Source organism: Peromyscus leucopus, chromosome 2, assembly GCF_004664715.2.
Source record: "Peromyscus leucopus breed LL Stock chromosome 2, UCI_PerLeu_2.1, whole genome shotgun sequence".
NCBI lineage: Eukaryota > Metazoa > Chordata > Mammalia > Rodentia > Cricetidae > Peromyscus > Peromyscus leucopus.
Window position 1 is genome coordinate 58,169,294 of NC_051064.1, and position 71,378 is coordinate 58,240,671.

General features: G+C 47.9%; 1 protein-coding gene across 1 annotated transcript; it reads left to right on the forward strand.

Moving 5' to 3' along the window:
• The first annotated feature begins 10,590 nt into the window (after nucleotides 1–10,590).
• Galnt12 (polypeptide N-acetylgalactosaminyltransferase 12) lies at nucleotides 10,591–39,608 on the forward strand. Its single transcript, XM_028882776.2, has 10 exons — nucleotides 10,591–11,011; nucleotides 19,514–19,683; nucleotides 23,199–23,388; nucleotides 26,623–26,811; nucleotides 27,523–27,637; nucleotides 28,864–29,040; nucleotides 32,408–32,539; nucleotides 34,056–34,169; nucleotides 36,810–36,956; nucleotides 38,989–39,608. The coding sequence occupies exons 1-10, from the start codon at nucleotides 10,635–10,637 to the stop codon at nucleotides 39,127–39,129; spliced, it is 1,752 nt and encodes a 583-aa protein (XP_028738609.1). The 5' UTR covers nucleotides 10,591–10,634; the 3' UTR covers nucleotides 39,130–39,608.
• The last annotated feature ends 31,770 nt before the right edge of the window (nucleotides 39,609–71,378 follow it).

Below are 71,378 nucleotides of genomic sequence, written 5' to 3' on the forward strand. Positions count from 1 at the left end.
AGCTTCTACCATGTTCTATTGACTGAAGTAGTGAGGAGTCTGCTGGCTCAAAGGAAGTCATCAAGAATCTGAAGCTTTTGTGCTAAGCCACCACACTGTCGGCACCAGATTTTGGAGGGTGGGGTGTCCATTACAGCTGTTTCAGTGACAACTTGATGTATCTGCTTGGGACAGACAACAGAGATAGACAGTGACTCAGTGGAGCTGGACGTTCATTCACTGCTCCGCCACTTACCTGAGGCCTGGAGATGACAGTCAGGACTGGCTCACCATGCTCACAGATGACTTACCTCATGATTCAAAGTTGGAGCTCCAGTCCTCGCAGTATCTTCCAACAGGAAGAAAGAAGCCTAAGAACACTGCAGGCCATCTCAATGAACAGCCTTGAGGAAGTATAAGTATGGCTAGCTTGCCTTACCAAGAAGTTCCTCAAGTGTGTGGGTGGCTATGTGGATCCCCCCACCAACCCTTTCTAATGCTGCCAATGGTGTGTTCAGAAAGCAATAAAGAGATTCCTGTTGAAGGGCAGGATCTTCATCATGGGCCTTCACACAGAGAAGCCTGAGGGTCACCTCTGCTGTGGATTATGCTCACTGTTAATAATAAAGCTGACTGGCCAATAGCTGGGCTGGAAGAGATTTGAGCATGAGAACTAGACTAGGAGAATTCTGGGAAGAGGAAGGGTGGAGTCAGAGAGTTGTCGGCAAATGCAGAGAAGTAAGATGAGAATGTCATACTGAGAAAAGGTACCAAGCCATGTGGCTAAACATGGAAAAGAACTATGGTTAATTCAAGTGTAAGAGTTAGCTAGTAACAAGTCTGAGCTATAGGCCGAGCATTTATAATTCATATTCAGCCTCTGAGTTGGTTATTTGGGACAGGGCGGTCAGGACAGGAAATATCCATTTACATACCTCGAAGATGGACTCCTCACATCAGGAAAGTTCATCAGCTAAGGTGTGAAGATAGATAGCCCCAGGGTTTGATGAGCTTAGGTGGGAGAATGTTTCCATTGTTGGCATTCTCATCTCCATGTGATAGAGAGGAGCCACCAGTGCTCCTTTAAGAGGCTTTCTCCCTTGCTCCACACCCCAAAGAAACCCAGTATGCAAAACCTAAACAATTTATTGGGGTTAAGGTTATGACACTTGATCTAGAATCAGCCTTGGCTATATCTTGCCTATAAATGATGATAATTATATCATTATTTATAATCATATATGTAATTAATATATTACAGTCAGGATGGCATGAGTTGCCTGGCCTCTTGGAATTTGCTATGTAGACCAGGCTGTCCTTAAACTCACAGGAATCTACCTGCCATCTTGCCTCCCAAATTCTGGATGAAGCCATGCAACACCATGCAGGGCAAAGTTGGGATTTTATTAAAAATGCAAAGAAAGACACTCAAGGAAAGAATAAAAGTATTCTTGAGAGCATGAGGATGGATTTATCAAAGCAAATTTGGGGTTTATTAATAATGAGAACACATCTTCACAGTGTCAGAAGGATTATTCCACAGCAGTACTCCTTTAATATCAGCACTTGGGAGGTGAGACAGAGGCAGGCAAATCTCTGAATTCAAGGCCAGCAGCGTCTTCAAAGTGAGTTCCAGAATAGCCAGAGATACACAGAGAAATCCTGTCTCAAAAAATAAACAAACAAAAAACAAAAAACAAACAAACAAAAAAAAGCAAGGAAGGGAGGAAGGAAGCAAGCATTTAATTGGGGGCAGGCTTGCTTACAGTTGCGGAGAGTGAGTCTATGACCGTCATGGTAAGAGCATGGCAGCAGGCAGGCAGGCATGGCACTGGAGCAGTAGCTGAGAGCTTATATCTTATCTTCAAGTTGGAGGCAGAAACAAAGAAAGTCTTGGATGGACTTTTGAAACCTCAAAGCCCATCCCCGGTGACATACCTCCTACAACAAGCTATACCTCTTAATTCTTCCTAAAACAGTTCCATCACCTAGGGATCAATAATTCAAATATATGAGCCTATGGGGCATTCTCAGTCAAAACACCATATTCTACTCCCTGGCCCCCATAGGTTTATAGCCATATCAAAATACAAACTTCATTTAATCCAATTTCAAAAGTCCCTATATTCTTTTACAGACTCAAGACTGTTTAAAAGTCTGAACACTCTTCTGAGACTCAAGGCAATCTCTTAACTGTAACCCCCTGTGAAATGAAAAGCCAAAAGCGAACTACATACTTCCAGGATGTAATGGCACAAAATATACATTACCATTCCAAAAGGGGACTAGGGGCCCAAGTGAGGAAATACTGGACCAAAGTAAGACCAAAGCCCAGCAAGGCAAACTCCAAGTCCTCTAACTCTGTCTGGTGTCAAAGGGCTTAGGTGGCTCTTTGGATCTCCCACTCCTTCCAGTTTTGTTGACTGCAACACACTTCCTTTTCTTGTGCTGGCTCCACTCCCTGTATTTACCTCTCCCCAGCAAACATTCCATGGCTCTGACATCTCTAACATCTTGGGGTCTCCAACACAATCCAGACTTCACAAAACGGCCTCTCTGAGTCTCCAGGCGGGGACTCCCCTGCTGTGCGCCTCACACCAGAGGGAGGCTTTTCTTAACCACAGAGGAAGATCAGACAGCCCTTTTACTCCTGTATCCCCTTCGTCTCTTAAACCAGAACCACATAGCAGCCAAGCTCTGCTAGCTTGGGCTGGAGCCTGGACCTCTCCTTGAATCACATTTTCATAAGCTTTGGCTTGATGCTGTCCTCTGTTGAGTAAGCTTTCCTTTACTTGAGGAGAAAAGTCCTTAGGCATTTCCTTTTCACAAGTTGAAAGCTTAGCTGGGTGGGTGGGGTCTTGCTCTGAGGGTACCATTCCCTTTATTTCATTTCTTATCTCTTTGTCATAGTTTGAATGTAATTGGTCCCCATCATCTCATAGGGAGTGGCACTACTGGGAGGTGTGGCTTTGTTGAAGTGGGTATGGCCTTGTTGGAGGAAGTGTGTCACTGTGGGGGTGGGCTTTGAGGATTCCTATGCTCAGGATACTGCCCAGTGTCTCAGTCAACTTCCTGTTGCCTGTAAGATATAGGACTCTCAATTACTTCTCCAGGACCATGTCTACCTGCATGCCACCATGTCCCATCATGATAATGGACTGAACCTCTGAACTGTAAGCTGACACCTCAATTAAATGTTTTTATTTATAAGAGTTGCCATGGACATGGTGTCTTTTCATAGCAATAGAAACCCTAAGACAAAAATTGGTACCAGGGACTGGGATATTGCTGTAATAGGCCTGACCACTTTTTTACTTGGAGTAATATGGACTTTGGGAGTTTGGGTTAGGAAATCAGTGGAATGCTTTAAGCATGGAAGAGAGTGGTGCTGAGTGTGATTTGATGAACTGTGGGGATCAAGAGGTTTCAGAGAAGAAGGATGTTAGTATGTGACCTAGAGACTGGTCTTGTGATATTTTGGTGAAGAATGTGGCTGCCTTTTGCCCTTGTCTGAAGAGTCTGCCTGAGGCTAAAGTGAAGAGTTTTAGATTAATTCCGTTGGCAGAGGAAATCTCAAAACAGCTTGTTGTGTGGTTATTAGTGGTAATGCTAATGAAGATTTATAATGAAAAGGAGCAAGCTGAGTTGGATAAATTACAAAATGTAAATTTTGAGGAGAAAAAGAGCACCAGGAAATGGAATGGAGCTAAGTCTTGTGTTTAAGGAGATAAATGGACTAAGAAATTGAGTAAAGGGAATGGTGACCTCAGGGCAAGATCCCACCCAGCTTAGTTTCCAACTTGTGAAAAGGAATTAAAGAAAAGCTTAGAACCATGTGTGGTGGCACACGCCTTTAATCCCAGCACTTTGAAGGCAGAGGCTGGTGTATCTCTGAGTTTGAGGCCAGCCTGGTCTACAGAGCAAGTTCTAGGATAGTAGGTAGCTTAGGCAATAAAAGGAGGAATCAAAAACAGAAAGCTGGTGAAGATGTAATTGAATGAGGGGCCCATGTTCCAGCCCCAGCAAACAGCAGAACTTGGCAACTTCGGCCATATGGTTCTGGCTTTAGAGTTAAGGATAGAAAAACAGGTATGGAATTTGCCTCCTTGCTTAAAGAAAGTCGCTGAGGCCCAGAATGTGTCAGGGGAGTCCCTGAGAGGCCATTGCAAGAAGCTGTGAAGTTGAAGCCTGGATTGCCTTGGAGAACTCAAGATGTTGGAGATCCCAGAGCTGTGGAATACCTGCTGAGGAAAGCTGTTAACAGGGAGTGGAACCAGCCCAAGAGAAAGAAATGTGTTGCAGTCAACAAAGCTAAACAGAGTTTGGAGATCCTGAAAAGTGTTTTGACATCAAACATGGAAATGCAGAGTTTGGAGTTTGCCCAGCTGGTTTTTGGTCTTGCTTTGGTCCAGCATTTCTTCATTATGCTCTCTTCCCTACATTTTAGAATGGTCATGCATATCCTATGTCATTATATGTTGGAAGTATTTGATCTGCTTTTTAATTTTGATCTTTACAGGTGATTACCATTAAAGGATTGCATGAATCTTAGATGAGACTTTGATCTTTGGACTTTTAAACATTGTTGAGACTGTGATAGACTATGGGGACTTTTGAAGATGGACTAAATGCATTTTGCATTATGGTATTGTTATAAGCTTATGGGGGCCAGGAGTGAAATATGGTCATTTGAATGTAATTGGTCTCCATAATCTCATAAGGAGTGACACTCTTGGGATATATGGCTTTGTTGAAGTTGGTATGGCCTTGTTGGAGGAAGTGTGTCACTGTGGGGGTGGACTATGCTCAGGATACCACCCAATGTCACAGTCAACTTCCTGTTGCCTGCAAGATGTAGGACTCTCAGCTACTTCTCTAGTACCATGTCTGCCTGCATGCCACCATGCTCCCCACCATGATGATAATGGACTGAACCTCTGAACTGTAAGTCGATACCTCAATTTAAATGTTTTTATTTTTAAGAGTTGCTGTGGTCATGGTGTCTCTTCACAGCAATAGAAACCCTAACTAAGATATTCTTTGAGCTCAAGACTCGACTCCAACATTACTTTCCTTGGTGCTACTTTCCTCCTCAAATTGTATATTTTGTGTTTTATTTTTCCTTGCTTGTATGTTATCATTGTAGATCTGCATAAGAGTGATTACTAATGACCACATGATACAGTCAATACTAGGCTGCCTTGACATCTCCTCTGCCAGTGATATTAATCCCAAACTCTTCAATTTAGCCTGGGCAGATTTTTAGGGCAAGAGCAGAAAGCAGAGCCATAAAATATCACAAGAATGGTCTCTAGCCTAGCTGCTAATATTGTTTCCTCTGAGATCTGTTGAACTGGGCCTGCATCATCCACATGGCCCTCAGCACTGCTGCCTTCCAAGCCCCTATTTGGATGGCTGTTAAGCCTGCTTGCAATAGTCCACCAATTTTCTAGTCCAAAGTCTCGACATTGTCCACATTTCTCCAACAAACAGCATGGTCAGGTCTGCCACAGCAATGCTACAGTCCCTGGTACCAACTTCTGTCTTAGTGACTGTTAAATTGCTATGAAGAGAAATCATAACCAAGGCCACTTAGAAAGGAAAGCATTTAATTTGGGGCTTGCTTACAATTCCACAGGGTTGGTCTGTGATCATTATGGTGGAGAGCATGGCAGGCAGGCAGGCAGGCATGGCACTGGAGCAGTAGCTGAGAGCTTATATCTTATCTGCAAGCTGGAGGCAGAAAGAGTGTGTGAGAGACTGGGCCTGGTATGGACTTTCGAAACCTCAAAGCCCATCCCAGTGATACTCATCCTCCAAGGCCACACCACCCAATCCTTCCAAAACAGTTCCACCAACTGGGGACTCAGCATTCAAATATACGAGCCTGTGGGGGCCATTTTCATTCAAACCACCACAGGGTTCCTTTACCTTTTTCATGTCCTTCTAAGTTTCCCTGTCTTTCTCTGCTGCCTTTGTTCCTCTCAGGGAGACTATGCTCTGAGAAACGATTCAGGCAGAAGGGTTCTAATCAATGCTTTTATCTTTATATAGTAACGGGCAGTCTTGATTGCTGGTGGCTAGGTCCAAAAAAGGGAAGACAGCCTTAAAGGGGAGTTGCTGGATTCACAAGTAAAAGCTTCAAGGGATGGAGAGACGCCACTTTGGAGCTCCTGGCAGATAGTGAAGATACTCATGGAAGACTCACATTTAGAAGGTGAAAGATTCTCTGTGGTCAGCTTTCAACTCAAGTCAACTAATTAAGTCAATCTATATACAAAGTTCTGCGTCTGGTGCAACGAACGAAAGGTGCTTGATGATTATCTGCATTGCCCTACATTGTCTGTAATCATGAAAATGGATTCAATCATAGTTTAAAAATGTTTAAAGAGAGCATTGCTGTTCCACCATTATTAGCAGGACACACCTAGCCATTTCAGTAGATTCTGGAAGCCTTGGATAGTAAGTATTTTAGTTACTGGTCTCATAGTTGTGACCCTGCAAGAGAAGCTGGAAAACTGACTCTCTAGTCTTTGTAGAGAAACAAACAATCAAACAAATTAGCAATTAAAGGCTCTGCAGGACATGAGGTCACATACCAGCAATCCTAACTGTGGAGGCTGAGGCAGGAAGGCCTCAGGACTGAGGCTATCAGGTCAAAGAGTGGAACTACATCTTTTTTTTTTTTTTTTTTTTTTTTTTTTTTTTTTTTTTTTTTAAGGCTCTATTGCTAAGGAAGAAGAGAGAGGAGAACGGCTCTGGCCACCCATCTCACCTCACTTTATCCTCCCTCCTGCTGTACCACACATTGGGCCTGGTGCCCTCTTGTATCACCAGTTCTCAAGGAGGGCACTGATGTTTAACCAGGAAGCTCCAAGTATCACTCAGGAAATACCGATGTTCTGGTTTCAGAAAGCTGCCCAGGCGACCTTTTTGTCATCTTTGGTCATCATATATATATGTATATGTGTGTTATGTATATGTGTATGTGTGTATATGCACATATATAGGTATATGTGTATATATATATGTATATTTATATGTATGTATATTGTTTTTCCTGAGACAAGAGCTCATATGTAGCTTGTTTCTCAAACTCACCACACAGCTAAGAACGACCTGATTCTCTTGACTCAGCTTCCCGATTGCAGGGATTCTAGGCATGCTTCACCACCCCTGGCTGCTTGTCATGTTTTGGAAGCAGAGTCTCCCTGCACTTGTCCAGGCAACATCCTCCTTCAGACCCCTCCCCCTGAATTAAAATCATTACCTAAGCCAAGTATGCCCTTCGGAGTCAGCCAGTAGCTAAGCACGGGTTATCTCCATCCCAGGTTCTAGCTTTTGTTGTTGTTGTTTGCTTTGCTTTGACCCAGGGTCTCATGATGTGCCTATGCTCCCAGGCTGGCCTGGAACTTGGGATCCTCCTGCTTCAGCCTCCTGAGTGCTGGAATCACAAGCAAGCACTAAAGTCAACCTGGAGCTCAAGAGCACTCAGGGGCCCCACCCCAGTTCTTTCTGTTGTAAGAGCAGGTGTGAGTGAGACATAGCACCGTGGGTCAGGTGCCACAGCAAGGTGATGGTGGTGCTAAGTGCCATATTCTCCCTCCCTTCCTCCCTCTCTCCTCTCTCTCTCTCTCTCTCCCTCTCCCTCTCTCTCTCCTGGCTGAGCCTAAGCCAGTCTGGAGAAGGAATTCTGCTTCTCTACCACAGATGTCCAGCAGTCCAGTCCATTCTTCCTGATGGCCCACCTTGTGGATTTCAGATTCACCAACCAGCCTCTTCCACAGTCTGTCATTCCTTATAGTGAAGGACTTCGTCTCTCTCTTCCTGGTTCTGTTTCTCCAGAAGAACCTTGACACTAAGGGGTGATGCTGTCATGACATAACTAAATGTGGGGATCAAGAAAAAGCTTCTGAATATGCAAAGACCAAAAATCGATTCAGAATCAAATGCAAGGAATCTTAAGTGTCTCTGGCAGCCCCCCGTTATATCAAGTGGCTTCACTGCCGCCTCCTTTCTGAACACACATCATGTGTGCTCTGCACTGTGTGAGCCGTCAGAATGGGCAATGCCGAGGACTGCTGCCTGGACCACCTCAACTCAGATTTGAGACTATTGGATGACGGGAACTGCAGTGTTGTGTTTTGTTTTTGTTTCTTTTCTTTCTTTTTTTTTTTTAAACTGAACATACAGTTTTCACTCTCACAGAAACAAACAGGGTTTGATTATGGAAAACAGAGTATTTTACTGTCATTCCTCAGCATTGAAATGTTAAGTGGGTTGCGTTGTGCTAGGGTGTTCGATTTAAAAAATAGCTGTTTGAGTTGTTGATTTAAAAAATAGCTGTTTGAGTTGTTGTTTTAAAAAATAGCTGTTTGAGTTGCTGGCCTGTAGAAAAAAATCATTAAACAGCTTGGCTTGGGGCACTGGAGAGATGGCTCAGTGGTTCTCAGCACTTTCTGCTCTTATAGAGGACCAGAGTTGAGTTCCCAACACCTACACGGGGCTGTTCACAACAGCCTGCAACCCCAGCTCCAGGGGATCCCATGCTCTCTTCTGGCTTCTGCTGACATTCCACATATGTGGTATACATTCATACACACACACACACACACACACAAACACACACACACACACTCAAAATAAACATAGATTTAAAAAATGGGAGATTTTATTTTTCTATTTTATGTATATGAGTGTATGTGTATGTTTGTGTGTGTGTGTGTGTGTGTGTGTGTGTGTGTGTGTGCATACAGTGCATGAGGAGGCCAGAAGATGGTGTCAGATCCCTAGGAACTGGAGTCACAGATGATAGCAAGCTGCAGTGTGGGTGCTAGGAATTGAACTTAGGTCCTCTGGAAGAACAGCCAGTGCTCTTAATGGTTGAGCCATCTCTCCATCCCCAACATAAATTTTTAAAAACAATATTGGCTTGGGTTTGGGACAGAATTTAAAAAGTAGTCCAAAATATAATTATGCTATTTACACCACACATTTATGATGCAAAATGACATTCTCAGCATTGGTGATTATAAAATGAAAATATCAATCAACTCTGAAAAATTATGAAGATGATCTGTGGTCTGTAATATCAAATGTTTAGCCACAACTTAAGCCTTTCTGTAAAAATAAGCAAGCCCATATATCTAAGCATGGAACCTGCTTTCTCCTTTAATAAATAGTGAAATTATATGTATTCAAAAATAATTGCTTTAAAATGAGTTTCTTTATGACTCACCATGAGAAAATGTTTGATTTGTATACTGGCTTTATATACCTGTACCCCCAGGGTTACACAAAACCTTCTCCTGTGAAAAGCGGTCATTAGTGTCAAAAAGACTTAAGAAGTCCTCTGGAGCCGGGCAGTGGTGGCGCACGCCTTTAATTCCAGTACTCTGGAGGCAGAGTCAGGCGGATCTCTGTGAGTTCGAGGCCAGCCTGGGCTACCAAGTGAGTCCCAGGAAAGGCACAAAGCTACGCAGAGAAACCCTGCCTCGAAAAACCAAAAAAAAAAAAAAAAAAAGAAAAGAAAAGAAGTCCTCTGGAAAATGCCGCAGTTGCTGAAGGCTTCAGAAAGAGGGCTTACCGGGTGGAACAGGGTGTCTTGAGCACAGGGAACAGTATTTGCAAAGGCAGCAGGCAGTGGCTAAGCCTGGACTCCCTCGTCCCGCAGTTCGTATAAATGACTGAGGATATTTTATCCCTAAAAGTTAGAAGCCAGCCTGGGCTACATAGCAAGTTCAGAGTCAACCAGGACTATGGAGTGAAAGCGTGTTTCAGAAAAATTCCGGGGTGGTGGTGGTGACGGTTGTACTATTTAGCTAGGCTTGGTTCCAACACTCAGGAGGGAGGCAGGAGGAAGAGGAGTTGGAGGCCAACCTGGGTTACTTGAGAATCTGACTCCAATACATCTACAAAATATTTCTAACACCCTAGTGGTACTCTCTCTCTCTCTCTCTCTCTCTCTCTCTTTTTGTTCCATTAATTTATTTTATTTTTTTACATTTATGTATGTATGTATGGAAGGGCATGCACAAGTGCCATGTATCACCTGTGGAGGTCAGAACTAGAGGAAGTCCTCCTTCTACCATGTGTGTTGTGGGGATGGATGAACTCTATCCTTCAAGCTTGGAAGCAGGGTCCCTGAGGCTTTATCTCCTAAAAAGAAAACCGTACTCAAGATCCAGGATACATCACAGGAAAGGATGGAATGGGGTTTGAGCCTGTGCACTGTAGGTGTCTCTGAAGCGAAGACTAAAAAACAGTTTGACAAAACATGGGACGCAAACGAAAGTGCTATTCGAGGCTTCACTGAGTTCCAGACAGGTCAGCCGCAGCCTTCTCCCGCCTCGGCGAGCACATCCTGAACATGGACTGGCTAAGGTTAGAGATCCTCCATCTGTGACCGTGCTAGGGTCACATGAGTTCAAGGAACTGGCCCCGCTGCGGTGAGCTCTGGATACACTCACGCCGTGGGGTCGCCACGCTCAGTGCTTTCCCACGTGGGTACCGGCAGGTGGGCGCCGGAGGCGGCAGCCAGGAAGGGGGCGGAGCGCAGGTGGGGCGGGCCGGGGGGCGGGGCGACTGCGGTTCCGGGATCCGGGTCCAGCCTCGGCCCGAGGCCGCGGGGCTCAGCGGGCGCCGCTAGCGGGTGTATGTTGGGGCGTGCGTTCCGGAGGCGCTGCCCACGGGGGCTGCGGCGCGGCCGGGAGGCGCTGCTGGCGCTGCTGGCGCTGGCTGGGCTGGGGGCGGTGCTGCGGGCTCGAAGTGGGTCTGGGACGGTGGAGACCCGGGCCGGGCCGGTGGACTCGGTGCCCCCGCGCCCTCTTCGCCTTGGGCGTCGCGAGCCGGTGCTGCCCAGGCCGCCACTGGCCGCCGATGCGCTGGGCGCGCAGGGGGAGGCGGTGCGGCTGCAGCTGCAGGGCGAGGAGCTGCGGCTGCAAGAGGAGAGCGTGCAGCTGCACCAGATCAACATCTACCTGAGCGACCGCATCTCGCTGCACCGACGCCTGCCTGAACGCTGGAACCCTCTGTGAGTGGTGGTTACGGAACACGAACGCGTGGGATGATGCATCCTCCTCGGGAGGAGGCGGTACCGGAGGGATATATCCTGAGGGCGGGGAGGCGGGAAAGTTAAAAAAAAAAGTCAAAATGAACCCAAGAAAGTCTCAGAAATTGAAGAGCTGATAAGTGGGTAATCTCTTGAATCCGACGCCTCAAAGTTGTCATTCTGCCCCGAGAGGGTAAGATTCGAGTTAAGCAGACTGGCGAAGAGACCCCAGGTCCGTGCCTGTGGTGCAGTTAGGACTGTGCGGGTGTGGCTGTGACTCCCGCGAGCTGACTAGCACAGGGCTGGCTCCATTCAGTGGTGTGGGTGTGCCGCTGCCCAGGGACAGAGCAGAATCATGGAGATAACCCAATGGTTGTGTCCGAAGCCCGGAGCCGCCTTCCTCTCTCTGGCTGTTTAATTCCTGGCTTTGGGTGGAGGGCGGTGTGAAGGAGGTTGGTGGGAAGGGCGCCTTTGGCTGCAGTCCAGCCCAGCTCACTCTTGTAGGTGGTGCAGGGCCGATCCTGTTGAGTCTGAGCCTAGTTCCTGTTGGAGCTGCTGGCTTTTCAGCAGGTGAGGTACAAGGAAGCAAACAAACCTTTGACCCTGGGCCTCCCATACTCCTCCGTCCTTTAAGTTGGTTAGAGAATTTCTAGCCCCCTCTTGAGCTCTGCACACCGACTTCCTGGAAAACAGGACTCAGAAAGGGGTCTGGGTTAGAGCCAGAGGGCAGGCCTGCTGTTAGCATCAGGCATCTGCCACCTCCTCTTCCCCAGGCCATGCTGGCTTTTTTTTCCCCCCGGTTTGGGAATGGACTCAGAGGGCATAGGTAACACTAAGCTGTAAAATGATGAAATTGGCCCTCTGGGATTGTAACCCTCCGAGCAGCTGCTGTCGCCCCCCTCCCCCCATCTCAGGGAAAGTTTAACAATAGACTTGACTTCACATCATACCTGGATTTGTTCATGCGTGCGTCACACTATGCTTCGGCCCGAGGCCTTTTCTTTTTCACTATTAATCTTTCCGAGTAAAATTTCCTGGGATTGGCAGCAGTTCTCCGCTTCTGCCAAATGCCTCAAGGCATGTTTAGCCCCTTGAAACCCCAAAGTTTTCTACCAGGTCTAGGGAGCGATTTCAGGCCAGACTCAGGAGTCACACCCGAGTCCTGGGAGATACAACCCCAGGTCTTTTGCTCACCACCTCTGTGATCTCAGACTGTGGGTTCCGCCTTTTGTTGATTCAGCCTCAGTTTCCTCATTTGCAAACTAGGGAACTGACGAGTCTGTACACTCTGCATAAGCTGGTAGAAAGAGTGCATCCTTGGACTTTATAATCGGCTCACACCTGGGAGCATGCTGTGTGCTCCTTAGTTCCCTGTTCTCTGCTGCCCTGTGTATACACTTAGGGGCTTCTCTTCCGGTCCTCTGGGATTGGTCATAAAGATTTTCTTCTCCATATCCAATTTCCTTTATTGTTAGAAGTTGTGAATATCTCTTTGAAACACTTCAGATGACCTGTGGGGCTTATGGTATCCTGTCTCCATGGTGACGCAGCTGCCTTGTATCCTATCAGGATTTGAGAATAGATCCTGCTGTGCCGTTGACCCTGGGGATTAATCCAGCCCAGCAGGATGGGCCTTGCCTCTGACTCCTGCAACAGAGCCTGTCCCATTATTTTACTGTCCAGGAGAGAAAGGCTGGGCTTGAGTTGTGTATGTCTCCACCAGGACAGGCTTTGAGGCACAACATTCATGTGGTCAGGAGTGTCAGGGCCTTGCCTGGAGTCTCACATCTGTCGAATAATAGTCTGCCCCCGTCTTATTCTCAGGGAACAGGTTCCAGATCCCAGTAGATATCTGAATTCTCATATGGTACCAAACTTTGTGGATACTAAGCACTGATACCATGACAGTCTGTCTGGTAACAGCGTGACTGCTAAGTGAGTAATGGGTCGGTAGTGTGTACAGTGTGTATACACTGGACAAAGGGATGGATGATTCATATCATAGAAAGGGTAAACTTTTGCTATACTATTTGAGAAGGTAAACAATCTTAAATTTGTTAATTATTTGTTTCTGGAATTTTCTATTTAATATTTTTGGAATATGGTTGAGTAACCAAAGCTACAGAAAGTGAATCCACACATAAGAGGGGACTACTAGAGCTTCTACAACAGTGACGAGCTAATCAGGGTCTTGATATTTGGGTTGAGAATTCAGGTAGTATTAGGTGTTCACAGTGTAGGGTCCTTAGGAGTCCAGTTAATAAGAGGAGGGGTACTCAAGGTCCCTGAATGTTAAGGAGGGACAGCCTGTAAGAGGACTTCCAGACAAACCAAAAGAAAAGCCTAGGTCTTTTGGGAAGGGAAAGTTATTTACCTGATTGTTTTTATTATAAAACTTTTGCTTCAGAAATGTTACCATAAGAAAACCAAAAACCCCAAATAAGTGAAAAATGCCAACAATAGAACATTAAGCCAGGCATGGTGGTGCACGTCTGATACCAGCCCAGCCAGGGCTACATAGCAAGACTCTCTCAAAAAGTTAAAGAAAAAAAAAATCAGCTTACAAACCCAGGAAAACTGTTATTAACATTTTGCTGTGTATCTGTCTAGACTTTTTCCAAGTATAGAAACAGACTTCGGAAAATAGATGCATAGATGTGTGGATAAGGGCGTAGTGTGCATGTAAGCTCACGAGGTTTTGCTGTCTTTGCATTGCCTTGCTTATACATGCTACAAGAGACCAAGCGTGGGTCAACACAGGGACATCTGCTTGGCTTTTGCTGGCAAGAGCAAGGTCTGGCACCAGGTCTCTGCCTTTGGACAAGCCAGACCAGTGAAGAGACTTGGGAAGCTGGCTTTGCATCCTTGAGATGTGCTGGAGGAGCTGACAGCTGCATGTACAGCTTTGCTTTGTTAGTTCAGTGCCGACTTGAGGAAGAGGGGGAGAAAGCCAGGTACCCTTGGATAGCAGTGCAGTAAATGCAGGGTCCTCGGTCCGTCACCATTGCCTGTCATTGGACGCTAATGAGGAGGGAGGATTTTTCACTTCTCCATAGCAGGAGTGGGGAGCCAGACAGCTGGCTCTGCAGCCCTCGGGAGCTCTTAGAAACAGTCAGTGCCAGGGACCTTCCCCCGAACAATGAAATCAGAATTTCTGTGGCTAGGTCCCAGGCTGACTCTGATGGATGACCTGGCTGAAAGCTGCTGACCGAGTCACCGTGGATTGCTGGCTCAGGAGTCATGGTGAGGTGGAAGTTAGAGTAGGTAGTGGTTAATAGTAAGTACCGTTGAAACTAGCAAGGGTGTGTGTCACAAGCCAAGAATTGCTACCATTACCCTAGAAAAGTAGGGTTCACTGACCACAGTGATAAGATATCTGCTGTAATGCCATTGTCACTCACGTTCTGACCCGGTTAGCAGGAGAGGAAGTGGAGTGACGGTGTTGTGGTGTCCCCAGACCTGTCCGTGTGCATGTTGTGTGTGCAATGCCATCCACTCAGCTGTGCGCTGCTGCTACAAGAGCACCATTGCTTGACCTTGTTTGTTCTTGACCTTGACTGCTGTAGCTACATGTGTGTCTGAGTTCAGGGATCAGGTCTTGGCATGTCAGAGAGTGTCAGCGTAATCACATTAGCCACAGGACCAAGAGTGCCCTGGAATTTCTCTTTTTTTGTGGAGAGATACTCAACTTAATCTGCTCTGGCAAATTACCGTTGTAAAGCTTCCCATATCAAGTGGACATTACACACACAGACACACATAAGTGTCACCCAAGTGTGATGGTGTTCTGGAATCTGGACAAGGAGAATCTCTAGTTCGAGGATAGCAAGATCCTAACACACACACACACACACACACACACACACACACACACACCACTCTCCCCACAGTCATTGACTTTTAAGCAGATGTCTATATTCATTTATATTTATTGTGTTCATTAATACCTTTGGATTTGTTTATACCATCTTACTTTATGCTTCCTATTTGTTATGCTCTTGTTGTTTTGGTATTTTTTGAAACAGGACGTCTCTCTGTAGCCCTGGCTGTCCTGGAACTCGCTCTGTAGACCAGGCTGACCATGAACTCAGATCCACCTGCCTCTGCCTCCTGAGTGCTGGAATGAAAGGAGTGTGCCACGTCTCTGACTTCTGTTATTTGGTCATTTGTGTTTGTTTAATGACACAGGGTCTCTCTCTGTAGCTCAGGCTGCCCTGGAGCTCATCATCCTCCTCCTGTTTGGCCTTGCAAGTGCTGGGATTCCACGAGCAAGGACCACACCTTTCTTGGTACAGTATTTTTGTTTTGTTGTGTTTTGAATCAGGGCCTCACTATGTAGGTCTGGAACTTCTTATGTGGCTGAGGATGGCACTCAACTCCTGATCCCCATGCCTGTACCTCCCTAGTGTTTGGATCACAGGCCAACAGCCCCAGCTTTGTGCCTTGCTTCTTCAGTGACCTCAATCTGCAGCAGTTCTTCAGCCTTTGATTGTTCCAGACCACTGAGTACAATGATGAGTACATTGTACTTGCTGAGTACAGTGATGTTGGTTTATGAGAGTTTCTCAGCTTGGGCTTCCTTGTGGTTTATTTTGAAGCATGGAATGCCACAAAAATGTCCGTGATTTAAATAATGATAAGCATTTATCATTTCACAGTGTTTCTGTGGTCAGGGATTTAGGAATACCATAGATGGGTGGATCTGGTTCATTGTCTCAGAAAGTCTCAGCCAACATGATGCCTGAGTCATTTGTCATCTGAGCGTGAGATGGGGCTAGAGGTTCTGCCCCCAGGATGGCATACTTACCTGCCTGTTAATAGCCATGGGGCGGCTTGAGTATTCTCACAGCATGGCAGCTGGCTTTCCCCATGGAACATTCCACTGAGGAAATAACGAGGAAATGTCACCCACCATGTCTTCTGCTGTTCTTGTGTGGAAGTTTGAAATACGTCTACAAGGTCTTTGATTCTGTTCCTTCCAAAGCTGGATTGAATTCTGCCCCTGAATATGGGCCAGACTCCCTTGTGTGGCTTACTAGGTTTTCCTGATGTTGGTGCTACTATGTCCATGAATTACAGCCCACAGCATCTGAGGATGTAGCTCCTGCCTGCCTAGGTGCTGGCAGAGAGCCTGCCAGCTGACTTTTCCTGGAGTGCCTGAGCAGGACCTCTGGATGCCGTAGGGATGAGAACGTGGAGGTGGCCGAGAGGAGCAGTCCCCTCCCCTAAACAGAGTGTCTTGATAGGCCATTTGTGGTTCTGGAGAAGTCATTTCAGTGATAGCAGAGCCAGGCCCTGGCCGTGGAGCCTCATCCTCACTGCAGAAGCAGTCATGGCATTTATACTGGGGACTTGGTATCTACAGGAGAACCTGGGAAGGAGAAGAGACACGTGCTCTGAGTTTGGTAAGAGGAGGGCCGTGGAGCGAGAAGTGGTCCAGGGATCTTCATTTAGATTTTTTGTTTAGGTGGTCTCCCGAGCCTTCTAGTGGATGCAAGGAGTGAGCCAGGGCCTCCCAAGAAGATCCTTGGCCACAAACATCCCAGCCCAGTGGACTCAGAGCCCTGTGCTCTGGGAGCTGAGCTTGTTGTCATTTGTATCCTATGCTTCTCATGCTTCCTACTTGTAAAAACAGAAGGAGCAGTGACAGGCTGGACATGGAAGAGGGACAACCATGTTGATATATTTTTTATATTTGTGTGGGTATTGTGTAAGCCTTATGTGTCTGGTAGGACTCAGAGGAGTTGGATTCCCCCTGCAGCTGGAGTTATAGGGAGTTGTGAACCATCCGCTGTGGGTGCTGGAAATCAAATTTGAGTCATCTGCGAGAGCAGTGACCACCTTTCACCACAGAACTGTCTCTCCAGCCCAGAAGAGTGGTTTCAAAGGTAATGATCGAATACTGCATTTTATCTACATCGCCCGTGTCCTCTCTCGCCTCCAGTCCCATTGTGACATCTCTAAAATGAATATGTTCTGTAAAATTCACTCAGCGACATTTGCCTTTCTGGTTCCTGAAGCTCTGTCTCCAGTCTGCTTAGCTTTGATGGACAACAGCAGGCTGGAGCTAGAAACCCCAAGGAGCCGTTCCATCTTTAAGGCTTGACCAAAGTAAACGTATGTTTGTTATATAGTAAGAAACAATCTTTGTCTTTTAGAGATGCATTTAAAAATAGTATGGATGCCATGATGGGCAGGATTTTCTTTAAAAACAATATGAAAAATGATTGAGACTGTCTGTGTGTGGACAGCTGTTGATGCTGGCTGGAGTCACTGGAAGCATATGAGCATCTCTGCCTTTCATGTTTGAAAACTTTCAAAGTAAAATAAGATGGAAACAATGCCAGAAATGATAAGTGCCAAGTGCCCCCCACTTTGCTTCAAAGGGTCTGGGTTTCTAGTTTTTGTTTTTCATTTTTCCCCCCTTCTTCTTATTTGTTTGTTTGTTTTGAGTTAGGGTCTTTTTTTTTTTTTTTTTTTTTTTTTTTTTTGGTTTTTCAACACAGGGTTTCTCTGCGTAGCTTTGCGCCTTTCCTGGAGCTCACTTGGTAGCCCAGGCTGGCCTCGAACTCACAGAGATCCACCTGGCTCTGCCTCCCGAGTGCTGGGATTAAAGGCGTGCGCCACCACCGCCCGGCTTGAGTTAGTAGGGTCTTATGCAACCTCCATGGCCTTAAACTCACCATGTAGATGAAGATGACCTTGAACTTCTGATTCTTGAACCTCTCCTGTCTTTACATCCCAAGACGATGGTCATGCATCGCCAGTCCTGGGTCAAACCCAGGGACTTGTGCGTATTAGACAAGTGCTCTGAGCCACATCCGCAGCCCTGAGTGTCATTGTAAATGTCACCTCTGCAGAGGGTCCACCACCTCACTAGTCTATGGTCGCTCCCTCCCCACCCTCCCTAGTGGTTCTTTTACTACCTTCCTTGACTTTATCTATAGCATGGGTAAGTTTTGCAACTGTTGACTTGCTTGTCTGATGACTGCCCCCTGAATGTAAGCTCCATGGATCACAGCCCTTGCCTATTTTGGCACATGACAGGCAATCAGGAGATACTTGGTGACTGACTAAGGACAGTGGATATCGCTCTATATAAATAAAACACTGATGGCCAGTGACCAGACAGGAAGTATAGGCGGGACAAGGAGAGAGGAGAATTGGGGAAACAGGAAGAAGGAGGGAGAGACACTGCAGCCACCGCCGGAACAAGCAACATGTAAAGATGCTGGTAAGCCACCAGCCACGTGGCAAGGTATAGATTTATAAAAATGGGTTAATTTAAGATAAAAGAACAGATAGCAAGAAGCCTGCCACGGCCATACAGTTTATAAGTATTATAAGCGTCTGAGTGATTATTTTATAAGTGGATTGTGGGACTGTGGGGCTTGGTGGAACCTGGAGAGAAGCCCTCCAGCAACACTAAGGGGACCACAGGACAATGCTAGCAGTTGTGAGTTGTGCTCCTCTTTCTTGTGTGGCTCTGTGGCTCGCCAGTCTGTCACCCACCTCTCTTTTGAGGCCTTCCCCTGGCTGCCAGGAAACGGGTAGCCAGGCTGCTTTTCAGTGTTTAGCTTCTCCTTGTGTAGCTCGTGGTCTGGCCCCAGTGTTTAAACTGTGGTCTTCTGGCATCCTTCCACCTTGCCATCAGACGCTTCCTGCTAATAATTTCCAGGCACTGCCCCATGGTCAGTCCCATGGACTGAGATTGCTTTGTCACACTGAGGATAGCATGCTGCATTGACCAGGAAGCTGTCAGTACAAAGTGACAGCAAACTCCTGAACAAACAAGTCGATCGCTGACTCCCATGAGCCTTAATCATGGCCCCACCCCTGGGATTGGACGGTTTCAGTGCCACCCCCAGAGGCTGCCACGCGACATTCTAGCCACACATCTAGTTTATGTGTTCAACTTCCCACTTTTCTGAGGCATAGTGACTTCCAGGTGCTGGGGAAGGCTGGCTCAGTCCTTGCGGGACAGGAATAGAGTGATCAGCACCTGCTGAAATTGAGGAGATTGGGGGGCTGGAGGAGCACTCTGTGGCCACCAACTCTCCAGGACAGACATTTTCCTTCCTGGAGGAGATGGGGGGGCGGCTGAGCTGCTCTTGGGGAGCACAGGAAGCTTGCCAAGTAGAGAAGGGAGGGAGAAGCAGGAACAGCCAAGAGGAGGGAGCCGTCTGAGCAAAGCCTGGGTTAGAATGGGGTGGACAGACAGGACAGCCACGTCGGATTCTGTCTAGTTTGTGTGTTGCTCAAATCTGCACGTTGCTTTACAGTTTAAAACCAATATCGCACAAGCCGACGTTGTTATGGTTACAACTTTTCTAAGTGTCTTCTGGGGCTCTTTGTGGGAGGTCCTCTAGTGGATTATTTCCCAGGAGAAGCCTGAAGACGGTAACCAGTGCCTCCACCATCACTCCGTCCCCAGGACTAACAGCTTCTGCCTTCTCTGTTGTTGAAGTTACATTCCATTTACAGGTGCAGAGAGGAGAAATACGATTATGAGAATTTGCCCGGGACGTCTGTTGTCATAGCCTTTTATAATGAAGCCTGGTCAACACTCCTTCGGACAGTTTACAGTGTCCTTGAGACCTCTCCTGACATCCTGCTGGAGGAGGTCATTCTGGTTGATGACTACAGTGACAGAGGTAAGCCCTATGGAGGGCTGGGGTGGGAGAGTGAGGAACGGGGGGGGTTAGAGTGTGCTCAGACATAATTGGGACATACTCTAGGGTCAACTGTTGGCCAGTGGAGAGGAGAGGCTGTATGGGGAGCTTGGCCAAGTCAAGGAGGGCCGTGGGAGTCACCATAAGATGTTGGGACTTTTAGGAGCCACCCAGAGAGCTTTAGAAGGACAAGGTCTGGTCAGTCTAAAAGTTAGCGTGTTATATGAGAAATGGCCAAGGACGGGGGGGGGGGGGGGTCCAGGATGGAAGTGAGGGAGGGGAGGAGTGTCTCTTGCTCAAACACAGGACAGCACTGGCTTAGCTGTGACTAGCATATCCATGGAGTGTCTTTAGCTAGTAGATCTTGGGCCACTGGTTAGGGTAGGGACTGCTGAGCTTAACTGAGGGGAAATGTCAAGAATTCAGCAACAGATAGATAACTGGGCGCTTCATTACCGGGGGCAGTTTCAGGCCAGATTATCATCCTGGGTCATCATGGACTCAGCAGCCTCTGCCTCTGGGCTGCGCTCTGGGCTGTCTGGCTGCAGGGAGAGTGCTCTGACCTGCATGTGTGTTGGGCTGTTCTCACAAACCTTTGAATTACAGGGATCTACCTGGAGTAGAATTACTTCGAGCTCTCTCTCACGCCAGAAATTTGTGTGATAAGTCAAGATGGTGTCTGGACTTGTCTTCTTCTAACCCATGCCTTCACCTTGGGAGGGTTCCACAGCCGCGGCCTTCCTGGCCCAGGCTGGCTCCTCGTCTCTTGCTCATTCTAGTCTGCCAGAAAAGTTAAAAGGGGGCAAGGACTATACCCTTTTTCTGGAAGCTCCCCACCCTCTTCAGTCAGGCAGAGCATGGTGGCGCAGCCACACCTCGCTGCAAGGGAGTTAGGGACTGGTCTTCACCCTGGTGACTGTGAGTTTAGCTAGACTCTCCAGGCGCGGAGGAGACTAGGATACAAGCAACAGTGTCCTTGCAAGGCGGGCTGGAGTTTGGTGCTGCGTGGAGCCCGGGGCCACCGAACTCCAGGATCAGGATCCCTGGATCTGAGGCAAGCTCTGCCATGATCTGGTCACACCATCGTGGTACCCTGGGCCAGTCACTCATTTTCTCTGAGTCTCAGTTTCTTACCTTTGAATGGATTTATCCACACCTCTGCCAGGGAGTTACAGTGAAAAATAAATGCAGTCATGTACACCCTGCTCTATGTCACTCTGGGTGGGCCAGGATCCCCACCCCCAGGGACTCTACAGCTTTGAGCTCTGGCCTTAACCAGTTCAGCCTCTATAAATGAAGTAGTAATAATTCCTACTTTGTAGGACCACTGTGAGGACTAAATGAGACGAGGCTGGGGATGTGTGTTGTGTTATTGCCTGGCAAGTACTTAAGCCTTGTTAAATGCTAACTTGTGTTTGAACGAAATGCTTTCAGAGTTGTAAACTTAGCTCTTGTCTGCCACACCAGTTAACTTCAGTTAACGAACATATGAACCAAAAAGCAAATATCAGTTTGCTTTTGTCATCTGTGTGGAATTAGGCATCTCCTGAGCAGGAAGAAGTCCGGCACAGTGTGCCCTCCTTCACAGTGGGGAGGGCGGGTCAGGTGTCCCCCCTCGTCCTGTTGTGACTCCTTCAAGAGTAGCAGACAAGCCATAGGACCTGGGATGCCTTGGGCAGCTCTGCTGGCCTCCTCTTTGCTTATCTGAAGTGATTGGCGAGGGCGAGGGTTGGCTCCTTGACTCAGGAGGTCAGCACCGGCCCACCCAAAGTCATTCCTGGCAAACCCACCTGAGTGAAGGCCGGCCACACCTGTGTCTCAGTGTGCACGCACCACACGGTGGTGAACTGGCATGGCTGGCAAAATTACCTTCCTCACTTCTGCCAGCAGCTCACAGGCAGTCATTTAGAGCTTAAAACCAACCACAGAATGTTTCTAAGTGTTAAGGCTGTTTAGAGAAATGTTTCCATTCATTATGAAGCTACTCTGAACATTCTCTGATAGGTGAGAACTTTGGACCCAAACCTACACTGGTGAAGGAAATTCCTTCTTCCTTTTCTTTGGCCCAAATAAGTTCCCACCTCCCTCCACCTGACCCTCTGAGGTGTGACTCCTTGTCCTGGAATTAGGAGACCTGGAGGCTGGTTGTGGGTCTGTCATCTCCATGTATGACCTCTTCTGCAGCCTAGGTGGGGCATGTCCCCCTGACAAGCAGTTGCTACTGCTGCTACAGAGTGCTGCTTCTATATAAAGAAAATGTCTTCTAATATAATTACCGTCTTAATAAAAATTATGACTTAGTCAGCTTTCTGTCTCTATAACAAAACACCCGAGGCAGGCCACTTAGGAGGAAGAAGAGGTTTCTCGGGCTTATAACGTTTGGAGTTCAAGGGCTTGGTGCATTATCAGCTCGCTTCTCAGCTTCAGCATGTTATAGTGGAAGGCATTGTGGACCTTGTGTGAGAGCTGGCGATCATACCTGGAGCCAGGAGCAGAGGGAGAGACAGGAGTCCTGTGTCCCCCTAGGAGGGCATTGTTACAGCAACCTCAGTGCCTCCCCACAGACCCCACCTCCAGAAGGTTCCACCACCTCCCAACAGCCCCATCCTGGTGATGAAACTTTAATCACAGTGTGCCCACAGAGGCAAGGGACCATGTTCAATGGGTATATTGAATATATTCAGTATTCAGTTCACATTTAAATGTGCACAGGTCAGCCTATGAGGGGCTTTTAATAAAGGTTTATTTAGGGGCTGGAGAGAGGGCTCAGTGGTTAAGAGCAATCACTTGATCTTCTCCTAGAGGACCTGGGTTGGCTCCCAGCACCTACATGATAGCTCACAATGGTCTACAATCACAGTTCCAGGGCATCTGATGCCCTCTTCTGGCCTCTTCAGGCACGACACATGCAAATGGTACATGAATATACATGTAGGCAAAACACCCATACACATAACGTTAAGAATCAGTCAATAGGGGTGTGTGCATGTGTGTGCGTGCGTGTGTTTGTGTGTGTGTGTGTGTGCATGCACGCACACATTCATGCCTGTGCCTGAGTATATGTATGTGCATCATGTATGTACAGTGCCCCTGGAGGGCAGAAGAAGGTGCTGAGTCCTTTAGAATTGGAGTTAGGAACAGTTAAGAGCAGCCTGATGTGGGTGGTGGGAACCCAACTCTGGTCCTCTGGAATGGCAGCAAGAATTTTTAACCACTGAGCCTTCTTTCTAGTTCCCTATGAAATTCTCTTAGCATCAGTTTTACTGAGTCATATTCAGGTACCATAACACTCCCCCATATAAAGCATATGACTGAGTGTGTCTGCAGACAGATCTCCTCCAACTTGCCCTTGGTTCTGGGCATCCTGAGTGACAAAGAAAAAGAGGCTACTGTGGATGTCATTTAAGGGGATCGGGCAAACACTAAATGGTGGGGCTTGGGATGAGTGCCTTGACAAGGATGTAGACCAGTGACTGCCGGTCTGTTTATGTCCACAGAGCACCTGAAGGAGCGCTTGGCCAATGAGCTGTCCCATCTGCCCAAGGTGCGCCTGATCCGTGCCAGCAAGAGAGAAGGCCTAGTGCGAGCCCGGCTACTGGGAGCCTCTGTGGCCAAGGGTGAAGTGCTGACCTTCCTAGACTGTCATTGTGAATGCCATGAGGGGTGGCTGGAGCCTTTGCTTCGGAGGTGTGTGGGCCACTCATGGGGGGAGGGTGCTTGGGTGGCAGTGGGGACAGATTCGTTTTGGCTGCTGGGGGGATGTCTGTGCCTGCATCAGATACCCTTCAGCATGACCTCTGTGGTGGCACAGTGGTAAATGACATGTGGAAGGTGCTCGGATATGTTCGTTTGGGGGGGGGGGCTGCAGCTTCTTACAGTTTACCTAGAGACCGTCATCAGCCCAGGTTTACAGAGTTGTGGATAGAGCCTCATGGGGATATGCATTTGGATATATTTATTTCAAGCATGGCTTCACTTAGCCATGGATAGTGGACTTACTCAGTACCGATTAAGTACAAGGCTTGGGGTCCTTGAAACTCAGAGACCCTAAAAGAAGTTATGTGTGTGTGTACATGTGCATATTTCTATATAATGCTGTAGATTGAACCAAAGGCCTTATGTATGCAAGGCATATCCCTAGAACCCACAATTTTTAAAAAATATTAATTTCTTTAAAAATCAACTAAAAATGCAAGTATACATGAATATAAAACCCAGTCTATATTATTTTCATCTTTATGCTAGTTTAGTTGTAAAGTATACTTTTTAGTAATACACACACACACACACACACACACACACACACACACACACACACGTCTTCAAGGCTCTTCCCCTGTCACCCCAAGCCTCTTACCTAGCTGTCTACACGGTGGGTCTGGCTGTGGATCTCTGTATCTCTCTCTCCCAGTCTCTGATCTCCATGTTTGCTCAGCTGTCTACTACAGAAGGCAGGGGTCGGCTAGGAAGCCAGGAGTTCTCCCAGAGGAAGCTCTGGGTTCCCCTCTGCAGGCAGACAAAAGGTCAAAGGCCAGGCAACCCTGCTACATGGCCTGTGACTCTTGGTTGCCAGTGTCTGCCTGGAAGAGCCAGGTACCTTCCCTAGTCTCTTCCTGGGTGAGGCCGAGCTGCCCCCACTCTGCTGCCTCCTGTGGTCTGGCTCCTTGTCCCCTGCTGGTGTGATTGTAGGCTCCTTACACTCCCTTCCCTCTGAGGAATTCACCAGCAACAGGCTTGGGGTTTCCCTGGGCCTGATGAGCTATAGCGTTCTCTGGGACCTGGCCAGTGGGCTCCCTTGTGCCCCTCCCCCGCTGTGCACAGAGATGGCTACCCTTGGGCCAGTGTGAAATCTGAGGATGCCACCCTTCCTCCTGAGCTGATGAACTGATAGACGCTGGACAATCAGGGCAGCCCCTCCCTGGGAGCAAGGCCACTATCAGTGAGGAGCTGTCCACCCTGCAGGTCCACTGGGAATCCTGGGGGACATTTGCATCTGATTCTTAGGGTTTTGCTGGGCTTCTGGGTGTTTTCAAAGCTCACCAGGACTTTGGCATACACTGGAGTGAGACTCATAGGCCCGTAGACTGTGCCTAGGCAGTCTCAACTGTATCATGGCGCCTCCCTCCAGGGGGCCTATGGAAATAGAGTTGTCTGTCTGGGTTGTCATGGTAGGTATTATTCTTGGCACATTGCAGGCTAAGGATGCTGAGTAATCCATGTTGTGCAAATGGAGGGTCCAGCTCTTAATTCTGGAAACTTCTCTATGAATACATTCTCTAGTTCCAAGACAGAGTCCTGCACCCAAGTATCAGCATGACCTCCCCCATGTTCCTCTTTGTGTGAAACTGGGCTGTCTGAGGTTCCTGCCAGCTGGATGACAGGTCATGAGTTCCTGGGGGACTTGGGCCTTGCCAGTGGCCAGCAGCCGAACAGGTCTGTCCTCGCCTGCTCCACCCTCTAACACCCCTCAGTTAGTTTGAAGGGGTAGTGTTGGTAGATGCCTCATCTGCAGACTCACCCTTTTGGTGAGCTCCTGGGTTTGATCCTGTGTCTGACCTGGCCTGGGCTTGCTGGTCTCACCTCAGGGTGGCACCTGAGGTCTCTCTGACTTTCTTCCGTTAGTCTAGGACATGGCTGACCCCAGTCTGCTCCTCTGTTTCATCGTCCTCCATGCCGTGACTCCTAGATTGGAAGGTCTTACGTTTGAGATAGCTGCCCCCCACAATGTAACCCAAAGAAACGAGTCATCAGGAGGGGTCCCCTTTCAGCTCATCCCCTCCCCGTGTGGTGTCATAGGTGATGGCATCATTGAGGGGCGTGCTGACGGACAGTTGGGTTTGGAACAGTGTTTGTGGAGAGCCAAGCCAAGATACATACAGGCTGATTCCTACAAACGGAAGTTACAACATTTCTTTTTTTTCACCACATATTTCACAGTACCAAGAAAAGCAGTGGTTCCTTCCAGGTTCTCGGCCAGGGAGCTTGCAAACCAGCCCTCGGGAATCCTCATTTTAGCCCTGTGAGGACACGTCTCCATCTTGTTACCATAGAGGCAATAGATTCTGAGACATCGGGTGACCTGGCTAAGCAAATAAGGAGCATTGAACACAGCAAATAAGGAGCACTGAGAGTCTAAATGTAACTCTAACCTGTTGGTCTCAGGCCACCTCCTTCCCCACTTCCTCCCCCTCTCCTCCTTCTCCTCCTCCTCCCCCTCTCCTCTCTTCCAACTCTCCTCTTCCCCTTCCCCCTCCTCTCCCTCCTTTTTTTTTTTTTTTTTTTTAAAGACATGGTTCTTCTAGTGGCCCTGGCTGCCTGGAATTCACTATGTAAACCAGGCTAGCCTCAAAACTCTCAGAGATCCACCTCTGTCTCCGGAGTGCCAGGATTAAAGGCATACACTATCATGCCTGGTACATCTTTTGTTCTTAAGACAATTATTTTTATTAAAAAATCAATTACATTGTATTGAGAGAGAGAGAGAGAGAGAGATGCAGTCAGAGGACACTTTGGAAGAGTCAGTCTTTCCTGGCTCCCGCTGGGGAGCCATCTTGCTGGCCAGAGATAAATGTTTCTTGATGTTAAGGTGTTTCACTGTAATGGAACCTCTTGCACACCCAAGAAATTGAACACCTGCTTTGTTTTAAAAGTCACCTTTGATTTTCACACACCTTGACCCTCTAAAAGGGATTCGAGTTTAGCCAGAGTGTCCATGGACAGGATTAGAGAAGGTGGAGACTGTGGGGCTGTTCTATTCCGGCTCCTCTCTGCCTTCTCAGCATGCCCTGTGGTGACCTCCAACGTGGCCCAGACCCCTGAGTAAGGGAGGCTGGTCTTCTCACCCTGGACTGCTGGAACTCCTGGCTGTTCCCCCTGCCATCTAGAGCTGAGACAGATACTGGATGTGTCGGGTATTTGCAGGATCCACGAGAAGGAGTCGGCGGTGGTGTGCCCCGTGATCGATGTGATTGACTGGAACACCTTCGAATATCTGGGCAACTCCGGGGAGCCCCAGATCGGAGGCTTTGACTGGCGGCTGGTATTCACGTGGCACGTGGTTCCCCAGCGGGAGCGGGAGTCGATGCGGTCCCCCATCGATGTTATCAGGTCTGCCTTCCTGGCTCCTCATCTCAGAGCCCATCCTAAGGGAGGGATGGATGACTGGCTGTCAACTTCCATTCCCTACCTGTTGCTTCCCCAGAGCATTTATGTTATTATTTGCTGTACAAGTAGATTTTATATTGGTATGCTTCAGCTAATTGATTGAAAATTTTAATGGGGGATATATATATATAAGTTCAAATTTTCATTTTTCCCTGAGGGTTGAATTCTGGGCCTCACACATGCCAGGCTGGTTCTCCATCCTCCATCCTCTAACATTCTAAAAGCACAGGCATCCCACCCCTACCTCCCCCAACCCCGACGCCATCATTCATGTCAGGGGGTGGGGTTGCATCCCCTTCCTCCTCTTCAGCTCACTTCTTCCCACAGACCTTGTCTCCTCCAGGAAACTTGGTTCTACCCTCCCTGCCCTTGCCCCTGCCTCACAGAGCTCTGGGTGGCCATCGTGGAAGTGTGTCATACACAGGGGACTTGCCTGTTGAGCTGTCTGTGAACTTCAAGGCAGGGACTACAGGGTGTGTCTGTGCCCCAGCCTGGCGCAGGGCACAGAGTGTGAGTTCAGGTGTGCTTATGGATGGATGAATGCATGAAAGGGCTCGGCTTCCAGGGACATAGACTCCATGTGGGGAGGTAGTTTAGCCATTCGTGAGGGCTTCGGGCCTCTTCCATTAAAATATGGGTACCACTTTTTTTTCTAGGTCCCAACAATGGCTGGGGGCTGTTTGCTGTGAGTAAGAGATACTTTGAATATCTGGGGTCTTATGATACAGGAATGGAAGTCTGGGGAGGAGAAAACCTCGAGTTCTCCTTTAGGGTGAGTAATCCTGTCTTCTGTTTGGACTCATCCTGTGTTCCATATTTTCCTCTCTCTCTTTCTCTACCTCCTCTCATCCCTCCCTCCCTCCTCCCTCCCTCCCTCCCTCCCTCCCTTCCTCCCTCCTCAGTGTTGGTGTATCCCATTATTCTGTAAGACAGTGACACATATATCTTACCAACATGCTTGGCTTTTTATATGACTCTTTTAGAAGTGTATTTTTGCATTTCCATAAGACTTGGGCTGGAAAGGACATCGCAAGTCTCTCGGTTTCTCACTCTGCAGATGTGGGGATCTGAGGCTGGGAGTAGGGCTGTGACTCAGTGTGTGGTCACTCAGAGTCAGCAGCAGAGCTTGGACTGAAAGAGCCGGAGTCCACCTGGAGCTGCTATCTGGCCAGCTGTTTAGGAGGCAGCCTCTGTGTGTAGCACACCTGAGAACTTTCGGGGAACTGTCTTAAAAAGGCAGGTTCCCAGGTTCCCATAGACAGTCAGACGGGACAGACTTAGTGTGAGATCAGGAAGTGGCCTTCTGTAGCAGGCCCTTGCTGCCCGGAGCCCCTCCACAAAGCCTTAGCATGACAGCGATTTCCTCGTCAGCAGAACCTTACATGTTTAAGGATCAAAACTTAGATTTCTAGCAATGTTTTGTCTGTTGTCCTGCCCTCTTGGAAACAGTTAACCGAGAAGAATTTGACCTCCTCCCTCCCCCAGCTCTCACATCCTACGTTATAAACACCAGATGCTTGTTCAGACTGTCTTTGGGAAAATGAGGCCCTACATGACCCTGCCGCCGAGTTTTGGGTGTAATGCTAACGGCTTTTCTGCCTCTTCCCTAGGTGTCAGGATACTCTGCCTCTTCTAGAAGCTTCCTCTCTACCTTTCCAACCTCTCTTCCTCCTTGCTGCTTTCTCCTCTGTGGCATCAGGTAATGAAGACATGTCTGACCCGCTGAGGAAGTGGGGTGCTGGCGAGGTCTTTCGGGCCCTCTCCGGTCAAGTGCATGAGCTTTACTGCCTGGTCTTTGGGGTTCTTAGCTCCTGTGGCTTGTCTGTCTCGGGCTGCTTTCTTGTTCTTTCCCTTGGGGTCAAGTGCAGGCTGGTAAGTGGCCTCTGTCCCTGTGGAGGCTGAGTGCCTCGGCGGGTGCCATCTCCTGGCTGCACTCCCTGTGGACCAGCAGCCATTTCTTGCTCACCATGTGGCCTCTCCTCTCCACCTCCATTGCAGATCTGGCAGTGTGGTGGCAGTCTGGAAACACACCCCTGCTCGCACGTAGGCCATGTTTTCCCTAAGCAAGCTCCCTATTCGCGCAGCAAGGCCCTGGCCAACAGTGTCCGAGCCGCTGAAGTGTGGATGGATGAATTTAAAGAACTCTACTACCACCGCAATACCCGGGCCCGCCTGGTGAGTCTCTACCCACCTGCACACCAGCAGCCTCCTGGGAACCAAGCACCATAGTCCGGCTTCCCCAGCAAAGTGGATCTGGTTCTAAGACCAGGGGCAAGCTGGGCCTTTCTGATAAAGCCTGGGAAAGTCTATTCTTCATCCATGGTGATGCCCAGTTGATTCTCACTGTCCACGGAGCCGTGGTTTATAGCCACTGTAAATACTGAATTGGTGATTTCCACACCATTGCTCCTAGCAGGATTAGGTTCCTGTGGGACTCAGACACAACAGTTTCGCCAGCCAGTTGGGACTATTGTTATGTATATTTCTGTTTCAGGACCCTTTATTTAATAGACATTGTTGGTCCATCAACACTGACCTCATGGCCAAGGGCACTGTAACCAATGCCTGAACAGCTCTTACCTAACAAACCTTTGCCCTGTGAGGCATATCACAGCCTTCTATTTTTCTTTTACCTTTATTTATTGATGTGTGTGCGTTCATGCATGTGTATGCATGTATGCATCAGTGTCCCCATATGCATGCGTGTGTGTGTGTGTGTGTGTGTGTGTGTGTGTGTGTGTGTGTTCGTGTTCAGGAATTGAACTCATGTTGTCAGGCTTGGTAGCAAGTGCCCTTAACAGCTGGACCATATTGTTGGCCCTGCATCACTTTCTTAGCTTTAGGAATGCAAGGAGCACTGACTAGGGAGTCAGTTTTGATGACTGGTAAAGTCAGCAACACATGGTGAAAAACAAGGTCTCGATGGATCATGGGAAAGACACACATTTACAGTGTCAGTGCAAAACAGGATGGCTCTGTTAGACCTTCCTGGAAGCACATGTGTTGAATAACTTGAAGGTCTTGTTTATGAATGTCTGTGACTGAAAGCACCATGAGTATTGATGTTGGGTCACAAACCAACCTCAGCGTGGAGGTGAATTGGCAAGTACAGAAGCAGAGACTAGCCAGTGTAGCTAGAGTTTTCCTGCCTGGCCCACAGTCAGGACAAATCTCTGTCACCTGCCAGTCCCATAGCCGCTCAGACACAACCAAGTAAACACAGAGACTTATATTGCTTACAAACTGTATGGCCGTGGCAGGCTTCTTGCTAACTTGCTAAATTAATCCATTTTTATAAATCTATACCTTGCCACGTGGCTCGTGGCTTACCGGCATCTTCACATGCTGCTGGTCATGGCGGCGGCTGGCAGTGTCTTTCCCCCACTCAGGCTTCCACTTCCCAGAATTCTCCTCTCTCATTGTCCCGCCTATACTTCCTGCCTGGCCACTGGCCAATCAGTTTTTTATTTATACAGAATGATATCCACAGCAAGCCAGGCTTGGCTGTGCTGGCATAGCCAGTCTGGGGTGTGTAGTGCCATCTGTTGGCCATGGTGCAGGTGCCTTGGCTTTCCTCTTTGTAACCAGCTTGGTTGAGTCCATGTGCCTATTCTTCCACACCTACATCACTGCCCCCATGGACTCCAGCCACACACTGAGCTGAGCTGAGCCCATGTCCCTTGGACTGACTGAGTCTGAGCCAGTGTCTCTCCTTAGGCGTATAGCTCAGGGGCTGCTTATGCCTCAGAGCCTCATTCTGCCCTTGCCTTAGGGACCTGTGAATCTGCCCTGTACTCTGCACAAGGCTTTGGGCCCATAGGCTCTATGCCACCAAGCTCCACAGGTCAGGTGCCAGCTTTGCACACCAGAGGGGCCACTTGGCAATGCAGGGAGATCTCCTCCGAGGCGTCTGCCCTGGCCCTTGATGGAAATTGCTCCTGAGGCCTCCCAGCAGCCCTGCAGGGTAGCTACCAACTCCTCATTTCATAGATGAGAAATCTGAAGTGCAGCAGGCAGGGGAGAAGGAGGAGAAGAGGGAGGGGAGACTGAGAAACTGAAGGAGCCTACTACCCAAGGCCTGCCAGCTTACAGGATGTGGCAGCAGGCCTGGGGCCTGCACGCTCCAGAGGGTCTCTCTCTCAGCTCTGCTGAACCCAAGAGCCAGCAGCCAATCTCCTGCATGGTCCTGTGCGTCAGGGACACCACGGTCGTTTGGCTCAGCTTCCTGTGTCCTGTCTAGTGCAGCAGACTAAAACACCTGCCCCTCACTGCCACCCCGACTGGAACTCTAGGTTGCTGTTCTCAGAGCGCACCCGCCCCCCTTCTCGGAACGTGTGAGAGGGGTGTTGGATGCACCTGTAGGCTCGATGCCTGTTGGGCTGTGTTGGAAGATGGGCTTCGGTCAATGCTAGGGCACAGTGACTCATTAAAGGAAGGACATCTGGGGCCAGTGAGTGGATAAAGGGGCTTGCCACTAAGTCAGAAGACCTGAGTTTAACCCCTGGGATCTCCCTGGTAGAAGGAGAGAAGTGACCATCACATATTGTTCTCTGGTCTCCATATGTGCACACACTCACACAACATAAATTAAACACAATTTAAAAAAGAACGGGGGACTAGAAACTGGAAGTGTGACACCCAGACACTGCCGCCCTTCCTTGGTGTCGCATGTCAGTCTTCCACAGATAACACATGAGAGCAAGGACATTCGTATCTCAGCCCTCACCATTGTTCTTGGGTAGACAGTTGCTGTGCCGCATGGTGGCAGGCGTCATGGGCACAGGGGCTTTGCCTGTGAAGTCAGACTTCCAGAAGTTTGCTTTACCCCAGGGTTGGTCTCACACTAATAAGTTGAGTGTCCAGCACACATTTGTACTTCACTACATTGAGCGTGCTGATCACTCATGATAATATCTAGGACCCAGGTCTGTGTTTGAGAGTGAATACTTAAATATCAGTAGGAAGAAGGGCACAGCCTGAGTCGTGGCATTCCTCCGGTTGGGCACAGAGGGTGGCCTGTGGTCAGAGCCCACAATGCATGGGTTCGAGATGCTGATGCAGGCTTTGGTCTGGCTCCCAAGCTCTGCCTGCAGGTGCCTTGTCTCTTGATACCATTCTCCTTCCTAGACCCCCCTAAAGCCCTGCCAGGGTGATGGTCTCTTCTCTTGTTGCCTCTGATGTGACTGTCCCTGCTCTAATGGGTTGTTCTGTTGAAGACTGACACTTGATCCCCCACAAAGGGCAATAAGTAAGTGTCTGGGGTACCTCACACTTCTGTCCCCCAGTTCTTTCTTTTAAAAGTAAACTCCATGAAATTTGTTTTATGTGAGTGTGTGTGTGAACATGCTGGGGTGCACTTACGGAGGTCGGAGGACAATTGGTGGTCAGTTTTCTCCTCACAAGCCAAACACTATGGCTGCTTGAACATTCTGTGCCCAACACCCAGCTCAGTGAAAGCCCGTGGATTGATTATACGTTAGCTGTGCCTTCAGCGAGGATGGCTCCAGGGCCCGTAGGACTCTCAACCATTTCGTTTTCTCAGGAACCCTTCGGGGACGTGACGGAGAGGAAGAAGCTTCGGGCCAAGCTCCAGTGTAAAGACTTCCGGTGGTTCCTGGAGACAGTGTACCCAGAACTGCACGTGCCAGAGGACAGGCCTGGCTTCTTCGGGATGGTAAGCGGTGGGTCGTGGCAGATTGGATGTTGCCCCATCTTGGGTCTGAACAGTGATCCTGGGGGAAGAAAATCCGCATTTGTGGGTTCCGCAGACCTCCCCCATCCTACCCCTCCTGTGTGATGGTGCACTGTCTTCCTTTCCCTTTGAGCAGCTGACTCTGGGTGTGGAATGTTAGGACTGGAAGGCCGGTTTGTTGTTGCTGTTTCATAAGTGGGGGGTGGGGTGTCATATATGTGGGGATCAGAGACCAGCTTGCAGGAGTGGTTTCTCTTCTGTCATTTTGTGAGGCCCGGGGATCAAACTCGGGTCGTTGGACCTGTGTGGAAGTGCGTGTGCCCACTAAGGGTCTCTCCAGTTAATTAATTCCTGTTCTGGGGGTGGGGAGTGAGGCTTGCATGGTGTTTCCGTGTCTAAATTTTTGATACTATTTTCAGATTACTTTTAGTCTTAATGTCCCCGACCAGTTAGTCATTCCCAACCCTTAGGAACCATAAACTCGATAGTGGAGGCAGGAGACTCGCTTCCAGTACTTCGGAAAACCTCAAAGAAACATTTATGGACCGAGGCCAACTAAGACAAAGAGTCCTGCTTTTCCTAGGAGCGAGACCATCTCATGTGGCCTTCTCCACGTCGCTTGTCTGAAGTGCTGGCGTTCCATTTTTGAAAACTGCAAAGCCAGGATTTAGTGTTAGTTTGTATTTTCCATGTTCCAATGTACCAAAACACAGGAGTTTTGATACTGAGTCTTGTCTCTGTGATTGTAGAATAGTTAAGACTCTGTTCCTCTTGCTTCCTTCCCCTTGTCCCACCCTTGGTGGTTTTTGTCTACTGGGGCAAACCCCAGGGGTCATGTCATTTTCTCCTATGCTCTTGAGGGTGCAGCTCTGTAAATGCGACATTATCTTAGGGGTCAGACTGCGACCGTGGCCCACCACATGACCACTCAGCCTTGCTGCTGCTCACTCTGCCGTTGTAATGGACACTCCTTTGGTTCCTCAGGTTGCTCTTTGGGGGATTGCAGATTCTAGTGGGGATCCCCACACTGCGTCGACTGTCACATCTTGCTTCAGAAGGCTCCGTTAGCCTGAGTCACACCTCCACATTTTCTCATTAAGGACCACTTTTACCAGGCTTGGTTGTCTGGGGAATGTTTCACTCGTGGTACTGTTTGGAAGTTGCGCCTCTCTCCTCCATATTTCTTTACCATGGAAGTGAGGCCAAGACCCAGAGACGTTTGGGCCAGGGCAGCAATAAGGCTGTGGCTGAGAGAGAGATGCTGGCTTTCAGGCCAGGTTCGTCATCTTAAGGTGGGGCCAAGTTCCCACCTGTTGTCAACACGGGAAAGCGTTATGATGACTAGAAAGAGCTAGACAGAGGGAGAGGGCTCCTCTCCCTGGGGTGGCCACTGGGGTCTCTCTCCTCATTGTGTTCTTCCCACTAGAGGTCAAGATTGTGTGACATCTCTTGGTGTGTGGAAATCTGGACCCAGGTGCCACCTTTGTGTCTCCTTTAGCTCCAGAACAAAGGACTCAGAGGGTACTGCTTTGACTATAACCCTCCTAATGAAAACCAGATCGACGGCTACCAGGTCCTTTTGTACCTCTGCCACGGGATGGGGCAGAACCAGGTGGGTGTGGGCCTCGGTGGGAAGGGGCAAGCTTTGTCACTCTAAAAAAAAAAACTCTTTTTTGTATTTATTTACTTATTTATTTGTGTACATGTGTGTATGTGCGCCTATGGTGTGTGTGTTGAAGACAGCAGGCAAAGGCTGGAATTTGTTCTCTCCTTCTACTGTGTGGGTCCCAGGGATAGAACTCAGGCCATCAGAGCCTTTAATTAACCAGCAGACCCACCTCACCAGCCCTCTGTGTGTTCTTTAGAAAATGAAATATCTGGGTTTTGTTTGCTTTTCCTGTCGGAGTATGACTCAGTGTCAGAGCACTAGCCTGGTGGGTGGGACTCACTGGTGTCTGTTATTTTGGAGTCGCCATTACAGGAAGAACCCAAGGGAGGAAGGTCATTTGGGCTCAGGACTTGAACGTTCGGCTCATGGTGGCTTGGCCCTCTGTGCCTGGGCAGAGCATCCTGGGAGCAGGAATGTGAGGTGGAACAGTTCCCATCATGGGGTCAAGGTAGAGAAAAGGGATACAGTAGAGGGCCAGGGCAAGATCCAGTCCTGAGGACATACCCCCCGGACCTGCTTCCTCCAGGGAAGCCCGCTTCTTGCTCATCACCACTTGCCAATCCATCAGAGGATTATAATATAAACAGTGGAGAGGGGTAAGTGGCGAGACTCAGAAGGACAGCTAGATTGAACATGCGTGTTCTCCCTCCCGTGCTGGCGTGAAAGCTCTAGATGACGTGCCGGGAGTCGTTACAGCGCTGCTTCCACACTGCTTTAACTTAGTCACCTGTGTGTTGTCGGGTGTCCTTTGAAGGTCATCCCTGTGGCCTCTGGGTAATTTGACTTGATGCTTTCATTATTGTCTAGTTAACTGGTTGTCCGCCGCTCTGTTTTTGTCATTGAAAATAACTCTGTCACTAACTTGGATCAGAAAGAAGAAAGTAATAGATCTATATTTTATAGGATTCCTTTGAATTAATTCCTTTAAAGTTTTTTTAAAGATCACGTGTGTGTGTGTGTTTGTGTGGTGTGTGTGTGTGTGTATGTGTGTGTGTGTGTGTGTGAGAGAGAGAGAGAGAGAGAGAGAGAGAGAGAGAGAGAGAGAGAGAGAGAGCGAGCGCATACGTGAGCCATGGCATGAGTGTGAAGGTCAGAACAACTTGTGAGAGTTGGTTCTCTCCTACTTTGTGGGTTCTGGGGATTGAACTCAGGTCATCAGGTTCGGTGTCAAGCACTTTTAACTTCGAGCCAGCCCCAGAATTAATTCTTAAATAAAGTAAGTTTTGACGCATGGTATCAAAACAGTGTTGGGGAAATTGCCTCAGGTGGGGCCCAGGCAGATCTTTCTGGTTTAAGTGCTGTGGGTCATGCTGGGCAGAGAGGCTCACTTTTAGGTTTTCTGAGGACTAGAACAGGAGACAGCCCAGGAAAGAGGTTGATGTGCCAGAGTGGGTCACCACCAGGGATGCAGATGTTGGGGATGGATTGGTTTGGGACCTACAGAGCTTCACTGCTCTGAGGAGCCCCAGACACCCGGAGATGGAGAGAAGGAGACACAGCATTTTTTCTCCCACTCCTCCTTACCATTTGAGCATAAGCCTCCTCCTAGCCTGAACTTCCAGACTGCCATCATTCCAACCCCCCACCCCCAGCCTTAGATTATTTGGGCTCTTCAATACTTCTTAGTGACCTGCTCCTCCAAGCTGAGGAGATCCATCAGAACCCTCAGAGTTCAGGCCCATCTCACCCCGAATCCCAGCCTCCTGTTTGATGAGCCCTGTAGAGATGGATGGAGAAGCACTACACCGTGTATTAGAGGCAGGAGAAGGTGCCTTGTTAAAAGTGCTAAGTGAGAAGTACGGCTTCTTGGGCCCTTCTGAGAAAGAACCCTTAGTCCCACTCTGCAGTGGGACCAGGGACCAGGATCTTCCCCAAGTATTGTAGAGATGCCAAGCACACCAGAGCAGGAAACATTGCCTGGGATGAGAGAAGTCTTTCTTTTGGGGGGTGGGGTGGGGTGTTAAGCCTCTCATGCAGTGCGAGGCCCGTGTGGGGGCCCACACTAAGCAGATGCTCTACCACTGAGCGTACCCCGTGCCCCAAATCTTCCAGGCCTTTTTTATAGCCATTTAAATTGGAAGAGGGGGAGACTGAGGCAGAGGAGAAGGGGCTGCCCGAGGTTGCAGACAGCCCCTAAGACAGGTCTGTTTCCTTTCCCACCCAGCCCTAGCCCACCCTCCCTGTCTAGTAAGTGGGCTGAACAAGAGAGGAACCTCTACCATTGACCACGCACAGCATTAGAGGCCAGCTTAGGGCCCCAAGACACCTGGAGCCCTAGCAGGGTCATGGCAGAGGTGGGCTGGGCTGGTGGTGGCCCAATCTACCCCATTATTCCCCCTGGATCAGTGGTTCTCAACCTTCCTAATGCTGCAACCCTTTAATTCAGTTCTTCATGATGTGGTGACCCCCAGCCATACAGCTATTTTCATTGCTACTTCATAACTGCTGTTTTGCTCCTGTTGTGAATCGTGGTGGAAACACCTGATAGGCAGGTTGAGAACTGCTGCCCTGGATGATCTTGTTCAGGGCATCTTCTTCCACGTCACAAGGTAAACTGACGCGTGTTGGTCACCCTGTTGTTAGTTTTTCGAGTATACATCCCAGAAAGAAATACGCTACAACACCCGCCAGCCTGAGGCCTGCATAGCTGTGGAGGAGGGAAAGGATGTCCTTATCATGCATCTCTGCAGCGACACCGTCCCGGAGAATCAGGAGTTCGTCCTACATGAGGTCAGTGATGTGCCGCTCTCTGCCATCTATCCGGGTCTGTAAGACAGCGTGGAAGCCTGGTGTCCCCGCTAGCCTGGTCCCAGGGGGTCTCAGACACTGACCCTGGGAGGTGACTGCAGAGTCTGTGGCTTCTGGTGACAGTGGGGCTTTCTTCTCTTTCAGAATTTCCTCTTACGCCATGAGAGGTCGTAACAGGAAGTAGAGTTGTCACCAATGTATGGGCGTGAGATGGAGTTGTTAATTCAAGTGTCATGGTGATCTAAGCGCTCAAACATGAGCTTAGACCCAAGCATGGGTCGCCTGCTTCTCTGAGCCTCATTTCCCCCTTGCTCTGCAATGGCATTGTTAACAGCAGCCCTGCCCTGCCCCAGGAAGGACTCAGTGGGTTCCCAGGACTTCCCGGGGAAGCTGAGGCCCTATAGAGACTCGCGGATGTAACCTAGCCGACAGTCTGGGATGGGAACTGGCTTTGCAGATACTGTTGATTGAGAGTTTGGTGTCATCGCGCACCTAGAAGGCGCCGGCCCCTAGTCCACTGGCAGCAGGCTTTACAAAGAGCTGGAGGAAGTCAGTCCAAACAAAAAGGAGTTATCTTCCAGTGTCTACTCCTGACTAGCCCCAGGGGTGGACAGAGATTGCTCTGCACTGCTCATGAATGGGTTCCTCTGAAATCCCGTGCAAAGCTGAAATACATAATAATAAGCAGTGGATTTTGCAGGCTCCCTGGAAGAGCTGAACCCTGTAGTGTTGCACTCCTATCTATAATCCCAGCACTCGGGAGGCCGAGGCAGGGGGATTGTGAACTTCAGGCCAACAAGACCCTGTCTTAAACTAAAATCGACTAGGCAGAGTAATGCACACACCCTACAATCTGTTCTCCCCTTCCCTTTGCATTTATCTTCTGTTTGTAAGCTGTGCCGAACCCCAGAGAGTGACAGGACGATGTAGAAACAAGGTTGGCCTCACACTGCGTTAAGAATTTCACTGTAGGGCTGGAGAGATGGCTCAGTGGATACAGCACTCGCCGTATGAGCGAGAGGATAGGCATTCAGATTTCTAGTGCCCATCTACAAAGACAAAACTGGGGAGGCAGCCTTGGGAGTCGGGGGGCCTCAGAGCAACCTAGCCAGCTAAACCGGTGAGCATGAGATTCAGGAGAGACCTGTCTCAAGTAAAGAAGGTGGAGGTGACGGCATGTCTTCCTCTGGTCTCTCTCTCTCTCTCTCTCTCTCTCTCTCTCTCTCTCTCTCTCTCTCTCTCTCTCTCTCTCTCTCTCACACACACACACACACACACACACAAATAATTTTACCTTAAAATTTAGTGATCACTTAAGAAGTACGTTTGTGTAGAAGGCAGGGCAGAGAGCTACTATAGTGAGTCACTTACTTTTAGCCTCCTTGGGAGGTAACTTTGGGGGGCCTGGAAGAGTTGGGGTCAGCAGCTTCCAGCTGCTTACAAGGCCTCTCCCTCAGAACTGGGAGATTATGCATTCTGACTGGGCCTTGGTTAAATTCCTTACAGGGATACAGCTTATACCACAGAGAGGGGGAGGGACAAGAGACACAGCAAAGACAGTCTCCTCATGTCCTGGGCCAGGGTGGGGAGAGAGAATCAGGGCCATTAAAGATCTCACACCCTGTGAGACCCACTGCCTCTTACCCAGGCTGGGAACAGATAGCCAGGGCACTCGGGTCCCTCACCTGGCTGCAGCCAAGTTAGGAGTATGGCCAGGCTGACTCTGTTAAAATGCTCAGGAGAAGGAAGTTATCAGGGATGGAGTTAGGTAGTGAAGAGACCCAAGGGAGGTAAATAAAGGATCTTGGTTGTGATTTCGGAGTAGACAGGCTAGAGGTGCTGGCCCATTCTCTTGAGTAGCCAGCAGATGGCGCTGTTTTGCATGGCTGCCACATTTCTGAAGTGCTAAAAATCCCTCCGTGGGGTCTTCAGAATCTGCCTTTCAGGAAATGAGGCTTTTCTGAAGAGTCATTAAAAATCATCTTGAATGTACAACGTCTGTTATCATTTGTAGGACGGCACTTTAGTTCACAAACAGACCGGGAAATGCGTCGAAGCCACAAAGAAGGACGTTGGCCACGGCTTTGTACCACTCTTGCGGGACTGCAGCAACTCAGATAAACAGAAATGGGTCTTCAAGGAACACGTGTCGTAGTGTGTCGCCTTGTCAAGGAAGAAGCCCATCATGGCCATGAACTCCACCCATGAGATGGAGGAAGTACATGGTTGCCGTTTGTGAATGTGTTTGGATTTCACAAGAATGTGAATAAGTTTTGTACAGATTTTGAAAACTTTAAAAATGTCTCCCAGTACCCTCTTTTCTAAGGGCAATCCTAAGATGTTACCTTTGGTATTTGGAAAGGCTGATAGGATTTTTTTTTCCCTATCAAGATGTGCATTTTACAATGGTGCCTTTTATTCTCACTAGCAAGAAGGTAAATACTTTATTTTGGTACTTACAAGGATCCCTGGGTATGTGTACTTTGCACAAACTGATAATACCTCAAATGTCGAGTTAGAGTTTTCTCGGTGGGGTGAGATGGACACTAGAAACATTGTGTTGATTTCTTCAGGTGTGAGTTAGATGAGACGGTCTAGATTTGTATAATAAAGAATGCTTTTTTTGCTAATTTATGTGTTGCTGCCCCAGTCAAAACTCTCTCATAATGTTCATATGGACCGAAACAGACTAACCAAACCTGAAATTTCAAAGAAACACTATGGATTACCAAGAGCATCCAAACTTGGGAGTGTATTTCTAGCAATGCCTGCCGGGAAGGTGGCGGGTGGCGTTTAGTAGTGCTTAGCCACTGTGACTTTAAAACATGTTTGGATAACTTTTAATTTTTTTCACCAGGTAGTGCCAGGGAGAAATGTCATATTCTGCATGAAACTCAGTTTTCAAGTTGGTTCTTAAATAGTATTTGATTATTTAAATCAGTGTGAGGGTTTGTGATAATGCAGATGTCTGGATGATTCTAGATCCATTCCCAGAGCTCACCGACTTGTGAAAGCAAATAGGAACGATTAAAAATACCGTCAGTGAACTCGGGGTGTAGGTCATTTGGTAGAGTGTCTGTGTAGCATGCACGAGGCCCTGGGCTCAATCCCCAGTACCTCATTTTTTAATAGGCTTGGTGGCACACCCCTAATCCCAGCACTTAGTAGGTGGAGGTCGGGGAATCAGAAGTTGAGAGTTATCACTGGCTACACAGAGAGTTTGGGGTCAGCCTGGGCTACAGGAGACCCTGTCTTAAGAAAACATCAGTGAAGGTGGGTGCGGTGGCGACGCTTTATCCAGCATCAGCAGAACACGATCTTAGTGAACTCTAAAAAGAAAAAAAAAAAAAAAAAAAAAAAAAAAAAAAAAAAAAAAAAAAAAACATCAGTGAGAAGGTAGACTCTGGATCTTGCTTTTGTCCCAGTCAATTGTGAAAACACTTATGTGATTCATTAAAAAGTGTCTCCTCATGTCTCTAGCTCTTCTTCAAGCATTCTGCCCCGAGGAGATCTTTCTAGAATGATGCTAACAACAGCTCAGAAACAGATCTGCTTTGCCTGGATCCACCTGATGCACCTTAACTGCTCTGTACTTCCGGTTCGTGTGAGTGAGATGGAGCTCATGAAACAGAGTTTGGGAGCAGGAGCAGATGAGGGCTTTGCTTGGCTTGGGGCATGGGGAAGGGGCTCTGCCTTTTTTTTTTTTTTTTTTTTTTTTTTTGGCATATGTATGTAATGTGTATGCATGTCCACATATCTGAGGCACAGGTGTGTAGAGGTCAGTTTGACTTAAGGTGTCTTCCTTCATCATTCCCTGCAGAACTCCATGTTGGCCAGGCTTTTCTGTGGATACTGGGGATCCATCCTCTGCTCCTCACTCATTCAAGTCAAGCACCCTGTCCACTGAGCCAGCCTACCCCTTTAGATTCTCATGAACACCCTGTGTAAAATGCAAAGCACAATGCATGTCAGCGGGTGTTTATTGAGGAGCAAATACCAAATAGTGCAGTTGTTTTCTCTTTAGGAGTAGGCTGCTCTTGAGCAGGCGGGAGTGTGGGGTAAGGCAGCACCTACATGGCTCTGCTCTCAGGCTGAGGGCAGGGTGGGCCTGGCCTTCCCTTGCTCCTGCTGTGGAGACTTGTAGGTCAGGGGAGGGACCACTGCTCTGCTTCCCCCTGCCTTCTGTAGTGTAGGGTCAGGTGGCCTGATGTAGGAGGAGCCCCTCCCCAGACCCAGGAAAACAGCCTGGGTGGGCCAGACGCGAAGCCGGCGTCCACAAATGCGCCCAGAGTGTGGGTGGCTGCACCTGTGTCTGTGTGCATCCTCAGCATGGCCGCCAGCTGGCTTGGCTGGAGGAGTCAGCTCTCTTACTCCTTCCTCCAGGAGCAGCAATCAGCTTCAGCGTGTGAGAAGATCGCAAAAATAATCTCCTCTTATTTTTGGAAACATTACAGTATTTGAGGAGGCTTTCCCTGCAGTGGAGGGAAAGTGATGGGTGAAGGGTCTAAAAAAGGCCGCATGGATGTGAGGAGGCGCCCCTGCTGTCTTGCCTGTGGCTTCCTATCTCCACCTAACTGCGAGAAGGTGTGGATGCAGTGCTAATGTGCGGAGTTGCTGAGGCGGATTGCCTTGGGTCCTAGGATTCCATTTTAATTTCCTCTGAGGAGCTCTCCGGGGAATGTCACTCTAGCCTGGCCTCCTGGGGATCTGGGTGTTTGATGGTGGATGTTTAGGGTATGTTTTGCATGGATGACTTCTGTATCCTAGAGGACAGCCTGATGCCCAAGTGAGCAAGTATCCCTTTCACAGAATTCGTTTCTATTAGCAGATGGCTGTGGTTCTTCTCTCTCTCGGGTCTAATATAACTAGCAAGATTGCTGGGAGAGCCCTGACCTGGAAGAACCAAGTTAGTGTGAGGGGTGTCAGCCAGCATGCCAGAGGGAGGAAAGGAAAATCACATGAAACAGCAATGTATCACAGACCTGGAGGAGTGGGACAGGGCTTGTATGAGTCAGGGTGCTCTGAGGAACAGAGCTGATAGGATGAATGTATATATATAGAGAGAAAGGGGATCTGTCAGAGTGGCTCACAGGCTGTGGTCCCGCTAATCCAACAACGCCTGTCTACCAGTGGAAGGTCCAGGCACCCAGTAGCTGCTCAGTGCTCAAGGTTGGATGTCTCAGCTGGTCTTCAGTAGACACCAGCATCCCGAAGAAGTAGGCTGTGTGATGTGAAGGCATGGGCTGGCCAGCAAGAGTGAGAGCAGACGGGCAGAGAGAGCTCGCTGCTCCTTCCCTGTCCTTTATACAGGCGGGTCTTCACACCTCAAAAGATCGGATTAAAGGTGGGTCTTAGCACATCAAGTGATTTAATTATGCAAAAAAAAAAAAAAAAAAAAAAAAAAAAAACAACCCTCTCAGGTCTGCCCAGCCACTTGAGTTTTAGTAAATTTTAGATGTGTCAAGGTGACAAAGGGGCCAGCAGGAAGAGGGAGCTGTCAGGGACATGCGCAGTCAGCCGGGGAGTGGAAAGGAAGTGTGGTATGGGAGCCCTGGTGACCAAAGCCTCTGCTGGGGTTCGGGGTGTTGTCTTAGCCCCTTTCCCCACAGGGTTCAGCAGGTGTCAGAGTTGAGGCACTGTGCAAAGACACACCGGGACAAGCGGTCCTCACAGTAGAGCTGCAGTCTACACTGGCTGTGGGAGTCCGTGGGGTGAGTCTCACAGGAGAGTGGTCTCCGGGAGATGGGTGTACAATTCAGGCTGAGGAACTGGGGATGGAGGAAAGAGCTGGAAGTGATGCTCAGGGTGACCGCCCCTGTCTCTGGTATGAGCAAGTTAACCCTATACTCACTGGAGGCTGAGACAATGTGCATAAAGTATTACCTAACTTAGATAATGGTTTTTACAGAATGAGAATCCACTATAGATTTATTGCCTGTCTGTGTGATGGTGGCATAAGTGTGTCTTGTGATCTCTCTTTCTCCCTCCCTCTCTCCCCCTCTCCCCCTCTCCCTCTCTCTCTTTCTCCCTCTCTCCCTCCCTCTCCTCTCTCTATCTCTCTCTCTCTCACACACACACACACACAGACACACAGACACACAGACACACACACACACACACACACACACACACACACACACACAATGTTGATCAAGCCCCACTGCCTTGTGCATGCTAAGCAAGTGCTCTACCACCAGGTCCCAGCCCTCTTGGCTATATTCTTCAGTTACTTGTTGAGCACGTGTCTTAGACATCACAATATGCTTCTTAAAATTCTCACAGTCTTCAGCTTATTGCTGAATTAATTCTAGTAAAACTTAGCTGGATCAATCCGTTTCTCCCCTCTTTTCTGTTATGGACATGGTGTGTCTTATAAACCCAACAGCAGAACGGCAGTGACTGCTTTAACACCCTCCTGTGCACTGAGGGAATCCCCGCCACTTGGAGAACAGGCCCACTGGGCGGTTCTAGGGCGGGCCGGAGGGTCTTCATGCCATTGCTGCTGGGCTGTAGGTTTCCTGCACCTCCCACATTCTTCCTTCTATTCCTTTTCTTCATCCCGCCCCTTTCCTCCATATCTTTCCTTTCTTCTCTCGACTAGCAACCCCTGTGTCTGTCTGCTGCCTGCCTCTCTGCCTCTCTGTAGCTCCCCCCTTTTTCTCTTTCTCTCTCTTTCCTGGATATCATGATGTACCCCAAACTGGCCTTGAATCCCCCATGTAGCCCAGGCTACCTCAGTCTCCCAAGTGCTGAGTTTACAGGTATGTGTCCCTGCCTGCTGTTGGGGCTGCATTTTCAGCCGCAAAGACCTTAAGTGAGACCAAGAAGAAGGTGGGGCTGTGGTGAGATCCTGCCTGGAAAGAAAGAAAGGCACCGGAGGCTGGGGCCAGCCCACAGGCCTGCCTTCCTCGTGTGACTCACTAGGGGGGTGGTGTCAGCTTGAAAATGGGACAGTGCTTTTGTGGGAGACAAGTCAACTGGTTTTTAAAATCCTGCAAGTCTGAGATCCATGAGATGGATGAACACCTGAGAGACACCCAGAGGCCACCCAGGGCCAAGTCTAGTTGACAGGGAAGGGGGACGGGGGGAGGACACGGAGGCTGTTGAGGGAAGGGTGTGTTTGCAGACAGAGCCAACTAGAGCTGACTTCACATCAGGATTTCACATTTTGCTTAATAACTGTCATCTGAATCTGGCTTTTTGAAGTTCTGGAAGCGTCCACAGGGCCTCTTTTAAAACTACCCCTGCACAAATCGGTTTGTTAGATGGTATTAAGTTCCAGTCTTGAGAAAAGGGTCTGAGGCTTTTGACATCTGCTCTGGCATATCACAGCTGCAATATTCACTTGATAAGTGTGGCTGGAAATGCTGGCCTGTTTCCTAGTGGCCTGGAGAGATGGCTTAGTGGTTAAGAGCACTGACTCTTCTTACAGAGGACTTGAATTCAAGTCCCAGAACCTACATGGCAGCTCACAACCATCTGTAACTCGAGTTCCTGGAGATCCATCTCCCTTTTCTGAACCCTCAAAATCCAGGCGTGAAGGTGGTAGATGAAGACAGGCATGCAGACAAAACACTCATATACACAGAATAAAATTAAAATCAAAATAAGCTGTAGCCTCAGTTTGTGTCTTTCTTTTTTGTTTTTTCAAGACAAGGTCTCTCTGTGTAGCATTGCGCCTTTCCTGGACTCACTCTGTAGACCTGTAACCCAGGCTGGCCTTGAACTCACAGAGATCCATCTGGCTTTGCCTCCCGAGTGCTGGGATTAAAGGCGTGCACCACCACTGCCCGGCTCAATTTCTTTCTTTGAGGGTAATTTTAGAAGCTTGCTTTCTACTGGGATTAGATTGTCTGATCTTGTCAGGTTGGTTGTGGGGAAGGACTGTGGCCTCCCAAGTGTAGCTTTTACTGATGATGATAATAATTACCACCATCAAGGCACTGTTCTAAGAATACCCTAACAGTGAGCTCACTAGATTCTTAAAATACCTGCCAAGACGCCAGTCCATACAAACCCTGGCCCAGATTTAGTTAAAAATACTGGGGAGGGCAGGGAACTGGTCTGAGGTCACAGAGCACCCAGGACTTCCTCCACAGCTCAGTGGTTGCTGCTCGTTCTTGCTTCTCAGAGTGGAGAGAGGTACTCACAGGTCCCTGAGGGTCCCACAGCTCCCACACCCTGGAGTAGGTCCATCCCCTCACTCTTAGCCCACTTACATAACACTGTTAGCTCCAGCCTGAATGAATGAGTTTGCCCCACTTGGAGAGCACAGGAGATTTTGTGACTGATTTATATCTCTGTGCAAGCACATTTCTGTGGAAAGTGCCAAGTCAAGAGAAGAGCCGGGGACCATGACCCACCCGCAGAGCCACAGAGAGGCCAGACTGCCCCTCTGTGTGAGTGCACTTAGAATTTCATCTGTGACCTCACACACCTCCACCCTCTCTCTCTTTAAAATGGCAGGGACTGGGTGAGGTATTTCTTCAGTTTTTGCCTTGTAAGATCCTTGCTGCCCTGCCAGAGAGGCCACAGTCAGAGCCCACATCAGCTGTGATTGCTCCATCTACCCCTTAGCCATCTTCAAGGATTCAGTCCCTATGGAATGGAAGCTTCTGTCCCAACTGCTGAATCATGAAACTTCTGTGAATCATCCCTAACTTTTTACAAGGCAGGGGTCAGTGAGAGAGAGTGTTCCTGAGAACGTTAAGAGAGATTTCAGCACCCCACAAAGGAACTACCAGATGCATATGCCCATTGGCAGTGCTCTGGTGCTAAGTCAAGAAGGATTGCAGAGCACTACCCCACTCTCCTTGGCAGCTGTGAGCGAAGAAAGCAAGTAATGTACGAAGATTCTACAGGGACTTTCAGAAGTCAAATGTTCACCTCCCCATCATTACGAAGACCCTCATCTGTGTCTCCAGCCATGTGGTCAGCCAACGTTAGCCCGTCTCCTGCCAGTGAGCAGCAGTCTTCACATGACACCCACTTCCTGGAAATGCTGGGATGGGTCTCCCTGGGGCTTCATTCTTGCTCTGGATCTCCTCGGAGACCACCCAGTGTGTTTGCTCTTAGCCCCTGGGTAGTCCTTTAGAGTGGAGATGTCCCGGAGTCTCCTCTGCTCCGCACAGCCAGCCAGCCTTGCTTCCTCCACCATCGTGGTGGGGTGTGGTTTTCATGGGTTTCCAGGGAGAGAAGCCAGTGGCAGCATTAAATCTTCTACATTTAACTGGAAGCCTGGATTTGTACTGCTCCACTGCCAACCGGTCCAGGCTGGACTCGGACTCCTCAGGGCTGGTGAAAGGGGCATCACTAGGCTGGGGGGTGCGTGTATATGACACAAGAAAGAAAGACCTGCTGGGCACAGTAATACCTTCCTGGAATCCCAACACCTGTGAGGTAGAGGCAGGAGGATGTGGAGTTTAAGATCATCCTTGGCCACACAGTCAGAGGCTAGCCTGGGCTACATGAGAACTGGCCAAGCCTCAACTCTTTGTCATGGGGAGATTGAGGCACAAGGATTGCCATAGTTTGAGGCCAGATTTGTCTACAGAGTAAGTTCAAGGCCAGCCTGGGATACATAGCAAGATCCTTTCTCAAAAGAAATAAAAACAAAACAAAAATTACCTTTAAGAATACCTCTAAATGGCATCTGATTCCAAACCTTATTACTACAGAAACAACTGAAGACCGAGGTTGGACTTTGCTCAGCGGGAGAGATGATGTCAGAAGTTACATTAGGGACTGGTGCTATACTCAGCTTGACTGCTTGGACTCTGGGCAAGCCACCTCACCGCTGAGCCACCCTCTGCCCCATGTATAAGAACAGGGTCTGGGCTGGGAGGGGGCACTGAGCATTTATGAGTTAGTATGGAAACAGCATTCCCTTCACCCATCCATGCCTATTTGGTGGTGCTCAAGGAGCACTCACTGAGGGAGGGAATTCACTGAGGGAGGGAATGCAGATGTTTTGCAGACAGATTCCAGCATCTTAGCCCTAGAGAGCTGGGGACTGAACAGTGTCAGGAGCAGCAAAGAGAATACATTGCTGAACCAAAGAGCATGGGCTTCCCCCGCTCCACAGGGTTATTAATTTTCAACTCCTGTCCTCGATAATTACTTCAGCTCTCTGGGGGAAAATAAGAATCTGAGAGCCATAGGAATTCTGGTCGGGTCATTTCTGCCTAGTCTATTTACTGTGGAGTTGGGGTGCCACTCCCACCCCTCAAAGAGAACCAGAAGGGGCCAGTTGGTTCATGCTTCCTGCCTGAAGACACGTGGCCCCTCCAAAACCCTGGAATTTGGAGGAGCTGGGAGCTTGTCCCGATATGGATGGAGTTCATTTCACAGCTTTTGGAATCAGAAACTGGGGGGAAATAAAAACTGCCTTTTCTAGGTCAGGTTCTGGATGATTCCGGGAACTTGTCCACAGAACCAATTGATTTATGGAGACCCAGCTGTGAGGAACTGCACACAACAGGGCTCGGAGGAGATCCACTCCAGATGTGGCCTCATTAAAGGCAGGGCTAGAACAATAGAGCCCAAAGGCATCCATGCTCAGTCTATTGGGCCACGAAGACAGGGTGGCCAAGGCTCTGTGGTGTCAGCTGCTGTCTCCAAGCTGGGAAGTCGCTGAGAACTCATTCTGTCCAACTCCAGCAACTACAGATGGATGAGCAGGGGCCCAGAGAGGGAAGGCACCAGCCCAGTGCCACACAGCATCAGTACTCTCAGTTTCTGTGGCTGGCCCAGGGTCTGTGCCAGCTCAAGACTGTCTTTGATGAGAAGCAGAGCAGGCTTGGCTCTGCCATCTTCTGGTGTCTTTGGTTCTTTTCCTGTTGCTGTTGTAAAAACACTGACAAAAACAACTGAAGAGAAAAAGGATTTGTTTTAGCTCACAGTCCAAGGCACAGTCTTGTGGTGGGGAAGTCAAGGCGGAAGAACCTGAAGTAGTGCATACAGTCGAGAAGCAGAGAGGGGTGCATGCGCATTAGTCCTCAGCGGGCTTCCTCCATTCATCCAGTTCAGAATGCCCTGCCCAGGGACTGGCCCACCCACAATCAAGATGGATGTCTACCTACATCAGTGAACTTAAGACAATCCCCTACAGGCATGGCTCCCTAGAGCCTTACCTCCTGGGTGATTCTGTGAACACTCACCATTGCAGATAGTAAGGCTGGCCCTATGGTAGAGCCATGCTGCCGTTGACTAGAACGGAAGTCTTGCTGACGCTGGAGCTTTGTGCAAAACAAGCCCCTCTCCACCAGGCGACTTGAGCGTCTAGGCTCCCAGTGACACCATCCTTGGCCCTCATACCCTGGAACTGTCTCCATGGGTTCTTGTTTAGGGTGTGTGGTCTCTCTTCCAAGGATAAGGGGAGTGGGTGTGATAGAGGGGGTCAGGACACATGCTTGCTGGTGTGTCTCTGTTGGGAGTAGATTTTGGCTTGGGGGCTTGGGAACTAAATCCACATCTGTAGTTGGTATTTTTTTTTTCTATTTGACTCTTGCTCTTTGGGAGCCCACCACCCAGCTCCCAGATAAATCACATGGAAGCTTATTCTTTTTTATGAATGCCAAGCCTTAGCTTGGCTTGTTTCCAGCCAGCTTTTCTTAAATTATCCCATTTATCTTTTGCCTTTGATCTTTTATCTTTCTCTATTCTATATACCTTTCTTTCTTACTCTGTTGCTGGTTGTGTAGCTGGGTGGCTAGCCCCTGATGTCCTTCTCTCCTCCTGCTACTTAATCTTCTCCTCCCAGATTTCTGCTCTTGTTTATCCTCTCTGCCTGCCAGTCCCGCCTATCCTTTCTCCTGCCTCACATTGGCTGTTCAGCTCTCTATTAGACCAATCAGGTGTTTTAGACAGGCACAGTAAGACAGCTTCACAGAGTTAAACAAATGCATCATAGAAGAATGCAACACATCTTCGAATCATTGAAAATTCCACAGCATAAACAAATATAACATCTTAAAATAATATTCTACAGCACACACTGGATGGAGTCCCAGATCAGGCTGGTTCCTGATATGTGAACGGGCATCTTTGACACTTTATTTTCATGAGATCATTACAAAATATGAGCCAATTCTAACAATACATAATTTCATTAAGTTGTGTAATCTTTGAATATAGTTAATTGTAGTATATGGTGTTTTTATTTCCAAGTTTTTTAATAATAAAAAAAGTAAAAATTCAAGCTCACTGCTGAAAATTTGGAAACTACAAAAACATTAAGAAACAACTTGAGTTTTCTGTGTTCATCAGCAACAGACTGAAGTATTTCCCTTTAGTCTTCTGTTTAGATTTTCTGCTGCATTGTTGAAGGAGCCACCGAGCTAAAGCCATTCTGTGTGTGTGTGTGTGTGTATGTGTGTGTGTGTGTGTGTGTGTGTAAATGAACATGTCTTAACTAAAAAAAGTGCCCTGTTCATAGTCTCCTCTCCTTATGACTCCCTGTTTTCCTTTTTACCCCAGGGAGTGCCATTTTACCTCTATATCATATTCATAGGTGATGATGATGATGAAGATAGATAGATAGATGATAGATGATGATGATAGATAGATAGATAAATGATAGCTAGACAGACAGACAGATAGATTATAGATGATTATGATGATGATGATGATAGATAGATAGATAGATAGATAGATCATGTACATAATCTAGATTCTACATATGAGAGAAACACTTGTTTCTCTGAGTCTGGTTTATTTTGCCTGATGTGATGATCTCTATCTAGTTCATTCATTTTTCCAGTGAATGAAAAATGTTATTCTTCTTTACAGCTGAGCAAAATGCTGTCCTGCATATGTACCACTTTATGGTGTACTTTAGCCATTTAGTGGTGCTACAGTGGACATGGATGTGCAGTATCTCTGAGGTATGCGACTTGGAGACTTTCAGGTACAAGTGTGGTGTAGCTGGATCAGAGTGGATCCTACCAGTCTTCTTTCTTTACCACTGTCCCTTTCATTTGGCTGCCCAGTGGGGTGATCCCAGCAGTTGGGAGGCAGAGGCAGGCAGATTTCCATGAGTTCAAGGCCAGCCTGGTCTACAGAGTGAGTTCCGGGACAACCAGAGCTTTGTAGAGAGACCCTGTCTTAAAAACCAAAACAAAAAAATAACCCCCCCTCCAAAAGACCCTCATGCCCAGTAAGCACTGTCCCTCAGGTAATGTAGAATAGGCTCCTCATATTCATGGTTTAGATGCACAAAGTCATCCTGCACCTCCAGACTCTTCCCATTCCTGGAAGAAATACCTCAACTTTGCCTTAACATATTTGTCTCTCCCTTTCTTTCTTCCTTCCTTCCTTCCTTCCTCCCTCCCTCCCTCCGTCCCTCCCTCTCTTCCTTCCTTCCTGAGACAGGATCTCATGTAACCCTGGCTGGCCACAAATTCCTGTTCCTCCCTCCTCTATCTCCTGAGGGCTGGGGTTATAGGTGTATGTCACCACACCTGGCTGTCAATTTTGCTATAAATGGCGAAGTTTCTAACAACTAGAATAATGTACACCATTTGATGTGTGTGCTGTTGTAAGACACCGTGCTGACTCATTTTCATGAATGGTTTTGTGGGATTTTCATGGCAACCTCATAATGGAGCTGTTTTACATTATAGATGTATGCTTTCATCAGTGTGTGTGTGTGTGTGTGTGTGTGTGTGTGTGTCTGTCTGTCTGTCTGTTGTGTGTAGCCAGAGGACAACTTGGAGGAGTCACTTCTTGTAGTGGGTAGCCATTCCAGCTTTGATCTGGAAGTTCCAACCCCCCATTGAGGCTTCAGTAACTGTCACGCCTACAAGGCGGGGCCAAGAGAGGACCCTGAAGACCTGAGATCCAGATGGGCCCACTCTCTTGGTTCCTGGATCCAGCACGCTGAAGGTAAACTGAGCAGAGTTCTCCAGAGAACACCGCCGGACTGCGCTACACCTTTCCCAGACCCTGCAACCTATCCCTTCACTTGTAAGTTACCCCACAAAATAAACCTCCCTTTTAACCATGTGGAGTGGCTTTAATAATTTCAACAATAACTTCTCTCCTGCCATGTGGGTCTTGGGGATGGAATCCATGCCATCCAGCTTGGCAGCTTTCACTCACAGTCATCTTGCTGGCCCTGTGGTGTTTTTCTAGCTGTAAGTTTTAGGAAGAGGAAGTCCTAGTAGACTGGGTCTCATCTGAGCTGACAGAAGCTGAGTTCAGTGAGATGATAGCCTCCTTTAATCGGGCACTCTGTCCCCTAATCTACCCAGAGGACACCAAGGCTCTCAGGACAGCCTGGCCAGGCTTGGCTCTCAAATGCTGTGGTCTGTGAAGCAAGCCTTTGCGCCTGTACCTAGCACACCCATCTCACTCACTCTGACTCCCACACACCTTCTCTCCCTTTTGAAAAAAATCTCTTGGAGCCAGCTCAACTCAGAATTCCTGGAAACAACGCTTTGCAATCCCCCTAGTCCAGTGTGTCTATTGAGTTCAGCACCTTCTGCCTGGATACTGTGATAGTGTAAGGTGGTTCACACTGCTTAGTGCCCTGGGTTTCCCTCCTCACCAAGCACAGTAGAACAATGTGCCAAAAGTAGAGCCAACCCAAGAGGGGGGTCCCATCATGGTATGTGTCTGACTTGGCCTGTAGAAGCCTCTTTTCTCCCTAGCTCTGGTGAGAATCAAGAGGTACCTTCCTGACTAGGAGTCCCTGGGTCCCATGCCTGGCTCTGCTCTTGCCAACTGTCTACAGTTGGTGAGGAGACCCCGCCCATGTCCACTGCCCTCAAAATCATGACACAGCATGGCTTTGCCTCTTCAGCTGTCCATCCCTTGGCCACATGGCCCAGAGGGGACTTTCCCTTCTGTGGGGTGGAGCTGCAGAAACACACTTTAAAATATGGGTTGGATTTTCAGTTTTGGTTGTTTGCTAAATTTGGTCATAATCATGTCTTCTGGTTCTAAAATGAGTCAAAGGAAGCAGCTGTCCTCTGGGAAGGCCCTACAGGGAACAGCAAAAGGGGGGGGGGTGTTGCAGCACAGGCCATTCTGCCTTCCGCTTCCTTCCTGAATGTCTGAGGCCAAATCTGAGGAATGACGGGGCCTGGTAGAGCCCAGGAGAGTCCAGGCCCCCACAGTCTCATAGGCCTGGAACTCACCAAGGCTATTGACACTCTTGAGTGTACCAGAGCCGTGGGCTCTTCACCAACTCAAGTGCCGACACTGACCCCATTCTGAGGAGCCAGACTTTCTGAGCCCCACCGATTATGATTCCAGATGGACACAGCACGGTCCAAAGAGGGGACTGGAGGGAGGTGTGGTCTGAGTTTTGTCTGAGTAGAAGTAGTGGGCTACCGGGAAAGGCCAGTGAGTAGGCCTTAATATACAGGGAAGTCTTCATGTACAGTGAGCTTCTGCGTCATGGGAATGGGGCTAGGGAGGGAGCCACACCTGTGTCAGGACCATGCCTTGGCAGCCAGATGATGCTGAAATCTCACGTAGGGTGGGGAGACGTGGACTTGCAAGGGAACAGGGCCGCGGCTGGCCCTGGAGTGATTTCTGTGTTGCATCACCCTTCCCTGAGTGTGTCCCCCACTCTTCCCTCAGTGAGCTGCACAAAGCTGGGATTTGATCCTACTGTGTGGTTTGGCTTCTGTCCCCAGACCTGAGCTGAACCTTCCTGCCGAGGTCACGGGTCTTTCATTTGCTCAAGCCCTTGAAGACTTTTTCTGCCTCATGTTCCCACACCCCCTTGCTCTGTTTGACCCTGTCTATCCCCATCTCTGCTTAAGTTCTTTCTCCTCACAGCTGCCACATGGGTCCCCCTGCCCAAGGCTTCCTCCCCGTCGCTTCTGTGGACATCATCCTTCATTCTCGAGCCACATTTCCCAGGATCTCATTGGGTCCCCTTGTGACCTTCATGTGCTAGCTGGGGAATCCCCACGCAAAGTGTGGCTTACGATGTGCAGTTCCTGGGTTACCCAGTGAGAAATGTATTCAGCTGCAAGTACCATAAACCTGAGAGGCAGGGGGTAAGTCAGTCACATGGGAGGCAGGGGACAAGTCACAGGGGAGGCTTCTCCTTATGTAAGAGGATGTCACTCAAGTTCATGCCTTGCATGAACAGGTTAAGTCCTACAGTACTTAAGTCAAGCTTTAAGTATAACTGTATCCAGGATGTCAGCATAAGGCCTTGGTCTCTCACTGTCTGCCTGCCCTCTTCCATCCTTAGGAAGACGAGACATATGCAGATTTGCTTGGGTCACAGATCATAGGAACAGTTCAGACCCGGGTCCTGGGACTCCTTAGCTGCAAAGGAGGCTGGTAAGTTCAGCTTTCCTGGCTGGCACCTTGTCACTAAGGAAGGAAAGAGGTGAGGGTAGTGTACTTTGGCAGCGTTTTGTCTAGTAGCCATGGCCAAGGAACGAGTCAAGGCCATCTGTCCCCAAGTTCCAAGCAGAGGAAACAACTCGTGTTGGGCTCAGAAGCCTACAAGAGCCAGAGTGTGGAGATCTGTGGGCTCGGGGCCACGGGCACTCTGGGAGAGTCCAGGGTGGGGCTGAGAATGGAAGGCTGGCTGGACAGGGATGAGCTTTGCTGGACAAGCCCTGCCTAAGGTCTTCTTCCTCCTGAGAAGGGCCCAGTAAAGCAGGACCAACAGCTTTGCAAACAAACACCTCCTGCCTTCAGGTCCCCTGCTGTCCTCAAGTCTCTAGCCTCTCTTCTGAATGAGTTGCCGCCGCCTGGCTTCACTTAATTTCCACAGGAAACTGGCAAGAGCAACATCCGTCTAAATTCCCCCCAAATTCACTCCAGATTTCCAGGGTCAGAGAGGGAGGGTCTCTGCAAGGTCAGAGGTGATGGTCTCGGGATTGGTGGGCTTATGCCGATTGAGGCCTAGGTGACGGCAGCATCCCGGTGCCGGGTCCTGGCAGGATACAGATGTTCATTCAGGAGGGCTTCCCCGAGGGAGCTCTGTTGCCGGTGGGGGAGGGAGGCTAGTGAAGGCTTGTTCCCACAGGCTCCTGCCCAGCACTCCAGTGCTGCTGAGGTTCATGTTCCTGAAGGAGGGTGTGGCCAGCAAGGGCTGTAGTATCCTAGCAGCTGCTCCTGCCAGGGAGGCTGCTTTCCCCACACAGTCCCGAGACACTGGCCGCAGCCTAGTGTCATTATTTTGTTTGCAGCTGCGTAACCATGCCATATTTTTCCCCCTGTGACTCTCAGGGTACAGCATGAAGCTGATATGGGGAGCAGGTTGCTGTCTTGGGGAGCTGGGGGAAGTGCCTCCCTTTCTCTGAACCTCTCTTCACCTGTTAAAATATAGTCCCAGAGGGGCTCTGAGGTGGCGCAGGGGCAAGCCGTGAACACTGAAATCACACAGACAAGTCCTCCCTGAGGCCGTTGGTGGCTGCACGGCCTTTGACAGATCCGTGGCCTTGCTAGCCACCATGTCCTCATGTGAGGATGAGGGACCAGACCTGATGAGGGTGACAGAGACAGCTGCCCCCAACAAGAGTGCTGAGGAAAACGGTCTAATTTCCTTCCCTGTGACAAAATAGTGCTAAATCTATTCACTTAAGAACTAAATCAGCGCCAGGTGGTGGTGGCGCACACCTGTAATCCCAGCACTTGGGAGGCAGAGGCAGGTGGATCTCAGTGAGTTCGAGGCCAGCCTGGTCTACAAAGTGAGATCCAGGACAGCCAGGCTGTTACATGGAGAAACCTTGTGACTCTTTAGCATGTCCTCTGCACTGTGGGTCCTGCCAGGCCCCCTCCATGTGCCATCGTCTCACTCACTCTGGTCCTCTCTGGATCCTAAGCCTCTACCCCAGAGGTGAGGTGGATGGCAGTGTGGCGGGGTTTAGCCCAGGTTCTCCATCCAGAGAAAAGTCAGATCACCAGGTTCTCTGGAGAGTATAGATGAACGGTCTTGTTAAATAAGAAACACAGAGCCAATGCAGAGATGAAAGCCCAAGAGGTCCGAGCTAAAAACCTTACCCTTCACTGCTGCTGCTGTCCTCTTCAGCAAGAGACCTACTTCCTGTCTGTTTGTCTTTTTTATAGACTTTCTATTCTGCCTTCTCATTGGTTGTAAACCCAACCACATGACCTCCTCGTCACTGCCCGTCTGTACAGACCTCTAGGTCTTCTATGGTTGGTATTGAGATTAAAGGCATGTGTCTCCATGTTGGCTATATCCTTGAACACACAGAGATCTGCCTGGCTCTGCCTCCCAAGAGCTGGAATTAAAGGCGTGCGCCACCACCGCCAAGTTTCTGCTATAGCTTGTTATTAGCTCTGACCTCCAGGCAACTTTATTTATTAACATACAAATAAAATCACATGTCAGTACAATTAAGATATCACCAGAGGAGAGGTCTGCCCTTCTGCAGTTCCACAAGGGTTCTCTGCGTCTGGAGCACTCCCAGCCTCTCTAAGGTCCTCTGCGGACTCCTCCCACTTCAGCATCCAAGCCTCCCTGAGTGTTCCTGCCCTGCCGCTCTCTGAGCGGACCTATTGGTCCCCATCTCACCTCTCACAGCTCCTGGCTCCTTGGGTTTGTAACTGCGTCTTGTACTCCCTCATTTGACGGACATCCGACTTTGGCAGTGAGCTATAAATATAAGGAGGGCCCAGGCCATGCTGTCCTTGGTCAAGTTCCTGTTGTTGAGTACCAAGTTTGAGAATTTGCTAGTTCTTAACAAATCACTGTTGAGTGTTTAAATGGGAACCTCACTGAGAGAGTCTAGAATTTGGTAGCAGAAGGATCCCAACAGGAAGAGGAGTCACCGCAAGGCATGTGTGGTACCCAGAGACTCCAGCCGCCATTGTGAGTACAGGTTCACTCAGACACTCAAGGCATTTCCTCTAGGTCCCTCCCTGAACCTCAAGGGCTGGGGTGGTGTCTCCAGTCTCCAGAAGAGTGTGATCACAAGGTGGAGCTGTTTGAGCGGCCAAGGAAGAGAAGGACTGAGGTGTGTGTTGGACTCAGTCTTGGGAGCTTCTGGTGACCTTGACAGAGCACTTTCAAAGGCCTGGAGACAGGGAGGAGACCGTACTGCGGTGGCGGTGGAGTGAATGGAGTCCTGGAGGTGGGGCCTGTGAGTCTAGCGGGGTTTCCAAAGGCGTCCATCTGTCCGAGGGGAGAGATGACATTAGCTCTGTCTGTCTGAACAGGATCACAACAAACTTAATTTGGAAACATTTCTGAGTAATAGAAACCAACTCGTTTATAAGATGGTGCGCTCCTTGTCTTACTGTTCTTCACTGGAAAGAGGATGTCAGAGCTGGAGGGAGTCTGAAGGTGGAGGATTCTGACACACTTCTCTCTTTCTCTAGATGAAGTGCCTGAGGCCCAGAAGGGAGGGACTCATCCAAGGCCTCCCAGCTGAGTGCTAGATCTCAGGCTCCTGTGTGTCTGGCCCAGGGCTCTTTTTCCATATTCCACATTTTTCTTTCCTTTGTCCTTTCTGAAGTCTCTTTACTGGCTGCAGGAAATGGAAAGCATCTTATTTTAGTTATTTTTAGTGTATTCAAAATGAATAAAACGGGTAACGAGTTTTTCTTCCTTATATATCAGAACCAAAGTATGGCTTATGTAACGGCAAAATGAATGAGAAATGGCTTCGAAGGGGAACAAAGATGCCTTTGAATGTTTGAAGCTCTGGGGTAAAACCCAGATTGGCCCAGATGACAGGGCTCTGCTACCCTTGGAAAACTGAGGGAGAAGGCTGGTGTGTGTGTGTTGTGTGTGTGTGTGTGTGTGTGAACACACGTGTAGAGCAGACTCCATCCATGAGGGATTCCCAGGTCAAAGGCCCTGAATTGAGCCTCCTCAGTACAGACTGTGATCATTATTTTTCCTAACATGGTGAAATGCATGAAGGATTTACCCTATTGACTGTCTTTGTGTGTGTATGTTCATGTGTGCTGGTACAGTGCATGATGTACACGTGTGTGGAGGCCTGAGACAGCCTTCGGTGTTGTTCTTCAGGAGCCATCTGCATTCTTTTATGACAGAGTCTCTCCCTGGCCTGGAGCCCACCCACCCAATAGGCTTGGCTGGCCAGTGCGGGTGCCCAGGGATCTGCTCCCCTCTGCCTCCCCGGTGCTGGGATACAGGCATATGCCAGTGTGGGGTTTTGTTGTTTTTCCCCTTTACATAGGTTCTGGGGATGATACTCAGTCCTTGTGCTTGGCCGATCTCTCCAGTCCCTCCCTGATCACCCCTAAGAGGACAGTTCAGCAGCACCCAGCGTGCTGACGTTGTACAAACGTCACTGACTTTCTTCTCCAGAACTCTTGATCTTGTCAAGTAGAGGTTCATGTGTACCTACCAAACAACAGCCTCCCACCCCCTCCTCTCCGAGCTCCGAGGCCACTGTTCTGCTTTCTGTCTCGTGGGTCTGGCAGTGAGGGGAACCATTCCGCATTCATTCTTTGGTGGACAGACTTGCCGCTTTTCCAGTTTGCTTTGAGCAAACTCCCGGGGCTCTGACCCCACGGGGGAGAGCTCAGCTGAAGAGGGCCGAGCACCACCTGCTCTGTCGGAACTTTCTCTTGGAAGCCAGTTCCGATGGTCCTAGGTGACTGTCCCGACTGATTAAGGGTGGAAAGATGGAGAGGTATTAGTGACAAAGGACATAAATGTCCTGCCTGAAAACAATGTGGCTGGGATCCTTACAAGTGAATCTGTGGGGTGGCAATTAGTTTTACGGCACAGCCACCCCCTAAATTTGTGTCTCTGGGTCTGTTGTCCTCATGTCTGGCTCTGACTGGTCCCTTGGGAAATACACACACACACACACACACACACACACACACACACACACACCTGAATCTCCAAGAGGCTCTGATTGAATGCGAGTGTTACCTAGGGGAAACATATTCCATGTTGGACAATTTCATGCATGAACATAATATATTTTGAAAACATCCCCTAGCCCCTCCCTCTCCTTCTGGAACGCTTCTTAGACTGGAACTTATCAACCCCATTTTTTCAGGTGAAGAAAGTGAGGCTCAGTGGGTTGATGGCACCAGCTCAGACTTGTGAGTCACTGGGGAATCCAAGTTCTTAGTCCAGGGTCCATTCCTCAGCTCCTCTTGGCTGGCATTTCTTAATGTGAAATATGAAGGAAGCTGGACAGAGCAGCAGGTCTGCAATGCCACCACTTGGGAGGTGGAGGAGGTAGGTCGGGAGTTTGGGGGCTTCCTTGACTGTATAATGAACTCAAGGCTAACCTGAGCTACATGAGACCGTATCTCAAGAAACAAAAGACAGGAAAAGGAAGTGTAGCGTGGCAACACAGTTGCACGTGGATGGTTCTCTTCCCACAGCCTCCCATCTGACCCCAGACCCCATCCTTGTATGAGAACATTGTGTCACCATCAGAGGTTCAAATCAGCGAGCTGGGAGTCATCTCTGACATTTCCCTCCTGTCCCATGGCCAGTCTTCCAGTAAGCCAGTGACTATTAAACCCTGAATATGCTTCAGCACACCCACCTGTCTACAGTTCTGGACCACCAACCTCCAGGCCTCTGCATCTCAACCAGGATGACTCTTCACGTGACTGTGATGTTTATTTCTATCCTTTTCACTGCTAAGCTCCTGGGTCTGAACAAGGTGTGCCCAGTTTCTGTACTGCAGGGTATCTCAGAGCCACTTGAGCTCTTCAGGTGAGTGGTCAGTCTGGGGAGTGTGTCCCCACTCTGAACTTTCTCCTCTCTCAACCATTCCCCATGTGCAAGTTACACAGACCTCTCTCTATTGACTGACACCGGTCCCTGCCACCGATCCCTACACAGCCGTCTTCCTTCCATCCCTCCGACATGTCCTAGGATATACCACCAACCATCACCAGGGCCCCCTACCTGCCTGGTGCCCCATGCCCAGTCCCAACAGTGTCAGCTGCTGGCACTCTCAGTCGCCACATTGAGGAAGCCACCTCATCAGGGAGTCCCGGCCTCCTCAGCTCCAGAAGCATCGTCTATAAGCAATGGCTGTTTCAGTGACTGGGCTCACAGATGCCCTCCTCACATTTGCGTCTAACAGAACATTGCAGTTTTCGATCTGGGCCCAGCTGTGCCTGAGGACAGGCTTTCTAGGAGACCACATGCTTGTATAAGCCTCTTCCCTGCCGTCTTCTGCTACCCCCACCCTGATGCATTCCCTGGAGGCTTTTCCTTAAGGACACTTCTCTGTCCCTGCCTGTGTTTCTCAGAAGCAGTACCTAGGACACATGCTGCACTTCTGGTCACTGAGAGACCTTCCCATGCTGTCTGTCACACCTTTGCCTTGCATTCTCCCGACCGTCACAGCTCCTTTGGGAGAGTCTGCTCACTTGAGGGACTACGTGACCAGCAGTGCTGGGGGACCATGTCTATTTCTGTTCACTGCTACATTGCCAGGTCTGAGACAAGCTCCAGATGGCTAAAAGGGGAACGTTAGTGAGTGGGATGGTTTGTTTTAGTCATCAGCTTGACACACTATAGAGTCACCTAAGAAGGGATTGTCTGGATTTTGTTGGCCTGCAGGTTTATCTGTGAGGGAATATCTGGATTTTATTAATTGAAGTAGGAAGATCTGACCATTGTGGACGGCACCATTCTCTAGGCTGGCCCCTCTATGAGCCCTGCCCTCATGTGGTACATATACATACAAACAGGCAAAACACTCATACCCGTAAAGTGAAAATAATTAATATTAAAAAAAATACACCGAGCAGCAAGTTAGTGTCTAGACTACATTTAAAGATTTTACAAATAAGAATATGCAAACGTCTTCTTAATGTTTTTTTAAGTAAAGCTGGGAGGTAGTCCATGACTTTAGTTCCAGCACTTGGGAGGTAGAGGTGAGATGGGTCTCTGTGAATTTAAGGCCAGTCTGGTTTAATAGCCCAGGCCAGCCAGGGCTACATAATGAAACCCTGTCTCAAAATAAAAAAACATGTGAGCACACACACACACACACACACACACACAGAGAGAGAGAGAGAGAGAGAGAGAGAGAGAGAGAGAGAGAGAGAGAGAATCCCTAACCTTTGGAAAGTATATCAGTAAACAGCACATTTAAAAAACAATTGAGTTGCTGAAGACATTTTTATAAAAAGAACTTAGTCAGCAGGGTGTGGTGGTACACACCAGTGATCCAGACACTTGAGAGGGAGAGACAGAGAGACTTTGAGGCTACACGAAACTCTATCTTTGAAAAATTAAAACTAAAATCAAAGAGGTGCTCCTCAAATAAGAAGGTCATGGGGTCAGAGAGGAAGTAGGGAGCCAAGTGTTCTCCTTCATGGCTGGTGGGAAGACAAGCTGGTACCATCAGTGGAATACGGTTCCCTCAGGCAGAGTGGTGGGCTCTTTGCTCCACCCCGTGTCCCAGTGTCTGGAACCCAATGCCATGCGTTCATCAGCGGACACTCTTAAACAGGAATATACAATACACATCAGGAACCTCCAGGTTTTCAAGGCCTTTCCTATAGTGACCCTGATCCCCAAGGGGACGCTTAGCCATTAGGACAGAAGTGCTTCTCTAAAGCTGGACACTACCAACATGTCCTCAAGCTGGCCACCTATTAACACTCAGAAATCAGCTGTAACTTATAAAAGTGACACATTTGAAGAGTATTGGGTGTAGAGGATCACGCTGCTGATGACATGAAGTGGAAAAAAATTAAAACTCTATATACACTATCATCTTGATTTTTGTTAAAAAATGCATTCATTAATAGTTGGTTGAAGGACTTTTGTATTGTTATGGATTTTTTGTTTGCTCTTTATTTTCCAAAGTTCCAACAGTAACTGTGTATTACTTGTGTAGTGAGAATAAAAGAAAGTTTTGAAATGGAAAATACAGTTAATACCAAACTTGTGACCAGCCACAAGAAGGGCAATAACCCGAAGTGGTATTTTTCCCATTACCGCTTCTCAGAGGATTACTTCCTGGTGGGCTAAAGAACATGCCTCTCGTGAACTTGGCCTGGCTTTATTTAGACAACAATGGGTTGAAGTGCAGGGTTGCTGGACACTGCCATTCCCATGTCCTTAGCGTCTATTTTTCCATGACCTGGAAAATCTTAAAATACTGGCTCTTCTTTAAAAAGAAAGAAAAGAAAAGTCCACAGGTCCTTTGACTGGAATCGATTCTCCTGTGGCTCACCGGTCTGTAAAAGGCATTAGGGCGCGGCATGGCGTTGACCTTCATTCTTGTCTCAGATGAAAATTTCCCTATGGCTAGCTGAGGGTTCCCAAGAGAAAGGCAATTAAGTGACCCAGCATGATTGTGTAGGGCCTTGGTGTGGGCTTATCTTGATTAGGAGGAAGTGGACGTCTACTCGTCCAAATTTAGAGCAGAGAAGAGAGCCAGATGTTTGAGACCACGACAAACATCCCCTGTGGTCTTGCCTTTCTTGCCACTTGGTGGATGGGTACAAAGAAGAGAACACTTCAGGGTCCACCTTCCAGGATGTCTGCTGTAGCCTGTGTCCACAGAGAAACTCACTTTCATGCTCTGTGTTGAAAGGGGCCTGGGCGCATCCCTTCAGGAATGTTGGCTGCCTCTGAGGAAGCATCCATCCTCCCTGGGATGCTGAGCCTGGTAATCAAAGCCCTTCCTGGTGGGTCCAGACCTGCTCCCACATGGATTTTCCCACCACAGGAGGAAACGGGGCTTGTTGCGGGTGTGGATTCTGTGTGGGAGTGCCAGGAGCAAAGCACACACAGAGGAGAGTTGGTACACAAGTGGCAGTGATCTGGTTTGAACCCTGGCGAGCATCTTCCTAGCCATGTGATCTTAGAAACACAATCTCTTGCCTCTCTGCCCAGGCATCCCATCTGCTGAGGGGGTGGTATCGATGCCGGTGATGCCACTGATACAGCTTATGAGAGCTGTTCTTTACCAGGTGTGTGGTAAGTGTGCAACATGGTGCTTGCTGCAGCCTGGAGTTGACTGCATCATTAACTCCTTTTTTCTACTCACTCATTCCTTGGAGGAAAGTCACTGAGCTGACTAGGTGCTGAGCACTGGGCCAAAAGATGGGACCTCAGAGGGGATAACACACAGACCCTACCTCAGTCCCATAAAAGTCAGATGTTAGGGGTGAGACTCCAGTGGGAACTGCCCAACAGGTCATGGCTCAGGGCACCTATCCTGGCACCCTGCCCCCCCAACATACACAAATATACCAGGTACCTTTGCTCCTTAAGACTCAGAGGTGGAAACAGGAATCAGGATCAAGATCCCATCTCCTAGACTATTAGAAACTTTCAGAACTCAGCTTAACCACCATCCCTTGGATACACGAGCTTTCTCTGCCCCCCAAAGCAAATCAAGAGCTTTGCTGGGCTGGCATTGTGCTCTGTTGAGGCTGTCTGCCTCAGCTTCCTTCAAAGAGATGTGGAGCCCTTTGAGGGAAGGTTTTCTGCTCCACTCACTCCCAGGCCCCAGGGTCCAGCATGGGTAGCAGCACACTGTAGATGTTTAACAAGTACTTCTTCCCTGGATAACTGACAGGGAATCGGCCATCACAGAAGACACTGCTGTACTGACAGTGAGAAGAGAATCCCTTTCCACCATGATATTTTTATGAGGCTACGAAGTTTGCTCTGCAGATAGCTGAGTCCCTTCTTGTCCCAGCTGCAGCTACTGAGTGAGGCTGCGTTTTCTCCACCACAGAGAAAGTGCCTGCCTGAGGGACTTGTTCTCAGCATGGCTTTAGATTGTAACTTGGTCAGGAATGTCTTGGGAGAGTGAGCCCCTTGTCCTGGGGCTGGCCCAGGGCCAGCCCATTTGCTTTTCATTGCGTGGGAGACGGTTTAATGGGAAGTGGAGTTTCTGAGGCCGGTGTTGCAACAGAAATAATTGGCTGTTAAGGCTCCATGTGCTTCGGGGACAGAGACACAGACTCGACTCTTCAGTTTCTCATTCACTTGGTGGGTGAGTCAGGGATGGCTCTTTCTCTCCTCTGGACCTCATTCATAGAAGGGAGTTGCGGTGGCTGCGGATTAATCTAGAAGGTTCTTTCCTGGTCTGATATGACTTCTCTGACTTTCTTTCCGGGATCAGATTGATGGGAAGCTGGCCGAGTTGCTGGAAAGTGATGTGGATGGCATTCTGGGAGAAGGCCCAGTCTTGTGAGCTCAAGGTCATGGTTTAGGAACCAAAAGCTCAGATAAACCCTGAATCACCGAGTGAGATCCACCCCCGAGGCAGGGAGGAGGGGTGGAGTGTGCCCAGCATGTTCCGGCTGAAAGTATAAACAGAAAGCAGACTTGAGTCCTGGAGGACAATGATCAGATCTAATCCATGGTGGTGTATAGGGGGCTCCTCCAGACAGAACGAGCCAGTCTGGAACCCATATCCTAAGGTGAGGGGCCATGTCCCTAGCCAGCCCTCCCCTGGCCCTCAGGGTGGAAAGGTCTCTTGGGTGGGTTTGTTCAGGTACTATCTCTTAATGATACCCTGTGGGGTTCTTGTAATTCGTTGTCTCACATACACAATGGTAGTGACCACTGAGAAGAGATGGAACTCACTCACTGTAGTGACTTACAGCATATAGGTTTAAAAAGAACTGAGATATGATCCTAGCATTGTGGTTCATGCCTCCGATGCCAACCCTTGAGAGGCTGAGAAAAGAGCATACTGCAAGTTCAAGGGCAGTCTGGGCTAAGAGTGAGTTTCAAGGGGCTGGAGAGGTGGCTCAGCATTTAAAAGCACTGGCTGCTCTTCCAGAGGACCTGGGTAACTCCAACTCCAAGGGATCCCACAAACTCACACAGACAAACACTCAGGCAAACAAAACACCAGTGTATAGTAAACAAACAAACAAACAAATACATTTAAAAAAATAAAGGAGTAAGTGTCAAGTCACCCTGAGCTATACAGTGAGATCATGTCTTAAAAGGAAAAAAAAAGGGGGAGAGGCAATTTGTGAATTTTGCTATTTTAAAATTTTTAATTCTACAGTTTTTCTATGTCATCACCATCAAATTCCTAAATAGTTTCATCACTTCCAGAGAAAACCTCTGTATATCATTTTATTCTAATACCCCTCCCCTGCTAGCCACAGATAGATCTTCTGTCTCTATGGGTTTGCTTTTCTAGATGTTTTCCATGTAATTGAACATGTGGCCAAATAGGTTTGGCTTCTTCCATTTATCATGAAGTTTTCAAGGTTTGTGCATGTTGGCCAATACAGAGCAATTAAAAGTTGTGATGTCACAGGATGTGGTGGCCTACACCTGTAATGCCACCATTCGGGTAGAGTCAGGAGGGTCTGGAGTCCAAGGCCAGGCTCAGCCACATAGTGGGTTTGAGACCAACTTGGGCTATGGGAAACAACCTCCTCCTCTCTTTATGCCTACCCTGAAGTTACATGCAGGCAAAACCTGCAGTGTGAGCTTGGTGTGATCCATCTGTGCATCCTAAGAGGAGCAGGAACTTCCATTGGTAACTCCCTAGGGACAGGAGGATAACTTTCTTGGGGCTGGCAGGGGACTCTGCAGGGAAATTCTGGCAGAAAGCAGTCTGTAACAAGGTCCTTCTCGTCAGCAGGACACACTGATCATGTCTGAACTATGGGAACTAGCTGTCCTCTCTATACACCATGGAGATAATACAAAGTTAAGTTACGTCAGAACAACTAAGCTTAACTGAAGACAAGCCTTAAAGGAATATTATAGAGGGAGGTGGAAGGGAGATCATTCCAACTCTGAGAGCACAGAAAAGAAGAACATATACCATGAAAGAAACAGATGAACAAAGAGAGTCAGGAACAGATCGTTCATGTCAACTGCAGCAAACCCCTAAAAATTGAGGATGAAGAAGAGGAGCAACTCAGTTGACCAACCAGACCATCAACTAATAAAATAATAAGAAATAGGAAACTCCGTTCTGTAATAACCTTAAATACAAATAGCCTCAATCCACCAATAAAAAGACTCAGACCAGTTGACTGGATTGAAAAACAGGATCCAGCCAGGTAAAGGAGCTTGCCACCAGACCTGATGACCTGGGCTCAAACCCAGGACTCACATGGAAGAAGGAGAGAACCAACACTACAAATTGTTCTTTAACCTTCACACATGCTAGAGTACACACATGCCCACACGTACACACATGTAAATAAATAAGCAATAAATTTAAAAGGGACACACTTAGCTAGCAAAGATTCCCAAAACCAAGAGTCAAACAATGAAATTACCCTACTACAAAAATAGAAGCCATAACCAAGCTAGCATAATGATTCTTTTATGCTTATTTATTTATTCATTCATTCATTCATTCATTTATTTTTGCTGTATTTTTTTTTCTTTTGAGACAGGGTCTCTACATAGCCCTGGCTGTCCTAGAACTTACTATGTAGACAAGGCTGGCCTTGAACTCACAGAGATCTGTTTGCTTCTGCCTCCCCAAGGCTGGGATTAAAGGCCTGAACCAGCACACCCAACAGCATACTGATTCTTAATAAAATAAAGTAGACTTCAAGTCAAAACTAGTCAGACAAGATGATTAAGGAAAGAATTCATCAAGACAATGTAAGGATCATGAACATTTCTGCCTCCTAATGCCACAAAACGAACACCAACAGGAACAAAAGGTCACACAATAATAGTGAGGGGCTTCCATACCTTACTTTCATATCCAGCCATGTCTCTCAAACTAAAAGTCTATAAACAACCTTCAGAAATGCACTGTGCCATCAGTGACTGTATTTACCAGCTAGCTACAGAATATTCCATCCAGTTAGAGCATACACATTCTATAAAACTGATCACACTGTAAGTCACAAAGCAAGATTTAACACATTTTTAAAAAGAAAAAAAAATCCTCATGTATGTCATGAGGCCACAGCAGAATAAAATTAGGAATCAATAGCAAGCCCCCCCCCCAATGGAGACTGAACCACGTATTTTGGGGAAATGAACAGTAGGTCACCAAAGAAACCACAAAGGAAGATAAAAAATATCTAGAATTAAAAGAATACATGGCCTCTCAGACCCTCTGGGGTACAATGAAGACAATTGTCTCAGAGTTTGTCAACTTGACACAAGCTAGAGCCATCTTGGAAGAGGGGTCCTCAATTCAGAAAATGCCCCTGATAGATTGGCTTCTGGCTATTAACCAAATTCTTGATTAATGATTAATGTGGGAGGACCCAGGCCAGTGTGGACAGTGCTACCCCTGGACAGAGGGGCCTGGGTGCATAAGAAAGCAGGCTGAGCAGCCATGGAGAGCAAGCCAGTAAGCAGCACCCCTCCATGGCCTCTGCACTAGCTCCTGCCTCCAGGTTCCCATCTTGTTTAACTTTCTGCCTTGACTTCCCTAAATGACAGACTGGGATCAGATCATGGAAGTCAAATAAGCCCTTTTCTCCCCAGGCTGCCTTTGGTCCATGTTTTATTATAGCAATAGAAAGCTAACTAAGACAGAAATCCTAAGAGGAATGTTTATGGCTGCACATGCTCAAGTTAAAGAATCAGAGTGAGCAGAAGCAAGTACACTTCAAAGCTTTAGACAAAGAAGCCAAGCCAAACCCCATAGACAGCAAGAAATCATAAGTATTAAGGCAGAAATGAACGAAATAGATACTAAAAGAATAATGCACAAAATCAACCATTTTCTTTGAAAATATGAACAAGAGGGACAAATCCAATGAACTAACAAAGAAGATCCAAATTAATAAATTATAGATAAAAGGAGTTGTTACAACAGACTCCAGTGCAGTCTAGAAGGTCATTGGGAAAGACTTTGAGCACTTACATTCCCAAAAATTGGAACGCCTAAAAGAAATGGATAGAACGCGGAACTCATATGACCTCCCAAATTAAATCCAGAGCATAGAAACCACTCAAACAGACTCATGACGGCAAAGAGATTGGAGCAGTAATTAAAAGTCTCACAAAGCAAAACTCAGTGCTGGTCAGCTTCACTGCTGAATTCTAAGAAACTTCTAAGGAAGATCTACCCCCAGCGGGTCTCTGATGAAATGGAGCAGGAAGGAACACCTCCATGCTCATTCTGTGAAGCCAGTATTGCCCTGATACCAAAACCCAGATAAAGACACAACAATAAAGTAGAACTACAGACCAGTTTCCCTGATGAATATAGATTCAAACATTCTTGATAAAGTAACTTGCAAATCAAATTCAATAATACAATAAAAATTTGAGGCCAGCCTGGTCTACTCAGTGAATTCCAGGACAGCCAGAGCTACATAGTGAGATCCTATCTTGATGGCCCCCTTCCCCCTGCAAAGAACACATTAAGATCATACACCAGAACTAAGTTGTTTTCTTCCCAGGGATGCAAGACTGATTCAACATACACAAATCAACAAACATTATGCACCATGTAGATATACTTAAGGACAGCAAATATGTAATACAATAAATGCAGAAAAGGCATTTGGCAGAGTCCAGTGCGTCTTCATGATAAAAATCCTAAAGAAATTAGGAATTTGTACCCCCAAATAGCAAAGGCTATATAAGACAGAACTACAACCAACATTATATTAAATAGAGGAAAGGGGAGGATTTCTAAGATAAGGGTATTCACTCTCTCCTCTCTTACTCAACTCAGTGCTTGAGGTTGTACTACTAACCTGGCTCACAGGAGCTCACAGAGTCTGGAAGACAGCTAAGGAGCCTGCATGGGACCAACCTAGGCTCTTTACATGTGTGACAGTTGTGTAGCTTGGTCTACTTGTGGGACTCCTAGCAGTGGGAGCAGGGCCTGTCCCTAATGTTTGAGCTGGCTTGGGGAACCTATTCCCCATACTGGGTTGCCTCACCTCAACTTGATATGCCATGCTTTCTTGACACCCATGGGAGACCTGATCCTTTCTGAACAGAAACAGGAAGAGTGGATGGGGGTGGGGGCAGAGGGGAAGAGAGGGAATGGGAGGAGAGGAGGGAGGGGAAACTACAGGGAGGGAAAATTGGGATGTAAAATTAATGACTAAATTTAAAAAGAAGTTAAAAGCTCTGATGGACAATATTAACAAAAATGACAAACCTCCTCATGAAAACGTTACACATGGAAACCTACTATAACCTCAGATAAACAAAGAACAATACAATTTGAGCTCATCTGTAAGGTGTGCCCTTAAAATATGAAGACAAGTAGAGAAAATGGTAACACATACACTATGCAAACAGAGTGTCAATGAAATATGGAAGCAATATATTAATATGCTATACTAATACCGAAGTTTCAAAGATAAATTCACATGAGGTACATGTACACCCATGAAAAAGATAAAAATTTATAAGGCTGACAACATCAAAAGCTGAAGCAGCTTCGAGAAAGAACTCTCTGGAATCCTTTCAGGGCAGGGGGATGATGTGACTATTTTTAGTAACAGTTTAGAAGGTTTTACCAAGGCCTCCTTGGGTCCCAGCAATTCTCTGCCTAAGTCACTGCCAAGGAAAAACAAAGCATACGCTGGCCTTGAGGAGATGGAGCATTGTGTAAGAGTGCTTGCCATGAAAGTGTAAGGATCTGAGTTTGAATTCTGAGTACCCAGGTATAAGAACCAGGCATGAGCACATATGTCTTGTCACCTAAGTGTTCAGCATTGAGGGCAGAGACAGGAAAATCCCAGGATCTCACTGGCTAGCTTCAGGTTTAGTGAGAGACAGTGTCTCAAGGGAATAAATATGCTACAGAATGATAGTCATTCAACATCCTCTTCTAGCCTCTGCATGTGGATACATGGGTGTATACACGTGTGTGCATATAGCACACACACATGAGGAAGAAGAGAAGGAGGAGAAAACATGTTTACCAAATGACTTGTGTGTTTGAAACCTATTTATTCACAATGAACAAAAACTGAAAATTGCATGCATGTCTGTCAGTTGAGGGGTGGGAATAAACACATTGGGGTGTAGTGTAAGACATAATGACACACAGCAATGAGAAAGAGCTGCTAAGCACGCAACTACAGAGATGGAGCTCAAAGACATAATGGAAGCAGAAAAACCTGGACAGAAAAGGGTTAATCTCGGTGGGTAGGGCTCTTCTAAATGAGGCTGATTGAAGTGTAAGGGCACATTATAACTATGGGTGGCACCATCCCGTGAGCTAGTATTCTGAAGTGAAAAAAAAGGAGAAATCAGGCAGAATTCAGGCCTCCACCACTCTATTTACTCCCTGAGTGTAGATGCAATGGTACTTCCTGCCGCCATGACTTCCTCAGGTAATGGATGGCGTCCACTGGAGCTGTGAGCCAAAAGAAACTCTTTCTTCTTTCATTTAAAAAAAAAGGCAAGAGAAAGATGTATTAGTCCAAACCATACAAATAGAAAGGGTAGTCATCATTACCACCACTGGCAGATGACACGATTCTGAACTTAAAAGTTCCTACCAACTCCAAAAGAAAAAATATTTAACCTGTAAAACCTTTTAGTAAAGCTGTAGGATACAAAATCAACATACAGAAATTAAAAGCTTTCCCCTGTCCTAATATCAAACTTGCTGAGAAAATTAGGGGGAAAAAAATCTCATTCATAACAGCTAACATCAAATAAATTGTTTTAAGTACCTAAGAAGTGGAAGCCTGTACAATGAAAGCTATATAGTGGGAAAAGAACTAAAGAAGACACTAGACAATGGAAGGACCATCCATGCTTCTGGAATGGCAGAACTAATACTGTGAAAATGCCCTTATTATCCATAATAATCATTACCTTCAGTGAAACTCCCATTAAATTTCCTGTGCATTCTTCACAGAACTAAGAACAATTCTAAAATTCTTATGGAAACAAAAGATCACAGATATTCTGAGCAGTCTAAAGCAGAGAGAACACAGTTGGAGGCACCACAACACCTGACCTCAAATTATACTACAGAGCCATAGTGACAAGATGATGTTGTACTGGCCCCCAAACAGACATGTAGGCCAATTGAATGGAATAGAGGACTAAGAATTAATCTTACACGTCTGTGGTCAGCTTATTAAACAAATGGTATCGGCAAAACTGGTTGTCAACCTGCAGAAGAGCGAAATTAGATCTGTATCTTCCATTCTGTACAAAATTCAACTCAAGGTGGATCAAAGGCCTAAAATTAAAACCTGACATGCTAAAACAGCTATAGGGAAACAGGGAAAACTCCTCAAAATACAGGCATATGCAGAACTGTCTGAATAGGACTCCAGTAGCACAGTAAGTAGCCTAAAGAACTGACAAATGGGATTATACAAAATTCAAAAGCTTTTGCACAGCAAACAACTACCAGCAGAACAATGAAACAGCCTACAGAGTGGGAGAAAATGTTTGCCAGCTATACCTCACACAAGGGGTTAATAGCTCAAATATATAAAGAGCTATAAAAATTAAATAGCAAAAACCCTACAAAAACTGTCAATCAATAATTAAACTGGTGAAATGAACAGACAGTTCTCAAAAGAAGAAACACAACTTGCTAATAAAATTTTAAGCGTTTTCAACATCCCTAGATGGGAGGGAAATGCAGATCAGCACGGCTTTGAGATTCCGTCTCACTCCATTCAGAATGGCTATCGTCAAGGAAACAAATGACCGCAAAGGCTGGGGAAGATATGGGGAAAGAAGGACCATCATTCCCTGTTGGTGGGAGGGCAAACTGGTGAGGCCATTGTGAGAATTAACATGGAGCCGTCTCAGAAAACTAAAAATAGGACTGCCATATGACAGAGCCCGCCACCCCAAAGGACTCTGTGCCACAGAGGCGCTTGTACGTCTGTGTTCTTTGCTGCTTGACAATAGCCAAGAAATGGGAACAGCCTAGATGTTTATCAAATGGTGAGTAGATAAGAAACATGTTTAACATACAGTAGAATTCTATTCAGCTATAAAGAAAAATGAAATTATGAAATTCCAGGAAATTAGATGGGTCTGGAAATTATGTTATGTATATGTTAGATGAATATAATTATATAACTTAGACTCAGACATATTTTCCATGTTCACATACTGATCCTACCCTCTAATATTTACATGTGTGTTTGTGGGTGTGAGTATAGGTCATGAACCTGGAAAGGAGCCCATGAGAGGGACAAGAGATGTTGAGGAAGAGTGGGAAGCATAATAGGTCACGTGACATGGAAGTGGTCTGGAGGCTCCTGGGGAGGGTACAAAGAGGGGGTGCAGGGAGGATGGGGAAGAAAAGGAGAGAGAACAATAATAACAAAAAACCCAATAATTATATTTGAAAATGCCGTAATGAAACATTATACTTCATACTATTTAAAATACAAATAAATAAATATACGTATTTTTTTTGTTGGATGTCTCTATTGTTTTATGCATTTGTAGCTTTAATTCATCTGGAATTTGTGAATGGTTTGAAGTAGGCATCCTGCTTTATTTTCTTCTCATATTGTTAGCCAGTTCTCAACCCTCTAACTTTTTCATACTGATCTGACACAGGGTCTTGT

What these genes read in the sequence shown, in the direction of transcription:
- Galnt12 (XM_028882776.2), top strand. Translation starts at nt 10,635, where the DNA reads ATGTTGGGGCGTGCGTTCCGGAGGCGCTGCCCACGGGGGCTGCGGCGC. An exon ending in ACCTCGAGTTCTCCTTTAGG is followed by an intron (nt 27,638 to 28,863) that starts GTGAGTAATCCT and finishes CCTCCATTGCAG; the next exon opens with ATCTGGCAGTGTGGTGGCAG. An exon ending in ACGGGATGGGGCAGAACCAG is followed by an intron (nt 34,170 to 36,809) that starts GTGGGTGTGGGC and finishes CCCTGTTGTTAG; the next exon opens with TTTTTCGAGTATACATCCCA.